This window comes from Pongo pygmaeus, chromosome 13 (assembly GCF_028885625.2).
Source record: "Pongo pygmaeus isolate AG05252 chromosome 13, NHGRI_mPonPyg2-v2.0_pri, whole genome shotgun sequence".
NCBI lineage: Eukaryota > Metazoa > Chordata > Mammalia > Primates > Hominidae > Pongo > Pongo pygmaeus.
The window spans coordinates 25,676,949-25,749,037 of record NC_072386.2 but is presented as its reverse complement, the minus strand read 5'-3'; the positions used below and the strand labels follow the sequence as shown (position 1 = coordinate 25,749,037).

Here is a 72,089-nt window from a genome sequence, read left to right as displayed (position 1 = left end):
TGAAGGCAGAAATAAAGATGTTCTTTGAAACCAACGAGAACCAAGACACAACATACCAGAATCTCTGGGATGCATTCAAAGCAGTGTGTAGAGGGAAATTTATAGCACTAAATGCCCACAAGAGAAAGCAGGAAAGATCCAAAATTGACACCCTAACATCACAATTCAAAGAACTAGAAAAGCAAGAGCAAACACATTCAAAAGCTAGCAGAAGGCAAGAAATAACTAAAATCAGAGCAGAACTGAAGGAAATAGAGACACAAAAAACCCTTCAAAAAATTAATGAATCCAGGAGCTGGTTTTTTGAAAGGATCAACAAAATTGATAGACCGCTAGCAAGATTAATAAAGAAAAAAAGAGAGAAGAATCAAATAGATGCAATAAAAAATGATAAAGGGGATATCACCACCGATCCCACAGAAATACAAACTACCATCAGAGAATACTACAAACACCTCTATGCAAATAAACTGGAAAATCTAGAAGAAATGGATAAATTCCTCGACACATACACTTTCCCAAGACTAAACCAGGAAGAAGTTGAATCTCTGAATAGACCAATAACAGGAGCTGAAATGGTGGCAATAATCAATAGCTTACCAACCAAAAAGAGTCCAGGACCAGATGGATTCACAGCCAAATTCTACCAGAGGTACAAGGAGGAACTGGTACCATTCCTTCTGAAACTATTCCAATCAATAGAAAAGGAGGGAATCCTCCCTAACTCATTTTATGAGGCCAGTATCATTCTGATACCAAAGCCGGGCAGAGACACAACCAAAAAAGAGAATTTTAGACCAATATCCTTGATGAACATTGATGCAAAAATCCTCAATAAAATACTGGCAAACAGAATCCAGCAGCACCTCAAAAAGCTTATCCACCATGATCAAGTGGGCTTCATCCCTGGGATGCAAGGCTGGTTCAATATACGCAAATCAATAAATGAAATCCAGCATATAAATGGAACCAAAGACAAAAACCACATGATTATCTCAATAGATACAGAAAAGGCCTTTGACAAAATTCAACAACCCTTCATGCTAAAAACTCTCAATAAATTAGGTATTGATGAGACGTATCTCAAAATAATAAGAGCTATCTATGACAAACCCACAGCCAATATCATACTGAATGGGCAAAAACTGGAAGCATTCCCTTTGAAAACTGGTACAAGACAGGGATGCCCTCTCTCACCACTCCTATTCAACATAGCGTTGGAAGTTCTGGCCAGGGCAATTAGGCAGGAGAAGGAAATAAAGAGTATTCAATTAGGAAAAGAGGAAGTCAAATTATCCCTGTTTGCAGACGACATGATTGTATATCTAGAAAACCCCATCGTCTCAGCCCAAAATCTCCTTAAGCTGATAAGCAACTTCAGCAGAGTCTCAGGATACAAAATCAATGTACAAAAATCACAAGCATTCTTATACACCAATAACAGACAAACAGAGAGCCAAATCATGAGTGAACTCCCATTCACAATTGCTTCAAAGAGAATAAAATACCTAGGAATCCAACTTACAAGGGATGTGAAGGACCTCTTCAAGGAGAACTACAAACCACTGCTCAAGGAAATAAAAGAGGATACAAACAAATGGAAGAACATTCCATGCTCATGGGTAGGAAGAATCAATATTGTGAAAATGACCATACTGCCCAAGGTAATTTAAAGATTCAATGCCATCCCCATCAAGCTACCAATGACTTTCTTCACAGAACTGGAAAAAACTACTTTAAAGTTCATATGGAACCAAAAAAAAGCCCGTATCGCCAAGTCACTCCTAAGCCAAAAGAACAAAGCTGAAGGCATCACACTACCTGACTTCAAACTATACAACAAGGCTACAGTAACCAAAACAGCATGGTACTGGTACCAAAACAGAGATATAGATCAATGGAACAGAACAGAGCCCTCAGAAATAACGCCGCATATCTACAACTATCTGATCTTTGACAAACCTGACAAAAACAAGCAATGGGGAAAGGATTCCCTATTTAATAAATGGTGCTGGGAAAACTGGCTAGCCATATGTAGAAAGCTGAAACTGGATCCCTTCCTTACACCTTATACAAAAATCAATTCAAGATGGATTAAAGACTTAAATGTTAGACCTAAAACCATAAAAATCCTAGAAGAAAACCTAGGCATTACCATTCAGGACATAGGCATGGGCAAGGACTTCATGTCTAAAACACCAAAAGCAATGGCCACAAAAGCCAAAATTGACAAATGGGATCTAATGAAACTGAAGAGCTTCTGCACAGCAAAAGAAACTACCATCAGAGTGAACAGGCAACCTACAAAATGGGAGAAAATTTTCGCAACCTACTCATCTGACAAAGGGCTGATATCCAGAATCTACAATGAACTCCAACAAATTTACAAGAAAATAACAAACAACCCCATCAAAAAGTGGGTGAAGGACATGAACAGACACTTCTCAAAAGAAGACATTTATGCAGCCAAAAAACACATGAAAAAATGCTCACCATCACTGGCCATCAGAGAAATGCAAATCAAAACCACAATGAGATACCATCTCACACCAGTTAGAATGGCAATCATTAAAAAGTCAGGAAACAACAGGTGCTGGAGAGGATGTGGAGAAATAGGAACACTTTTACACTGTTGGTGGGACTGTAAACTAGTTCAACCCTTGTGAAAGTCAGTGTGGCGATTCCTCAGGGATCTAGAACTAGAAATTCCATTTGACCCAGCCATCCCATTACTGGGTATACACCCAAAGGACTATAAATCATGCTGCTATAAAGACACATGCACACGTATGTTTATTATGGCATTATTCACAATAGCAAAGACTTGGAACCAACCCAAATATCCAACAATGATAGACTGGATTAAGAAAATGTGGCACATATACACCGTGGAATACTATGCAGCCATAAAAAATGATGAGTTCATGTCCTTTGTAGGGACATGGATGAAATTGGAAATCATCATTCTCAGTAAACTATCTCAGGAACAAAAAACCAAACACCGCATATTCTCACTCATAGGTGGGAATTGAACAATGAGAACACATGGACACAGGAAGGGGAACATCACACTCTGGGGACTGTTGTGGGGTAGGGGGAGGGGGGAGGGATAGCTTTGGGAGATATACCTAATGCTAGACGATGAGTTAGTGGGTGCAGCACACCAGCATGGCACATGTATACATATGTAACTAACCTGCACATTGCACATGTGTACCGTAAAACCTAAAGTATAATAATAAATAAAAATACATTAAAAAATTTAAAAAAAATTCATTTTTTATCCACACGTTTATTTTTAAAAATTAATTGCTCCAGGCATAGTGGCTCACGCCTACAATCCCAGCACTTTGGGACACCAACACAGGAGGATCACCTGAAGTTTGAGACCAGCCTGGGCAGCCCATGACAGATTCTATCTCTACAAAAATTAAAATAAAATAATTAGTTTAGCATGGGTGGCACATATGTGTAGTCCCAGTTACTTTGGAGACTGAGGCAGGAGGATCAACCCAGAGGTTAATGCTGCAAGGAACCATGATCATGCCACTGCATTTCAGCCGGGGTGATATTGTGAGACCTTGTATCAAAAATAATAATCATCATAATAACTGTCATAAAAGATATGGTAGTCGAAAATTTTGAAGACTGTTTCTAATGCTGGAAGTCATATCTCCATTTTAGAAACATGAATATCAAAAATAAATAAAATGAATTATACCATGTCTTTTTTCTTTTTCAAAATGTGAATTATTTGAAGGGTAAAAGCCATTAATAATTCATTTTAATAATCCAGCTGCTGGTTGGAAGTTAATTTATTTTATTGATACATAATATTTGTACATATTTCTGGAGTACATGTGATATTTTCTCACACGTATAGAATGGGTAATGATCACTCATGTTATTTAGGGTATCCATCACCTGGAGTATTTATCATTTCTATGTTTTGGGAACACTTCAAGTCCTCTTTTCTAGCTATTTTGAAATACATAATACATTGTTGTTAACTATACTCACGCTACTCTGTTATCAAACATAAGAACTTATTTCTTCTATCTGTATGTTTGTACCTATTAATTAACCTCTCTTCATCCTCCCACCCCCAGCTACACAGCATTTTAAGGCTCTGGTATCCACCGTTCTACATGAGATCAACTTTTTTAGCTCATACGTCTAAGTACATGTGATGTTTGTCTTTCTGTGCCTGGCTTATTTTACTTAATGACCTCCAGTTCCATTCATGTTGCTGTAAATGACATGATTTCATTCTTCTTTATGGTCAAGTTGTATTCCATTGTGTATACATATCACATTTTCTGTATTCATTCATCTGTTGATGGACACAAGTTGATTCCATATATTTGCTATTGTGAATAGTGCTACAGTAAACATGAAGGTGCAGGTATCCTTTTGATATACTGAATTCTTTTCCTTTGGATAAATATCTAGCAGTGGGATTACTGGAATGTATGTTAGTTCTATTTTTAGTTTTGGAAGAAATCATCATAATGTTTTTCATGATGTCTATACAATTTACATTGCCACCAATGGTGTAGAAGCTCCACATCCTCATCAGCATCTGTCATTTTTTATCCTTTTAACAATAGCCATGCTAAATGGGTGTGATGATATCTTACTGTGGTTTTGATTCACATTTGCCTGATGATTAGTGACGCTGAAGATATTTTTATATATCTGTTGGCCATTTGCATGCCTTTTTCCGAGAAATGCCTATTCATGTCCTTTGTCCATTTTCTTTCTTTTTTTTTTTGAGATGGAGTCTTGCTCTGTTGCTCAGGCTGGAGTGCAGTGGCATGATCTCGGCTCACTGCAACCTCCGCTCCCAGCTCAAGCAATTCTCCTGCCTCAGCCTCCCAAGTAGCTGGGATTACAGACACATGCCAAATTGCCTGGCTAGTTTTTGTATTTTTAGTAGAGACAAGGTTTCACCATGTTGGCCAGGCTGGTCTCGAACTCCTGACCTCAAGTGATCTGCCTGCCTCGGCCTCCCAAATTGCTGGAATTTCAGATGTGAGCCACCTCACCCGGCCCCTTTGTGGTCAGGATGATTTGTTTTCTTTTTCTTTCTTTCTTCTTTTTTTAAATTATACTTTAAGTTCTGTGGTACATGTGCAGAATGTGCAGTTTTGTTACATAGTTATACACATGCCATAGTCATTTGCTGCACCCATCAACTCATCACCTACTATCCCTCCCATAGCCCCCCACCCCCAAACAGGCCCCAGTGTGTGATGTTCCCTTTGTGTCCATGTGTTCTCATTGTTCAACTCCCACTTATGAGTGAGAACATGTGGTGTTTGTTTTCTGTTCTTGTGTTAGTTTGCTGAGAATGATGGTTTCCAGCTTCATCCGTGTCCCTGCAAAGGGCATGAACTCATCCTTTTTTATGGCTGCATAGTATTCCATGGTGTATGTGTCACACATTTTCTTTCTCCAGTCTATCATTGATGGACATTTGGGTTGGTTTCAAGTCTTTGCTATTGTGAATAGTGCCACAATAAACATACATGTGCATGTGTCTTTATAGCAGAATGATATACAAACCTTTACGTATATACCCAGTATGCTGGGTCAAATGGTATTTCTAGTTCTAGATCCTTGAAGAATTGCCACACTGTCTTCCACAATGGTTGAACTAATTTACACTCCCACCAACAGTGTAAAAGCGTTCGTATTTCTCCACATCCTCTTCAGCATCTGTTATTTCCTGACTTTTTAATGATTGCATGCTAACTGGTGTAAGATGGTATCTCATTGTGGTTTTGATTTGCATTTCTCTGATGACCAATGATGATGAGCTGTTCAGTCATTGCAGTTTCTTGTATGTTCTGGATATTAGTCCCTTGTCAGATGAATACTTTGTAAATATTTTCTCCCAATCAACAAGTTGTCTCTTTATTGTTTTCTTTGCTGTGCAGAAGATTTTTAGTTTACTGTAGTTTTGTCTATTTTTGTTTTTTGTTGCCTGTTTTTGAGGTCATAGCCATAAAGTCTTGCCTAGACCAATATCCTGAAATGTTTCCCCTGTATTTTCTTCAAGTAGTATTATAGTTTTGGGCCTTATGTTTAAGTCTTTAATCATCTTGAGTTGATTCTTGTAATGGTGAGAGAGACAGGAGTACATTTTCATTCTTCTGCCTATGGAGATCTAATTTTCCCAGAACCATTTATTGAATAGGGTATCCTTTCTTCAGTGTATATCCTTGGTGTCTTTTTACAAAATCAGTTTGCTGTAAGTACATGGATTTATTTATGGACTCCCTATTCTGTTCCATTGGTCTATGTGTCTGTTTTTATACCAATATCATGCTATTTTGGTTATGATAACCTTAGAATATTTTCATAGTCAGGCAGTATGATGCATATGATTGATACTTTAATATTTTCCACGTTCACTAGCATTCATTCCACATTTGTTGAATTACACTCATAATGCCATGTGGCTTTCTGCATTGTGGCTTAAGACATTCTTTTAAGTTTGCTCCCCTTTTGGTTATTACCTTTGAATCTGGGAATAGAGATAATTTCTCCATTTCCCTTTTGTCAGCCCTCAGTCATTTTTTTAATTCATGAGAGCATCATGTTTTTTTTTCTGTTCCAGTGCTTTTTGAAATAATATCTTGCTTTATATGCAAACTTGCTAGAATTTAAGTGTCCAGCCTCTGTGTCACTTAGACTTTAGCAATATTTAGCTCAAACTGCCATGCTGGGCACCTCCTTCTCAAGTGTGAAACCAAATATCAATGTATGCTGATAAAATGTATGAATATTGATAATCATTATTACTCCCGAAATAATTACCCTTTAGACATATGATATGTCCTACAATAATGAAAGTGGTAACTATTCACCAAAGGGCTTGCTGAAAATATTAGCAAACCTTCCCAGCTACAAGTTGGAATCAATAGATATAAGGTATTCATGTTGCATGAGTCCTCAAACCTCTTCTGAGAAGTGACATGATTGGGCAACATATAGCTGACTATACAACAAGTTCTAGGACAAAATATCCTCCTGAGTTCTCTCTGTGTAAAATACATGTAGGGGTAGTCTTGTAAGCCAATATCAACATTCTGTGTTTGAGCATCAAAAACGCTGGGTTTAGAAATGTCAGATGCCCAGAAGAATGCTGAAAAACACCAGTTGCCCAACTCCTGGTTATCTTGCAGGAGCTCAGCTCATGTGCTTTCTCTCCCAAATGTGGGAGGAAGAGGGATTGGCGACTCTCAGTTCATTTCTAGGCAACCAGAGGAGAACTTTTATTCATCAAATAATGGTGATCAGCCCTCAACAGCAACTAACAATTGGTAAGTAATGACTATGTTCCAGGCCTCTTCTAGGTGCCTTATATATGCACCTGGAGCAGGTAACAATATAATCTGAAGGCAAATAATGTGTTTGGTGATATCTCAAAATTCAGAGCCTATATTAGCATGCCTAGATTAGCCACAATTTTGGTCTAATCCTCACTCTCGCTACAATCCTCACTCTTACTACAATCCTCACCCTTGTCACAAATACACAAGCTGGCTCAAGCTGACTCATACTAAAGGATGGGGAAGAAATATCTGTCTCACTCTTTCCTATCATGCTGTGCTAAAGCCAGTTGAGGATTTTCATGCCAGTCATTCCAGGCTGAGGAACCAGTTTTTCCCAGCAACTAATTGCTTATCCAGTGGCAACTGTGTCTAGTAGCTAGCAATGCAGCGTTGAGGGAGGGCATAATTATATTCAAACCCTCTTGCTTAGGCTTCAGAAGGTTGTTCAAAAAAATTTATATCACTTTCAGTATAATGCTCAATTGAAGGTCCTTAACCAAAGGAGTCCAAGACCCTTTGCAAGATTATGTTACATTACCCACACCCAACTCTATTACCTCCACCACTCTGCACTCTCAGACTCTGCAGTGAAGAAGGAATTTCTGTGGAAACTTGCTATCTCCCTTGGGAAAACATTCTTTCTAGTTGGGAGGGGGCTGTGGATGAAAATGTGACTAGACAAACTCCCTTCCCCTGATGCTGCCACTTGCGTGAGTACAGATTCCTCCCCTGATCATAATTATTTTTAAGGAAGAACAAACATATTCTCAGCTTTATTTAGTTAAAATGGATATATTCCTAACTTCATAGTCCTCCCTTATAAGGTAATAACTTTAAACTCACACAGTCACGTTCTAGGATTCAATTATACTGCAACAGGTTTTACCATCTACCTCTTAACGACACCTGAACATTTTTCTCCTTTTCCTTCATTATTAATGTGGTCCTAGAACCCAAATCACAGTGAGTCATGGAAAATTGTTTTGGAAAGGCTTTATTTTTACTTTCCAATCATGGGTCTTGATGCATATCACACATGCTTATCCCAATAAGATTTGCTATATTTGATGCTGGATACAGAAGGGATATGTTTTCTCAACCAATTTTCTAATAGAAATACCCTGGTATCCTTAAGCAAAATGATATATGCCATGTTCAAATCTAAGTATTAAATGTAAGTTATTAAGAAGAAAGCCTTTATTGACTTCCAGTGGAAAAAAATAGGAGGTCCTTTGTCTTAGTCCGTTTGTGCTACTCTAACAGAATCTCCAAGACTGGATAATTTATAGAGTAGAATTTTATCTTTTCACAGTTCAGGAGGCTGGAATGTCCAAGATCAAGGTGCCAGTATCTTGCAAGGGTCCTCTTGCAGCATCATCACAGGTCAGACCGTAGAAGGACAAAAGGGGCAAAAGAAAGTTTTGGGCAGAGCTCTCATGTCCTAATCACCTCTCAAGGGGCCCATCTCTTACTACTGGTACAATGGCAATTACTTTTCAACTTGAGTTTTAGAGGAGACTTATTTACATCACTAAGACAAGACACTCTTATGTTCCCTCCCATTATCTGAAAATTTCTATTATCTACAGAAGTCGGCCCTGGGAAGCCTTGACAAATTATTTAGGAGCTCATATATATGGAAGTAGTTAGACACAACTTAAAGTTCTACCTTACTAGGCACTCCACTTCACCTGTATTAATCTCTCAAAAAATTTCTAGTCGTTACTCTGTTTCATTGATTGTTTTAATTAATATAGTATATCAAGATGATTTTTTCGTGTAGTTTTATTGTTGTTTTTAACTTTTTTTCTCAATTGGCATTGACATATTCTTCTCACAGCTCAAACCTACAAAAATTATCTGTAATACTGAAACTCAAAGTATAAACTCAGAGGAGGATTGATGTTTCTGTGCTAATTTCTAAAAATTTCTGATATTGGCTGTTATTTTAGATTTTATTTTTCAGATTTGCTTCTTTGGGGAGAAAGAATAGCAACTTTTTCTCTGAATCCTGGTTTAGAAAGTAAGGGCTTTAATAACCAATAGACTTCTCATTATTTATATGAGAGGAAAATAAGTCTCTAAATCTCTGGTTGCTCATTTCAAATAGTTAGAAGAGGTAAAATCAGAGCAAGGGGCTACAAAACTTTGTGAACTTAACTGGATTGTTGGAGTATAAATTACTGGGCTTAGGCAGTTGGGGTAACAACACAGTAGGATATAGTTATTATGGATACTTGATAATACATAGGCTTAAATATTTACTTAAACATTTATTAGGTATGTCTTCTACATACTAGACACTTAGCTATAAGTTTGTATATATTTACTTCATGTGTAGGTCACTTTATAATGAAATTAAATTAACTTAAATCTCAGAAATGCCATAAGACATATTTTAAAATGATATATACATATTAGTGATGCTTCAGTAACTGGAGATCACCTGATTCCAAGTCAATTAATGCATCTCTCATCATCGTTAATCAATCAAAAGTATGTACCAAGGGTACTGTCACCATCAATTGACTGAACTGTTCCAAATTAATGCATGAAAAATAATAAATTCTCAAAGGCCAATCTATTTATTTTTATATGCCATATGTTGGGATGACCCCTCCTCTCCTCACCTCAAAAAAAAAAAAAAAAAAAAGCAGTTGTCTTAGTTCATTTTATGTTGCTATGATAAAATACTGGAGACATTTACAAACAATGAAACTTTATTTAGTTCATTGTTCTGGTGGCTGAGAAGTCCAAGAGTAAGGCATTGGCATCTGATAAGAGCCTTCTTGCTGCATTATAATATGGCAGAAGACATTATCTGGCAAGACAGAACAAGAGTGTATGTGCTCAGGTCTTTCTTCCTCTTCCTACAAGCCACCAGTACCATCATGGGGCCCCACCCTGATGACTTTATCTAATCTTAACTACCTCTCAAAGGCCCCACCTCTACATACCATCAATATATGAATTTGGGGAATAAATTTTTAACACACAAAATTTGGGGGACAAATTTCAAACTATAGTAGTGGTTCTGTGTGGTTTTAAAATCTTGGATTATTTTCTTGATCAGTTCTTACACTTTTACTTCACACTATTTTTTACAGAGATTTTATGTTTATTGCAGCATTACATCATCACATGCATACATCACAACTATCACAGCCTGTATTCCCTGAGCATAGAGTATAAAATAAGGGCTGTGGGCTGGGTGTGGTGTCCCACACCTGTAATCCCAGAACTTTGGGAGTCCGAGGCAGGTGGATCACTTGAGTTCAAGACCAGCCTGGCCAACATGGAAAAACCCCATTGCTACTAAAAATACAAAAAAAAAAAAAATAGCTGGGCGTGGTGGTGGGTATCTGTAATCCCACCTACTCAAGAGGCTGAGGCACAACAATCACTTGAACCCAGGAGGTGGAGGTTGCAGTGAGCCGGGGTTGCACCATTGCACTCCAGCCTGAGCAACAGAGCAAGACTTCGTCTCAAAAAAAAAAAAGCTGTTTAGAGATACAGGTTAATTGGGTTAATTGAAAAGTGGTCCCAGAGAGCAAGAGTGAAGAACTAAAAGCTGGAAAGATGAAGGCAAGAAAGGCAGGTAAGCCAATTCACAGAGGTTTTCTTGAACTGGCTGCATCTGTGACTAAAGTGTTTGATCTAATTAGTCCCCCTTTTTGGGAGCCTATAGAATATGTTACAGATTAATCTATCATTTCCTGTCCCCCATTGTTTGGGTTGCTGAGGGCACATTAGTTCCTTGCATTTTGAGTTTGCACATACATGAATGCATGTGTTCAATGTCAGAATGAGAGACAGCTCTGAAAGAAAAAGAGGCTCCATAAATATTTGAGGCCAGCTGCTTAGTACTAAAAAAGGCTGAAGCCCACTGAGAACATTACAGCTACGACTGGGCTTAGTGGACAGACCAAGAGACTGTTAAGCTGTACCCAAGAGGTATCCATAACAAAAACATAGCCAGGGACATTTGATAAGTATTTGATGTTTACACAATCACAGAGCAAATATTACTGTCACTTATATTAAACTGTCTTTAGCTCATCCCAAATACTATCCTGCTTCATTTTTTATGTGTTCTCTATTCTCCCTTCTTGTCTGGAATATATTATTTCTAACACAATGAAGAAGGAAATGCATAGGTCCTCTTTCTCATTGCCCCACTCCTGTATTTAATGCTACACCATTGTTGCACTGACAGTGAACAGCAACAGAGACAAAATTTTGATGTAACTGCCTAAATTTTCCCTCAGAAATATGTATTCGTTTTGGCTAAATTATTCAGTCTTTAACGAACAACTACTCCATACATATATAGCCAATGTGGAGAAAGGAGTTGGCAGAATGTGATAAAATCAGACAATATCAACTAAATACAGATTTGATGCCTGAATGGACCAATAATTACTAATTCTGTACTTCCTCTTGGATTATGTGACATTTAATGATATGGTTTGGGGGTGTCCCCACCCAAATCTCATCTTGAATTGTAGCTCCCATAATTCCTACGTGTTGTGGGAGAGACTCAGTGGGAGGTAATTGAATCATGGGGGGCGGGTCTTTCCCATGCTGTTCTCGTGATAGTGAAAAAGTCTTACGAGATCTGATGGTTTTATAACAGGGAGTTCCCCTATGTAAGCTCTCTTGCCTGCTGCCATGTAAGAGGTGACTTTGCTTCGCCTCCACCTTCCACTGTGATTGTGAGGCCTCCCCAGCCATGTGGAACTGTAAGTCCATTAAACTCTTATTCTTTATAAATTACCCAGTTTCGGGTATGTTTTTATCAGCAGCGTGAAAATGGGCTAATACATTTACCTAAGAATTATCCTAAGGATTTATACATGTAGGTGTTTTTAAAGATATACCATATATTTACATATATAATACATGTAAATTTTGTTTTATTGCACTTAATTTAAAACATGCATAGTATATGCATAAGTGGTATAAATGACATTTTGTAAATTACTAAGTGTGAGAGAAATTCCCGGCCAACCCAAGTAGTTACTGAATTCAGTGCCTAATGTTTGCAGAGATTCTGATTTATCCAGGGAACATTTACATGCAGACTATAACAAGTAAGCAAAGCTTTGTCACTCTTCTGATTAAAGGAATTGATTTGACTTTAGGAAGAGTGACTTTAATTAGCTGTGCAAATGCCATTAATTCCAATTAATCTTCTCACACTGTCAAGACAAAAATCCTGGGAGAAGATAAATTTCAGCAAATCAATATAGCCCTTGTTTTTACCAGGAACAGGTGCTCGAGGAAAGAGGAATGTCATTAATGGGTGTCTATATCAAGAAGTATTTATACAAGACAGTAATTCAATGTGAAAAGCTTTTAGATGATTTCTTATATCCTATTTATACATCCATTAATTGTCTTAAATCAAATAGGAAGTGTTTACCAAAGAGATTTTGAAAAATTATTATTATAATTCTATGGAGAACTATGCTACAAATTCAAATCATCTTTACAGTAGAAAATATAAGGACTAAAAACTATGTTCAAATGCATTGTACTCTCTGTGTTACTTAGTTCAAATACAAAGAAAAGCATTCTGGTCAACATGTTAGCAATGATTAATAGTTACTATATTGAACCAAAACACCACAGTAAAATACCAATGAGTATAAAGATAAAGTAAAAGATTTCCACATACTAAAGTGAAAGAGATTGTTCATGTCAATAAGGGGTACTGAAAAAAACATATATTAGTCCAACTATATATATATAAACATATGTAGTCCAATTATATATATAAATGATTACATATATGTTTATACATATAGTTGCACTACATATGTTTATATATAGATGACTACATATATTTTTGTATATACAAATGACTACATATATATTTTTTAGTATCTTTTTATATATGGAAAAAATATATATGTAGTCCAACTATATATATGTAATATTTTCCAAGCTATGATTTCCATTCTTGCAAATCACCCTCTCGTTAATTTATTCTCTAGTCAATTTATCTTTTCTCTTTTCAAAAAAATATGTTAACCTGATTCTCACTCTGAGGGCATTTAAATTTGCTGATCTTCCATCCAGACCTTTGCATGTTCTGTCCAGCAAGTTCTCTCTCCATGAAGACCATACCATCTAAAGTGACCCCATCTCAGTCTGTCTGTTGGTGAGTTTGTTTTTACTATTTAGCACTTATCATATTTGAGGTTGTTTATTTTTTTCTTAATTTGTTACCTCTGTGCCTCTCCCAAGCTCCATGAGTGGAGACATAGGCTCATAACCTATGTTCTCTACCTAGTATAGTGCCTGGACCTTAGTGGGCACTTTATCAACAAATAAATAATAAATAAACAATTCACTAAGCCATGAAAAACAAACATCTTTTAAAAAACAGTAAATTATGTTGATTTATTTGTAATTAACATGTTTTATGTGAGTTGTGTGTCCCTGAGGCCACCTTCATGCTCTAGGATTTGCTAGAACTCACAGGACATGGAATAGCTATTATACTCATAGTAACTGTTTTTTATTACAATAGCAGAATAAAAATTAAAATCGTCAAAGGGAAAATGTACATGGAGTGAAGTCCAGCAGAAAGGAGGAGCAAACTTCAGGTGTTCCTCCAGTGGAGACACATAGGGACAAACTATTCTCCCAGAAGGGATGGGTGACAACCATGGCCAAAATGATGCCAGTTGAGGGAAGCTCACCTAAGCCTTGAGGTCTACATGCACGTAAGACTCATGTGAACTGACCTCAGCTACTCAGATCCCAGCACCCAGAACAAAAATATGTGTTCACCATAAATCATATTATTAGGATAAGCATATCTAGTCACACTTTTCAGGCATACAAAAATATTCTTAGCAGGGAGTATTTATTTTCTAAGGGCTCAGAGGTTATCTCCCAGAAGCCAGTCCTAAAGACAGGGCTTTTTTTTTTTTTTGGAATGCACAGTGTTTCAGCAACCTAGGCCTGCTAAGTTAACCCTTTCCTCCATGGCTTGTTTGGCATGTCTCCACCTAACTGGCTCAGAATTCTTTCCGATTATCTAAAATATCCTGTCGTAGAGTCTCTAATATCCTCATTTGTTGAAGTTTAATGAAAGTATGATCAGACACATCAGACTCTGAGCCCCAAGGAAATAGGGTCCCAGGGGACTGGGCCTTCTGTTTTCTCCCTAAGTCACCTTCCCAGTCTACCCCAAATCTATTTTGTTTATGTTCATCTCTATCTGCCCCTGACATTTTATGCTTTGCTTGTTACTCCTGATTGAAATTGAAGTGTCTCACCTGGGCTTGGGACTCAATAATTTCCTACCAACTTAGGGACCTTCTCCATCATCAAACCTATTTACTACTTTTTTTTTTTTTTTTGGCTCTCCCCATCTCTGGTTCCTGCTTGTAATCACATAAATGTCCCAGAGCAATGTCACTAGTAAAACTAACAAAAAAGAAAAATAATAAGAGCCATAATAAAAACTTTCTTGAGAAGTTGCGTCCCTCACACAATTGTTCAGCCTCGTGTCTTACCTTTGCATCGTTTCCCCAGATGGAGCATATTTGCTGATCAGCTTCCTCACCTCCCACTATTCCTCTGTTTCTAGAACTCTGGTTTCCTCCTCCGCCTTCCCACTAAAGTGAGTGTTACCAAATTTACCAGAATCCTCTAATTCTCAAAAGTAAGAGTTAATTCTCTATCTCATCTTACATAATTTTCTTTAATATTTGACTTTATTAAACACTCCTTCTTTCAAGAAGCTCTTTACTCCTCCAATTTCTCTGAATCCATTATATTTTATTTCTCCCCTTTTTCTACTAGCACCACTACCCACACACTCTCTTCCTGCTCTAGTCATTCTTCTCAACCCCCTTCTTCAGTTTCTTTATTTCTAAAACAGAGATAATAATACCTATTTCATGGACTTATTGTTACGAAATTCAGGGGAGCAGAGTTCAAAAACTCACCTAAGATATTATTGTCTCTTGAATAATGTTTTGATTACTTGGAATCCCATGAGGTTGTAATTTATGGCCAAACCACCCTAAATTATATAATTTATTTAATTATCAATGTAATTTATCTTTTTCTTAGAATATTTTATCTTATATAATTTTTGAAATATCCATTATGGCCTTATTTTAAAATTAGAAAGAATGAGGCACAACAAACACGAAATTGTTTCCAGGATCACAGATCAGTAACAAAAACACATACATGGAATGTTGACTTTACTGGGAGCATTATCAACTTAACTGCACTAACTGATATTTTGAGTGATTGATTGGTTACAGTTTTGAGTTCTTCCAGGAAAAATAATTTACATAAACCACAGAACAGCTGGTTAATGAATTTTACTTCTGAGAAGTTGTTGGGAACACATGGTGTATTCTTCAGGGAAGCACAGAAGTCTGTGGCTGCATTTTATAAACAATGATGAAAGTTTTTCAATTTATGAGATGTTTTTCTCAAAGTTTAAACTTTATATTAAGAAATTTATATTTAATAATTTAGACAGGCACAGGGAGCAGCTGCTTCTTCATTCTTTAAGAATTTACAAAATTAATTTCATTTATTTAATATGTATTTAGTGCCTTCTAAGTTCTTAATATTAGAAGTACCATGCATTCCACTGTGAAAAATACAAAGACAAATTAGGATAATTATATCTTAAGTTATATTTTTAAGGGCATCCCAACATTTGTAACACTCAGCTTGTCTTTGATGGAAAAGCTCACATTGATCCCCCTCCCATCAGGGAAATCAAAACTGAAGACATCTGTTTCAAAGTTATCAGCATATAAACAATAGCTAAATCAGGGAGGCAGAAGTCACTGAAGATATAATGATAAGTGAAAGAATAATAAAAATAACATTGGGTCACTGAACAACACTTTACTTTGTTAGACAGATTAAGACTAAATCTAAACTAACTCAAAAGGGGTGGCCAGGAAGCCCTACCAAGAAGAATGACCAGCAATGTTTAATGCCACTAAAAACCCACAAAAATGGCTCAATGTTTTACAATTGTGATGGCTTCTTTCATTGTTACAACTAAAATCAGTCACCCATGTGATCAGTTATTGCAGTGTTATTGTTGATACTCCTAGAGACTTTTGTTTTTTTCATATTTTTAATTTTTAAAAATTGTTGTAGGTGCACAGTATGTGTACATATTTATGGGGTACATGAGATGTTTCAATACAGGCACGCAATGTGAAATAAGCTCATCGTGGCAAATGGGGTATCCATCCCATCAAGCATTTATCCTTTAAGTTACAAGCAATCCAATTACACTCCTCAAGTTATTTTAAAATGTACAATTAAGTTATTATTGACTATAGTTACCCTATTGTGCTATCAAGTAATAGGTCTTATTTATTCATTCTTGTTTTTTATTTTTTTGGACCTGTTAACCATCCCCCACTCCTGCAGCCCTCCACTACACTTCCCAGACTCTGATAACCATCCTTCTATTCTCTATGTCCATAAGTTCAATTGTTTTGACTTTTAGAACCCACAAATAAGTGAGAACATGTGATGTTTGTCTTTCTGTGCCTGGCTTACTTCATTTCACACAATGATCTCCACCAGTTCCATCCATGTTGTTACAAATGACTGGATCTCATTCTTTTTATGGCTGAATAGTACTCCATTGTGTATAGGTGTCACATTTTCTTTATCCCTTCATCAGTTGATGGACACTTAGGCTGCTTATGACAGGAAAGGAACCACGAAGAAATAAGTCAAACAGCAGGGGATTGGATAGTGAATAGGAAATGAGGGTGGGTACAGAGGCTTGAATGTGAAGAAAGGAAATTTTGCTGGAATACATGAACAGAAGTGTGTTATTATTATTGTCTTCATTACTGAATGATACATGAAAAAATCCATGCATTCCCTTGGACTGTTATTATTTATTTTCATTCATGCTTCCCAGTGAAATGGCAAGTAACAGGTAGACATTATAGTCACCCCGTCTTGTTGTCTCACCTTGTCCCTAATATCAGAATCACATTGCTTTTATTCCTGAGTGCTATTTGTGTTGACCTGATATGTTCTTTAGCTTGGGGTAACTGTTTGGAAAGCTCTGTTTAGTTCACATATTTGTGTCATAACTGTCATTCTGGATTCTTGTTGTTGAGTCAATGAAGAAGCTTTTGGGGAAGGCTTGGCAGCCATTTTATAGACAGGATCCTGGTGCACAGACTGGACTGTCCAGACAAGCTCTTAGAGAACCTATGCCTGAATATGTACTATCTAATTACAGTATTCCTTTACTATAATAAAAAATCACACAAGTATATAACACATACGGTATGGCAGGCATGCTTCTCTGACACTCTATGATTCATTTCTTCATCACAACAACTCTGTGAGGTGGGTGCTATTATCTCCACTTTACAGAAGAGGAAATTGAAGTTAAATACTTGTTCCATAGTCATATGATAAATAATAACAATAAATCACAGAGTTCAGATTTGAACCCAGGCAACTGAATCCTGAGCCTAGTTTATGCTCTTAAATCCTATACTACATTGTTTCTAGAGAGGCTACAATGTGGCTGCTTTTAATTCCTGTGCCAGCAACACAATTTGCTTATGTAGGTCAGAAAACAAGAAATATGCTGAAATTGAAGAGCTCCACTGGAATCGCCTACCTGGGTCAAGGTTGCTGATGTACTCTGAGTGGTTGGAGAGAAAACTGAAGATCTTATTAATATTTTGAACTGATGTCCCCAAGGTTTGTTGTAACATAATTCTCAAAACTTAAATGCCATCTGACTATACTGAGCATCAAGTACTAGCATGAATCAGAAAACCTCCAACCAAGCTCCGTAGTCTTAGACAAATGATCTATTTTCTATGAGCCTCAGCCTTCTCATCTGTAAAATGGGAATAATAATTATCTACTAACCATTTAGAATTGGGGTTTATCATTTAATAAATTTTTATATGAAAGTACCTTGAATATTCCATGAATTGGCTTTTATTTTTAATCCTTCAATGAATTTTTTTTTACCTATAATCCTTTCATGTTTCATCTCAATACTCACTCCCTAATGTCATCATGAACTCTAAAATTCTAAGATAATTAAGGTTAAGACAAAGACCACAAAGTGACAGAATATTTTGAGATTTTATTGGCTACATGAAGACCTCCTTGCCCTGGAATTCAGACAGCATTCCAGTGCAAACCTGATTCAGAAGAGGATGGTTTATAAAATAGAACTAGTTTTACATTTAGATAGCAAAGCAAGTCCCTTTTCACTAATATCATACCCCTTTCAACACAACACCATACCCATGTCAAAGAGGAAAGCCTTGGAGAAAATATCAAGAGAACTGGAAACCTTAACTCTTTTATGTTGTATTGGATAGCTTTTGGCATTGTCAGCATTTACTTATATGCATAAAGAGTTTGTGCTTTAAAAGACAGATATGCATGAGAAATAAATTTGAGATAGAGCTAAAAGCATACCTTTCTATCAGTTTCCAAGCACAGCACTTTTAGGCATAGATGTGAGAGTTGGAGGGCTGTATATGAACACATTTCTAGAGATAGACTTAACACATGTCCAAAATTTATTTAGTGGGAAAGGAAAAGAAAATAGAACCTACATATGGCTAGTCATAAAAAAACCAATCTGATTTAGGAGATACCCTATGAGTGAAAAATTGGAGCAAATTTGAAAGGTTTTTGCACTTTCCAAGTCCACAGCTAACACAATTTTAATATTAGGCATCCATATCCTTAATGCTATCATAATAATTCACAGCAAATGAAATTTTGATTCAGTTAAATAAAAAGCAATCGAATAAATAAAAAGCAATCAAATAAATAAACACACTTAACCCAAATCATAATTTCCCATTATCTTAAAGATGATGTTTCAGGAACATTAAGTAATAAATTATTTTAAAATAAATATTATGACATTTTTAGATAATTTACAAATTATTTTTGTAAACAAGAAATTCCTTTAAAGTATATTTCTAAAGAGTAAAATCAAAAAGTCAAAGATGTGGCCGGGTGCAGTGGCTCATGCCTGTAATCCCAGAACTTTGGGAGGCTGAGGTGGGTGGATCATCTAAGGTCACGAGTTCGAGATCAGCCTGGTCAACATGGTGAAACCCTGTCTCTACTAAAAATACAAAAAATAGCCAGGCGTGGTGGTGCATGCCTGTAATCCCAGCTACTCGGGAGGTTGAGAAAGGAGAATCACTTGAGCCTGGGAGGCAGAGGTTGCAGTCAGCCAAGATTGTGCCATTGTACTCCAGCCTGGGCAACAAGAGCAAAACTGTCTCAAAAAAAAAAAAAAAAAAAAAAAGTTGAAGATGCATGTATACTACAACCTAGCAATACCACATTTCCTATAGAAAAAAACTGCTCGAATATAAAATAGGCATAAAATCTAATTGTCCCTGTTTTTATTAATACTAAAACAGGAACACAGCCTTACTGTGTCTTTCACTCAGGAAATGTAATAAAACATTCTAAGGCTGCTCAGATGAATAAATTAGATGTATGAGTATCAAAATAATAAATCTTTCAAAAAAGTTAAAGTGTGATAATATTCACGTATTTTTCTACAAACAAATGTAGCAACATTACAAAAAAAATAGCTAAAGAATAATAACATGCCCTTTTCAGAGAGTGATTCATTTTGTAGGAGAAGTTATTACTGAAAGTATTGGTGAAGGTGAAGGATGACACTTTATGTGAATTTATAACATGGTTCTCTTTTGTATCAGAAAAAAGATCCCTCAGCCAATTTTTGGTCAAATAATATCTATTTAAATGATTGATGAGAACATGGGTACCTGTTATTTTTTATTCTTTCTGTATTTTGAAATATTTTGCAAGTTAAATAACTATTGTGAAAATAATATAAAAGTGGCAACAGAAAGACAGCTATTATAGCTGCTCTATTAACAAGTTGTTCCACATCTGGAAGGTGACAGTCTTCTAGACAGTTGTGAGGCTGGGGGACAGGGCAGAATTCAAGTTGTTGGGAGGCTGTGCATAGTCACTAAGTTCCCTTCAGTTTCAAAAATATATGATTCTATGAAATAAATATGAGAAAATCCTTTTGCTGTAGTTTAAAAATAAAGTCGCCTTGAACTAAAATGAACACATAATTCTAAAAGCATTGTGGCTTATTTTGGCTCTGCTGGCTTCAGGATTGTTTTATTCTCATATTGAGAAACGAAGCAAGCCACCACTAGTAAATGAGTGCAGTGGACCCTATCAGTACCCTGCCAAGATCTCCTGGGACCCCTTCAACTTTCTCTATGCATCCCTCCCTTGCCATGTATGTGCTTTTGCTTCTAATAACTAGCATCTGTGACTGCCTTCAAACAAATGCCCCAGGCTACTTGAGCCACTGTTGCCTGCTCAGACAGTAGAAAGTGCTTGATGTTTGATTTTCCCCACCTCACAGCAGTCATAGCCAATGACTGATGGAAAGTGTGAGGTAATGCATATGTGAATTAGCTTGATTTAGCCACTCCACAATGTCTACATATAGCAAAACATTATGTTGTATACGATAAATATATAATTTTTGTCATTTTAAAAAATAAACATTAAAAAATAGAAATCCCACCTCCTCATAAAAGAAACTCTGAGGTATAGTTTGCACAACAGAGCTCCCCATGGCATCAGACTGGAGCCAGGATTTTACCTAAAATTGCACCCTTGTTTGACCTCTTCCTTTTCCTGGTTCTGCTTTTTGCACTCCCTTACTGTTTTCTCCTGGGAACACTTAATAAAGTATTTGCTTGCAAATCCTTGTCTTAGGGTCTGCCTGAGGAAGTCTGAGGCAAAACAAGCAATTAATGAATGTATTCATTCTTTTAACATGACACTTCATGGATCAAATCATTTTTCTAAGTTTTGTCAGTCAAATATGATCATCTCTAAGTTCTCATGAATTCATATCTGGGTCCTGTGTAAAAACAGGACTTTGAGTAAGAAATGAACAAATTTCAGGAAAATCTCAGAAAACACAGGAGGACACTTAAGTCCCCTCTGTTAGAGTATAATATTAAGGGAAGAAGTATGGCTTATTCTCCCCCATGTTATCAAGGGCCACTTGATAGGTTTAAATTCTGTGCCCTCTTTTCCAGCAGCTCCTAGAAAGAGATGGCAGAAGCCATAGTGCCAGATGGTCTGCTGTTGTGCCTGGCACGTGATGTCAGCAGGGCTTGGCAGCATGGTGGCCCTCAATGAAAGGAACAGAAGCACTCAGCCATCATGTTGACACTTGGCCAACGCAGCAGTACACAAGTGGCTGTGGCACTGGTGCCCAGGAGAGCAGAGCTGCCTGGTGGGCAGACATTTCCTAGCATAGGTAACAAAGGCGATATCTGACAGATGCCATATGGTACCTGACTGAGCAGTTCTGAGAACACATGTGAGTGACTCTTTGAATAAGGATTTTGCAGAGGGCTAGAGGGTGGCCTGAAGAGTCAGAGATTAGTGCCAATGGAATGGGATACTATTACTATGGTCCATTCATATTATCAGCATGGAGAAATAGTCTACTGGCTTGTCATCAGAAAGGAGAGGGAAAACTGTTTGAAGCCTATGACCTCAATTATTTTTTCTAAAATGTGTAAGGCGAGAAATGGCATTGCTTTTATGAAGCATTCACATTTCTAAGAATGAATGATGGGTGGGTGAATTGTACTTAGGCATCAAAGTTTGGAATATCTAATGTGGGGAAAAAGGTAAGGGAGGTAATTAAAGGACAGATATAGAGATTGCCACACATCAAAGGCCAGGTTGTGATAAAATGTCATAAATGTGTAAATATATCCAGTGAGCATAATGATAGATTTTCTTCATAAATGTTAAATGTAGTGTTAAAGATGTTTAGATTTCTTGAGGTTTACAAATGAGTAGGCAGATACTGCATAAAGATTCTTGATCACACACAGCCTCATTTAGGCCAAACAACACACAGCTGTAACTCAATACACCCTAATTTTTGCACAATTAGTGTATTTTTATTTTAGACAACAGAACAAAGTGAATTAGTCATACTGCAACTTGAATAGATGAATATGACTTTCTTTCACCTTAATGGAATTTCACCCCACAACTTTGAATTAATGTGCTAGGTAATAAGAAATCATGCTCTTGGCTATTTAAATTATAGAGCATTATCTCATAACTAAAAATAATCAGCTGTGGCATTTAAAAAATTATTTTATTCCAGTTACACTTCTGTACAGAAAATAAATAATATTCATAAAAGCATATTGTTACATTTAATGTATATTGCTTTGAAATGTACATACAAATAGATGGTGAGTAAAACCAATTCTGGTCTAATTTCTATGATTTATCATTCCTTTTATCAGCAATTACTATATTTCTCTATACTATGTTTTAATGTGTTAATATCTTACTTTCATTTTAAAATTGTTTCCTATATTATACAGCAACTTCAGTAGTTACACGTATGCAAAATTGTTTAAAATACAAGGCTTCCTTAGCTTCTCTCCTAATAAGGGACTTTTAATATTGGAATATACTTTCTGCAGATGTGTTTTTTGAAAATTATAAAAATAGAAGTAATTTGGTTACTTTATCAACCAAAAATCTTAGGTCTAGGGTGTCTTTTGAAAGCACTGTGTTAAAACTGCAAATCTGGAGAATATATTTACTAGATTTTCAATAGTACTCTGGCAATAAAATTTTATAATGCTGTTTGCCATTCGATTATTCTTAGTGTCGGGTGGGAGCGGAATTATTATTTTAATTATTAATTATTAGAAGCCTGTGCTATTTGGAGGACAGAAATGTGGGGTATTTTTATGCTATACAACATTTCCTATATCTTTTGAATCTGTATCCAGGCCTGATGACAGAGGGCTCACCAAGAAATTCAAGTTTCCAAGTGTCTCAACTTCCAATTTCCACATGTCCTCAAAACTCTGCCTCTGCAACAAAGGGTCAGACGAAATAGTCTGCATTCTAGTAGACTGAATCTTTCTTTGCTATTTATAAGGATGGGGCAAATTTCACTTTGCTAAGTTCAGAAGTGAACTTTGGGAAGTGTCACATTGAGAGAAAAATGTATCCTTTTGGCTAAGTGAATGAGATTTACTCAGAGACAGATAAGATATGAATTTTTATTTTTCCACTTAGTTAAAAACTTGAGCATTGCACAAATCAATAATTCCTTCACCAAATGCATCAACCCATAATGTAACCCATAACTGTAAGTCCCTGGTAACATGAAATAATCATATTACATAATCATATATGTCCTAAGGCGTCAGTATGTGTAGTGGAAAGCAGGCATATTGTAATGGCTAATTTTATGTGTCAACTTGGCTGGGCATGGTGCCCAGTGATGTGGTCAAACATTCTAGACAGTTCTGTGAGGGTGTTTTTGAATGAGATTAACACTGAAATCAGTGGGATTTGAGTATGGTAGGTTGCTTTCCACAATGTAGGTAGACCTCATGCAATCAACTGAAGGCCTGAATAATTCACACCGTTCTCCTGCCTCAGCCTCCCAAGTAGCTGGGACTACAGGCATCCGCCACCACACCCAGCTAATTTTTTGTATTTTTAGTAGAGATGGGTTTTCACCATGTTAGCCAGGATGGTTTCGATTTCCTGACCTCGTGATCTGCCCGCCTCGGCCTCTCAAAGTGCTGGGATTACAGGCGTGAGCCACTGCACCCAGCCTCTCCCTCACATTTCTTAGATGACTGACTAAAACTCCTATTTAATGGACAGAGTAAGGAAAAGAGGAAAAGCATTATATTTTAAAAACTCCCTACAAAGCATTATATTTAAAAAACAACAGTAGTCTTGGCACAGTGGCTCACACCTGTAATGTTTGGGGGGGCTGAGGTGAGAGGATTGCCTTTAGACTAGGAGTTCAAGACCAGCTTGGGCAACATAGCCAGGCATCGTCTCTGCAAAAAATAAAACATGACCTGGGCATGGTGGTGTGCACCTGTAGCCCCAGCTACTTAGGAGCCTGGGGCAGAAGAATCTGGACCTCTGAAGCCCAGAGGTTTGAGGCTGAAGCGGGCTGATTGCACCACTGCCTTCCAGCCTGAGGTGACAGAATGAGACTCTAGAACAACAACCAAAAAATTGATTTCAGAATAACTTACCAATCTTATTCATTCTGAACAAATTTTCTATGATTATTTGAGGTCAGAACTATAGGAAAATGCCTTAGTAGAGCTCCTCCCCTTGATGAATGAGAAAAGAAGAGAGATAAGGAGAAACAGAAGTTTTGTAGAGTAAAATGTACAGTAGGAAAGTTTCTCAACTATAAAGCATGTACTATATATATGCACGTGTGTGTGTGTGTGTGTGTGTGTGTGTGTGTGTGTATGCCTCTATAAGTAACCAAGCTGCTTGCTTACATGACTTTTCTGGGTAGTTGGTTCCATAGCAATCATGAGTACAAATTGTGTGTAATATCACATTTACACTAGCAGATTCCTGGTTTTCCTGCCATGATTTGTAAAGTCTTCTTGGGTCATCATTTATTAAACCCTAAGTAGAATCTGAAAAACTTGTACTGATACCAACAAGTTTCTTATGTGAAAGATATTTTGAAATTTTTTTTTCTGAGTAGAATGTACCTCAGTTCTCAGTTTCCTCTACAGTCCCATATTTTGAGGGAAACTAGCAGTTCTAAAGGCGAGTTGTAGTGGACAACTGTTAGTTTGGCTTTCAAGAATCTGTTACCCATTTTTGGAAGCTTTACCCCAACTTCCTACTGGGACATCACCCACTCTTGGAAGGGCTCTCAGTTCCTGAATTTTGTTTAGTTTCCTTCACCCCTATCTTGAGGGATGGAGCATATAACCCAGTCCTACATTAGTCTCTGCCTTGCATTCTCCTGCCTACATTGATTAGTTCATGGACAGTTGCAGCCCTGAATCTATTGCGAGAGCCTCAAGAAAGAGAAGTCAAGATAGAGGAATGATCTTGTTGATAACAGGAAAATGAGAAACAAATCCAAACAATGCCTTTTTTTTATCTAATAGCTAAAGGCCTCAGGCTTTTCTAGAAGCTGTTCCCACTGCCTAGAACTTGGTTTCCCAGGTAGTCATATTGCACGTTCTCTCACTTCCTTCAGGAGCTTCTGCAAATGTAAATAAGAGATGCTTTTCCTGACCACTTTATCTTATTTTCTTACTCCAAAGCTTTCTAAGGTACTGTTATGTAGCATACATAGTTGTTACTTTATTATTTTCCTATTCTACAGAGGAGGGTTTATTTTTGTTCACAGCTGTATGGCCAGTACCTATCACGAATTCTGAAATATAGTAGAAATTTAAGTGAGATTTATTGAATAATTTTTTAAAAAATCAAACAAGGATTGTCTATTTAATTAATATTCTAAAATTAAACACACAAAAAGTTGCAAAAATGAACTACGAAATCAAATATATCTCTCACCTGGATTCACCAATTGGTAGTATATTGCCACATCTGTTTACTACAGCCCTCTCTATGTGTATCAACTTTCCTTTTGCCAAATAATCCCAGAGTACACATTTTCTTTTCCAAATATTTAAGGCAATTTTACAACTAGCTAGTGAATAATGTCACGAAAAGTAACAACAGTAAAAGTACTCCTACAAAATATCAGGATCACATTGTGCAATCTCAAAAGATAAAACAAAAAATAAAATCACAGTTATTTTTTCCTCCTGCCTATATGGATTTTTATGAACAAACCATAATAGGGAGTAAATCTGAATGAATATTCAGCTCTAAATTTATTAGATAATTAAGCCTGATGGGAAAGAATGATTTTGTGTAGTGGGTCATATTGCTGGGTTCTTTAATATTTATCTTCATTAATTTTGTCCCGTATTTGCACATGAAGTGTTCTGGGTCAGAGACATATTTCTTATTAAATGACGCACAGTAAATAATAACTGTGTAACCGCCCCCCTTGCCCATTGCTCTAGTTCTTACCCCTAGGATGATGCTATGAGAGCCAGAGCAAGTATCCTATGTGAGTACCATTGGTATTGACACCCCATACATGGGTAAGTCAACAGGAAAAATTGTCTTTCTCTCCTTACAAAGGGGAAGGAGTTCTGCTCCCCTAAAAGGGACTCCTTATACTAGCTTTTCAGTATATCAATAAAATATCTTACTGTGATCCAGATAGCCTTATGTGTCTCCAGCTTATATGACCTACAGATGCCTCCAAATTCTAGGCTACATCCTTTCTGACAGAGCTTTACCAAGGGACCTTGTCTAGATTGTAACCATTTGGCCCTTTCTAGGAGATAAGAGGAGTTTTACTATTCTTTCAGATCAGAGCAATTACCAAAGTCTGTACATCTGATACTCACATTATGTGAAGAGTCTCATGAGGCTAGGGTTTTGCATGAGCACTGAGAAAGCCAAGGTTTTATTTCCTCATACACGGTTAAATAAAGGATCATTTCTTCAAAATAATAAGTATTTATAAATACAATTATTTATAATTTTAGTCAGTTTTCTCTAGTAACAATAAGAACCTAAATCATGTCCAAATCTCTTCTAACCTAAAAGGGAAGTCTTCATTCTCTTTAAAGATTCTAACCAGCACCTCTCTCCATGACTTTTGATAGATTTGCACACATGGAGAGTTTATTTATGCTTTCTAGATTATTTTTTAATATTTGCTATTAATTCCACATATTCTCACTTTATTTGAAGAAAAATAGTCAAAAATTTTAGATCATTTAACAGGAATTATTCTTACTATGAATAATGTGTGCTCACTTGCAAGAGGTTTTAATTATAACTCGTCTTTGGAAACAAAAAGTAATTCCCAGTAAAAATCCATGTAACATAGGCATGTATTTTTTATAACTTTTTCTCTTGATATCGTGATAGGATTGGGGTAGGTGATATTACTGAACTGTTCTATTTCACACATTTGTAAGGGAACTCTGAACACTCAATAAACACTTGCCGACTGAGGACTTGAAAATTCTTACCCTAGCTCACAGGAGCTAAACAATTGCTATACATCATCTTTATTCCTGAAACTACACAGTGCCATTTCCTTTGCGTTTGGTTTACAAATCTGTGTTGAAGACAAATACACTAGGACATACTCACATATATATATAGCTATAATTTTTATATTGATATGCATATGGATTGTGAGTTGCATGTTTGTGTGTATGTAGTATTGAAGGTGAGATGAAGAAAGGGATTGCCATGATTTGTCACTATGATGCCATATTAGAATCTCCCTTTAAAAATAATTTTGCATATATAATTATCACGAGTATTGAGTTTCTGAGGAAGTAGGATACTTACTTATATTCAGTACAAATTGTTCATTCATTCTGGATTATTAGTTTCTTATCAGAAAGTATTTGGGGTAAACTGCCTACAGTTAATCTGTATATCCCAACATGAGTTTTATTAATGCCAAAAGGAATAACAAGACAGCATCACTGACATTAAGCCAACATAAATAGTGTTACTGCATAGCTACTAAATGTAGACCTTTAACCAGTTCTGCAAAGCCATTATGAGATATTTTGCACTGTTTTCCCAGTATTATGTTTGTACACCCATATACACCATATAATACACACCATGCATAACACCGTATACATACACATATACATACATATATGCCTTCTAAGTGTATATGGAATTCTGTGTGTATGTATGAAAATTCACTTCAAATCTATTTATAAAGTATTATCAGAAAAATGTAAATATTCTACAGGAAATTAGAGGTGTTTTGCTGCATCTAAACTGATACTTTCCTTCCTTCTAACAGCCAACAATTACCAAAAGAATTTTTTAATTGCTTTTGAAACTCAGGTTTATAAATCCTATTCTCTTTTAGAATGTTTGGAAAGAAAGTTTCTTTTACTCTCATTTTTGAAAGCACAGTCCACAATCCACTTCTTAAATATTTTCTGGATAGTTTTATAGAAAGAATGTGAAAGGTTTTAGGCATTTGCTCTTTGTGTAAGGTTTCACTTTATTACCTCTAATTTTTCTACCTTCTAGTTGTGTGACTTTTGCCAAAATACTTAGACACTCCGAGCCTGTTTCTTGTCTACATAGTAAAGATAATGGCAATACCTACCTCATAATATTTTTGGGAAAATTAAATCAGGTCCTATTTCTTATGTGCTTAGCACTAAGTAAGGATTCAACAAGTGTTAGTGCTCATCAGTATCATCATCATCACCACAGGTATTACATAAATTGATTCAAATGTTCTACTGTGCTTAGATGCCACTGTAAGTTTTTAGGAAAGATGACAGCTCTGAAGACTTCCTCTGGTTTAACATTAATAGTAATTTTTTTTGTCATGAACTGTCTAAACCTTATTTAAGATTTCAATCTACAAATATTATATTATTTAAAATTTACCTATTTCTATATAAAAATAAGATTTTACTTATTCTGTAGAAAAAAATTTGGATTGTCTCAAACTAAAAAGACTAAATTTCCTTAAATGTCTAACTCCATTCATAAAATTGGGTTGTTTTTAAATATTTTAAACTTCAGTTTTATATTTAAAATATTTGTTTTGATTTTTAAGCCGTTTGAAAGCTTGACAGAATATAACCCAAAGAAGCAAAATATTAACCCTTAATCAAATTATATAAATCTAACAAATTAAACTTATGGTAAATCAACTTATTGTGAAAATGTAAACAATGAATACATTTAGTCAGGTTTTCCTTATATTGTCTAACTTAAAATCATAAGTTTTTTTGAGACAGAGTCTCGCTCTGTCACCCAGGTTGGAGTGCAGTGGCACAATCTCGGCTTATTGCAACCTGTGCCTCCTAGGTTCAAGCAATTCTCCTGCCTCAGCCTCCCAAGTAGGTGGGATTATAGGCATGCACCACCATCCCCGGCTAATTTTTGAATTTTTAGTAGAGACGGGGTTTCACCATGTTGGCCAGGCTGGTCTCAAACTCCTGACCTCCAGTGATCCACCAACCTCGGCCTCCCAAAGTGCTGAGATTACAGGTGTGAACTACCATGCCTGGCCCATAAGTTTAATATCAATTACACATTTCAAATTAAACTTTCAAGACTAAAATGCTGAATTTTCTCAAAAATAAACATTTAATTAAAAATACACAGATCATGCTGAACTTATATAAAATTAATATTTACTTTATCTTATCAGCTCTATACTCAAACCTTTATCTTCCCAGAATAAAATAACCACTTATATGATTAAGAAAACAAAATTACCATCTCAGAGGTACTAAGATTATTTTATTTTATTATTTAATGTATTCTTTTCAGCTTTCTATGTCATTAAGGAAAGTCATAAAAAGGAACAAAAAGCCACTACAGTTATTTTAACTTTTAAGCAACGGTTCTCAGCTCCTCCCCAGTCCACAGGTCAATACACTGAGTCCTTTTTACAGTTGTCACATCTACAAGAGATCACAAATGTCCAACTCTTTGTAATCTAAGATACAAATTTTTCTTCGATACTATTCTACAACTATACTTAGATTATGTTCAACTAATTACTCAATAATTGGACTCTGTACTCCTTCATTACTTTTCTTTGCTGCCTAACCACAATTTGTGACAGTTTAGTGCTTCTTTCTAAGTCAAGTTTTTGGCTACCTCTGCTCTTACTCTCATAATGTGGCTCTCTATAGTCATTGTAATGACTTTTGGTATTTCTAGTATTTCCAATTTTTCCTTCATTTGTACTTTATTAAACAAGGTCACCAAACTATAGCCCAAGGGCTAGTTCTGGACACCTTATTAAATTATTAGCATCTATGGCTATTTTGCAATAGTGACATATTTGAGTAGTGTAACCAAAACCATATGGCCTACCAATCCGAAAATACTCTCTGGTCCTTTACAGCAAACTTTGGTGACTTGTGTTTAATTTACATTAATATTAGGTATTTCTGGAATCTTAATTCAAAACATCTAGTTGTCCTAACATTTCAATACTTTTGGTTATCATAGCAGCTGGCTATGGAATTAGCCTCATCCTCCTGAAACTGATTTCCCTAAAACATTTTATCAAAAAGGGCAATTGTGTCCACTATGTACCTTTAGAAATGGTAGACCTGCTCTCCCTTTTCCTTTCAGACTTTAGCTGCCTGAACTAATTTATACCCAGAGCTTAATTAGCTCCCTAACTGTATCTCCTATGTTGTCTTAGCAACACTTCAAAGTGGGCATTTAAAATTGCTTTTGAAAGAGGCCGGTTCAGAATGAAATAAAACATTTTAATGTGAAATATATAGGATTTTCAAACAGAGTCAAGATAATCCTGACCTCTGAGAGGTGACAATTTGAATATATTGAAGAGTATGGAAATAAACCTCAGATCCTTCATCATAAAGAAATGCTTATCTGTGAATATAGAATGAAGAATAATTTTTATACTATCAAGTTATTTAATCATAAGTAGTAAATATGAGGTTGATTCAAGATTTCTGTATATCTTTTTAATTTAAAAAGGCAATTTACAAATATTTATTAGTGAATTACTCTTTACCCCACATTAGGAACACTGAGTCAAAATGAGCAAGATATTGCCCTTAATTCTAAAATATTTGTATGTTTATAGAGGAGATACATGTTTATGAATACAATTATCACATAGCAAGCTACCCTAAGTGCTGTGAGAAATGTGTTTTGCAAAATGGGAGCACATGAGATTCAGTTAAAACAGAAGATGTGGATGGGTTTATTGAGAAAGTCACAATAAGCAGTACCTTGAAATATGGGCATTTTCTGAGGTGGAAATGAAAGAGACAAGTTTTTCAGATCAAGGGAACTTGTACACCAGATATCCAGGCTAGAGATTAATCTTTTTGATGCTACTAATTTCCTGGTATAATACGGTTGCAAAATGTTATCATTAATAATATTCTTATCAGTAATAAAACTATTCGGCCAATCTTGTATTCAAATTTTAGCATTATACTTAAATGCTAGATATTCATTATGCAAAACAAAATTGTGATTTGAAAAGCCCATAGAAATTTAAAAAGAAAAAAATATAAACAGACAATTGGTCTTTCCATGGTATAGCTTTTCAAAAAAAGATTAACTTGCTGCTGCAGCGTTTTAAATATAGCATCAACAGACAGCACAATTCTTTTTCTAAGTTTCTCTATTAGATTTGCTCTTTCTTATGTTCTGAATAGCATTTCATTAGAATACACAAATATTAATATTTGAGGCCACATGCCAAGGAGCATCACAAAAATATTCATTTATGTTTAAAACTAGAAAAGAGGCTACTCTTACATTTTCTTAAATCATATTTAATAAACAAAATACTATTTTTTTCTAGGAGGTGCTGATCTCACATTGAATGCATGTGTGGCACAATTACACACAGAGATTGCTTCTCACGCAGGAAGCAAGTTGAATTGAAGGAGCACAATACCATCTAGTGTCAGCTACACACAGCATCTACTAACTAACATGGAGAAGAATGGTAGACTAAACTAATATGGAGAAAAGAATGGAAAACAAACCCTGTTCCCTTTCTTAAATAATCTGATAAATAAGTGTGTTATCTAGCATTGGATGCTTCCTGCCCCTCCCTTAAATTTTATTTATTTTTGTACCAAAATTGTCAAGAAAAAAATATCAGTTTCCTCAGTAATAGTCTTCCATTTTGCTGTTGACCCCGCAAACAATCGCCCAACAGATTAGTAAGCAATACTTTTTAATTGTGTGATCTGTTTAGTTGGGACCATGTCAACCCATAGTAATGACATTCAGAAAATTTTCTATAGTACAATTTAGTAATATTTCAGCCTTCTTTGGAATATTTTGGTAAGTCTATTTTCACTAATTCTTGCCTTTTGTCTTTCATTGCAGTGAAAATTTGACATGTCCCCAGACTGGACTGAGTGGGCTGCTTTAGGAAGCTGTATGTTTTTGGAATTTAATTCAAATTTAAATGAGGTTTCCTGCATGTCTGGACATTATACCTCGGAGCCGTGGGTGCCAGAGCCCTGTCCTATGAATGTGTCTCTTCTGAAAATTGCTCTAGGGATTGATTTTACTGATTGGACAAAAAATAAGTATTTTGAACCAATTATAACAAAACAGCTTATTTCTCTTTTATATACATCATGCAATGTCTTCACAATCAGATTATGAGATCTCTAATTACAGAAGAGGATTTTTATATTTTCTACTAGCAAACATTTGTCCACAAAAGTTACTGAAAAACAGCTGTTATCTGGAATGTGGCTTGAAATATATCCTGTTACTCTAAAATGGTATTGATATGATTTATAGTTGTCCAATTGCAGCGATTTTATAAGAACTCAATCCACAGCTCTTCTAACATGTTTTGACAGCTTTGAGATATAATTTACACATTAAAAAACTGCATGTATTTAATATGTACAATTTGAATATTTTTGGCATATCTATGCCCCTAGGAATTTATCATCTACAACCAAGAAAATCAACATCTCCATCAGTCCCCTAAATTTTCTTCTGTCCCTATGTAATCCCTCTTCCTACCTGCCATCACTAAGTGGTATGGGCTAAATTGTGCACTGCCCATCCCCTCCCCTCCCATTTTATATGTTGAAGTCCTAATCCCTAGCACCTCAAAACATGACTGTGTTTGGAGATAGGCCTTCAAAGAGGTGATTAAGCTACAACAAGGCTGTTAGGATGAACCCTAATCTGATCTGACTGGTGTTCCTATAAGAAAAGAAAATTAAGACACACAAAGTGATACCAGGGTATATTTACACATAGAGAAGACCGTGTGAGGTACAAAGAGAGAAGGCAGCCATCTGCAAGCCAACGAAAGAAATCTCAGAATGAAATCAACCCACCAACACCTGATTTCAGACTTCTAGCCTCTGAAACTGACCGAAAATATCTATTGTTGAAACCATCAGTCTGTGGTACCTTCTTAGAGCAGCCCTAGCAAACTATCATACCAGGCAACCACTGACTAGCCTTCTGTCACTATAGATTAGATTGTATTTTCTGGAATTTTATAGAAATGTACTCTTTTGGTCTGGCTTATTTCATTCAGTATAAGTTATTTGAGATCCATGTTGGGTTGTATCAATAATTCATTCCTTTTTATTATTAATATTTTGTTGAATGGATATACCACAGTTTATTCATCCTTATTTGTTACTGGACATTTAGGTTGTTTTCTGGTTGAACTGTTACAAATCAAGATTCTATGGACATTTATTTACAAGTCTTTTATGGATATGTGCTTTCTTTGATCTTGGGTAAATATCCAAGGTTGGAATGGCTGGGTCATATGATAGGAATATGTTAAGCTCTTTAAGAAACTGCTAAACTATTTTCCAAAATTGTACCATTTTACATTCCCACCAGCAGTCTTTGAGAGCTCCAGTTGCTCCATATCTTTGCCTAAAACTAGTATGGTCCATCTTTTTTAATGTAATTGTTCTAATAGGTATATAACAGTATGCTATTGTGCTTTTTAAATTTGCATTGTATTATGACAGTGGTATTGATGATCATCTTTTCATTGCTTATTTACCAAAGTACATCTTTTTTGGTAAAGTGTTTACATTTTTGCATTCTTTTTTGAGTTGTTTTTTTATTACTGAGTTTTGGAGTTTTTAAATATATTCTGAACCCAAGTTCTTAATCAAATAAATGACTTGAAAATATACTCAGTCTTTTTATTCTCTCACTAGAGTCTTTTGTAGAATAGACATTTTTCATTTTAATTAAGTCTATTTATCAATTTATTATTTTACAGATCATTTGGTATTGCATTTGGAAAAATCTTTGCCTAACCGAAGGTCAAAATTCTTCTCTTACATTTTCTTCTAGAATTTTTAAAGTTTTAAGATTTAAATTTAGGTTTATAATCCATTTTGAATTGGTGTTTTTATACTACTTCTTTTTCCTTCACCTCTATATGTAGAATCAATTAAGGTAATAATAGTTTCTATCTTAAATGTCCTGCTAACACACTTACCTATTTCAATACTCATTCTACCTTCCCGTCTCCCTGCATTTTTTTCTTTGACATCCTTTCACCCAGGCTTTAGCTCCCATCTCCTTCTAAGTCCTCACGCCCTTGCTGTGTCTATGATACTAATGTGATTCAGACCATTTCTCTCCTAGTTTCTTTCCTTCATATATATGCAATTTTAAGTCTTTCTTATTTAAAATAATAATAATAATGCTTTTTGAAGCTGCATAGCTTTCTAACTACATAACATTAACTTGCTTTGTTCTTTTCCTATAAAACTATTCTCTTGAAATAATTATCTATTCTCTCATTTCTCTCTCCTCCAACCAACACTGCCAGGTTTCTGGCCCAGTCATTGCACTGACACTATTCTTACCATCAACACTTGTGATTTCCCTTTGCCACTTACACAGATCCCATTTCAGCTTTCATCACACAGGTCTCCCTGGGAGGCATTTACACTGTGGATCTCTGTTATTGGAAGGCATTTCCAAAGCTTGTCTGAGTCTTCCACATTGTCTCTCCTCTTTCTCTCTGTTACTTGAGACATGTTTTCTCCATATTTTCTCTTCTCATTCTATACATTCCACTGGTGACCACACATAAAATCAAGGAATCAAATGCCACCTTTAAAAAATGAGTCTCCTAAGTAGATTTCTGGTCCAGACTTATTTACCCAGACCATCAACTTTCTGTTGTATATTTCCAATAGCAATGTCAAGTGCAATACATGACAAACATAATGCCATTCTTCTTTCACCTAAACACAGGGCTCCTTCATACTTCTTGTGGGGGTAGATGGCACACCATTAACCCTGTCACCTAACCACTGTCCCCTCCATTCCCAATGAAAAATAACCCAGATATTTCAGTTACATCTCCTACATACGTCTCCAATCAATGCTTTCTCTTCATATCCACTGCTTCTCTCCTTAGTATATCTCATCTAAAATTCTGGAATAGACTTCAGACGGACCTGCAGATTCTAATTCTTACCCTCTCAACATTCGACTTGTATATTGATGCATTAGTAAAGTTTCTGAAACACAAATATGTTTAGGGGAACCCCATGTAGATCATATATTTAGGCATCTCTAATACCTATAGAAAAAATTGAACCCATTCTCATATAACATTCAGATTGTTGTCAGTCTTTCTCTTACATCTCATCACTAACAACTGCTCTACACAAAATCTGAGATCTAGCAATAGCTAGCTTCATATAGTTTCCTGAGCATGGAACATTGATACAACTTCCAGGCCTCAGATGAGTGGACAAAATTAAACTCACAAGGCAGTAATGGCATTCAATCCCTGAAAATTTCGCTGCTCTTTCTAAAAAGGTAAAACATATTCTGCCTATTATAAAGTAAATGCTGATCTTCCTATTTTCTTTTCCTTTATGCTAATGGAAAATAACTTTATGATTTAAAATTTAATTTACTGTACTTATAATAATTTGTTTTGACTTGATGGTTAATGCTTGGGCATAACTTAAAATTAGAATAAAATGTATAAATGTAAAAGAATCATTTATGTACTATAAATCATTGATATGATATTCTCAAAGTACTTTGTGAAAAGCACATTAAGAAGTATGGATCCTACTGCATAGGTAAGAAAACATAGAGATAGGTTAAAGAGCTAAAATATTATAAATCCCAACCAGTCTTACTTCCCATTATTTTTATCTGCCTGATATTAAAGATCCTTCTTATCATAAAATTATCTGCAAGGAAATGAAATATTGAGTTCAGTACTGATGAGAGTCTTGAAAAAAAGAAACAGAATAAAAATTCACACACTATCTTTTCCATTTCACTTAGTGTCCTGAAGCCAAACAGGAGTATTCCCTAGAATTACTTGTAAAAACATTAGAACAGGGTGTGAATCTGGATTCTACTGCTTGCTGGTTGTGTGACTTTAGGCAGATCATTCACCTCTGACTATAAACTCACCTATGAAGGGCCACAGTAAGAGCTAGTCCTCTTTAGTAAAAGAATTTAATGAAATATATGTGTGAATCAGAATAGGCTGGGCTATGGCTTAAAGCTCTAAGTTTTATTTCCCTCTCATGCTCCAGATCTGTCTTGGCTGGGCAGCTGAGGTTTCAGCTTCATATTACCTTCTCTTCATGACACAGCCTCACATACCATCCACATCTAGAATGTTGCCACTCTGCCAAGAAGGAAATGAGAGCATGGTGTGTTGTATGTTGACTTTTAAAGCTTCCACATAGAGGTAACACATGTCACTTCTGCTCATATTTCATTGATCATATTTCAGGAGGAAGGAGAATTATATTCCTACCATGTGCTCCAGGATATATCCAGAAACATTTATCTGTATCAATGTTTATATTAATATTTCATTTTGGCACACTCAATGGTAGTGAATGGATAATAATAGCTCACTGTACTGAGGGCTTACTCTGTTCTGGGCACTTTGGTAAGGGCTTTGCTTCCATGATTTAATTTAACAATTCTCATATTGGCCCATAAGGCAAGTGACTTGAACTGCCAGACATTATTTGTCCTTCTAATATTCATTTCTCTGTTTGTTTGCTTTTTTTTTTTTATGACTAACAGAACTGAGATTTCATTTGAGATGACCGTGTTTAAACCTCACATTGTTCTTAAAGGTATAGGGAAGGAGGTGAAAAACTTCTGGCCAAACTATGGTATGTGGAATTCCACAAAGAGAGCACCCCTTCTTAAAAGAAAAGATAAATGAGGCAGAAGGCAGAAATAATATCAAGAGATAACACAGCCATTTAGAGACAATAAGGTAAAAACCATGGAGATGGGAATGTAGTCGTGGTAACGTTGACCATGACATCAGCATATGGCTGATCAGATACCAGCAGTCTGTCGCCTCTCGCCTTCCTGTTCTGAGAGCTAAATAAGCTTGCTCTTTTTGAGCTGAATTTTAAAGGGTGTTCTCTTATGTTAATCTACATCTTTCTGACCAGATATAATTTATATACCCATGAATTAATAACAAACCAAAATAAGTCATACACATGATAGATATACTGACCAACATAACAAGATCAATTAATGCCAGAGCTTTAGAACTTGGATTTATAATGGTCTGACTCTAAAATTTTGGTGATTAACAAAGGACTATAAAATTTCCTGAATATTCGATCAATTCTAAACAGTTCAGAGTCAAATCCTAGACACCTGATAATTCAAAACATGTGATAATCAAGTCATTAATATAATTTTGGTATCACTAAGGAACTCAGCAATTCTTGATGTTTATAAACAGAGTTTGTAAAAAAAACAACGCTTCAGTGGTATCAAAGTTTTATAATTAACGTAAGTTGGCAGTGTGATTTTAATGCTTAGATATATTTTTCAATGAAAGACTAATGATATGAGTGAATATAGGGTAACCAATACCTTTATTACACCTCGGTTCTTTCACATATGAATCAGAGTAGTTGATTAGGTAATACTCATTACTTTCTAGTCTGTGTAATCTATGATTTTACTGTGGTGATGAAAGCAGGTGCGTTTTAGAAATCTATCCATTATTTTCACAGTAGCCATATAGAGCAACTGGTACCTACTTGTTTTAATATCTATCATCTCTAGGGCTGAAAATCTCATGAGGGTATGGCCATGCCTGTCTTGATTAGTCTATGCTTCTCGAATTTAACAGAGGATTTGCTCAAAATATATTAATTGGTGAGAAGAATGTTAAATATCATTCTTCTTGGAAAAAGGGGCAGAAAACATAAGAAAAAAAGCATCACTTTGAATTCAGCAGAGCAACTTGTATTCATTCTTTACTTTGTAACAGTGTGAACATTACAGGAGACAAAACTAAGTTTAAAGATATAAAAATAGTTTCTCTCTACTTAAAGATTTTTTTAAATTATTGATCTTGTGTTATTGTGTGTTCCTAGTCTCAGAAAGTAATGAAAATAATAGTAAATATTAACCTTCAGAAATTGATTTTTTTTCTGGATTGACAGTAGATCAACCTATTTGATAACATTGTGTTGATGATAAATAGCTTCTAAAATTTGAGTGGTTTAGCAAAATAAAAGTTATTGAACATTTGCTCATGTCACAATCTTGTATGTGTCTTATTGAGTAGAATGGACTTCCTCCCTGAAGTAATCCTGGGATCTAGGTTCCTTCCATAACTGGTTGTGCTATCTCCTTGGCCTCATCTCCATCTGTAACTATGTGGCACAGAAAAAGTATGAAGGAGATTGTGTCACAGTACTTTATGGTCCAAACAGGTAAAGTTTCACATTACTAGCACAAAGACTCATTAGTAAGAACTCACATATATGGCCTCATCTAACAGCAAGGTAGACTGGGAAATATAGATTTACTGTTAATCCAAGGGAGGGGATAAAAATTTTCAGTAGAACTATTGGTTTTTGCTACTGTTGAATTAATAATTCTGTAATTTGCAATTCTATGGAAAATAATATAGATCACACTTCATGAAAAGACAAACAGCTATCCTTATATATTTACTCTGATCTTTTCGACTGCCCCTCAACCATCTCTAAGCATTGGCTGTTTTATCTTGATGACGTTAAGCTTTGTAAAAATAAATTGAACCCATTTTGGAAATTTCACTGTGGAAGCTGCCAGTGATATTATTTAAGCTCCTTGCATCACACATTCTTATTTCCTTAAAAATCTCATCCGTGGAAGATTCTGTGATGCTAATTCAATCTCAGCCTCTGTACTAATTCACATTATTTCCATTAGAAGTTCCATTCATAACAGAAACTGGATAAGCATATAAAACACAGAATTGGAAAGACATTTAAATTAAATGTAATGAGTCAGTGGCTTCTGTATTCCCTTTATTATATACAAATGCCAAATGAAACTTTCAGTAATGCCTAATGGTCATTGTTGGGTTTCATGATCATTTCATGTTTGCTCAAAAGTCAATTGAAATAATTGCCTTGGTTAAAATAATTTAAAGTCATCTGTAAAGTCAAACTGATTTACTGTGTGTGTATTTTCTCTCTACAAACAAGTACCTGCAAATAATTTTCAAATATTTTCTTATGTTTAAGGAAAAACTAAAAGCAACACAGTAAGAATGAAGGGGGAAATATTTTAAAGTTATATTATATCATTTTTGACTTTGTTTCTAAAATTTAGACTAGTAAGTCTGATACCCATTTAATAAGTTTTTACATGCAGGTCCTTATCTCGGTTCTTTGATTTTAAACAATGTTTTTACCCAATTAAATTTTAATTCTCAAGGGTCAGGGATTATGTCTTCCTGTTTAAAATTATATCCTCTACCTATGTGCTAAGTACATTTTAGATATTCAATAATTTATTTTAAATATTGAATATAAATATTGATTTCAAATATCAGATTCACTGACACACACCTACACACAAACGCATATGCATACACACACAAAGGTTATTTTCTGTGTAACTAAGGAAAATTACAATCTAAGTTTCAATTATTTAAATTATTTCTATAGACTGGTAGATTTGAAGGATCTTTTCTCAATACCTAAGCATATATTATAAATCTTAAATAAGAGTAATACATTTTATAGACACATTAAACCTATTCTCATTATACATTTTATTATCAAATTTTAAAGGAAAAAATATTTACAGAGCTAACAATATACTTGAATGGTAACTAACCATGTCTTTTGTTTTCTTGCCACAAGAGCTGGTATTGTTGTTTTATAACTCACAAAATACATAAGATTATTTTATATGTAAATTAACATATAAATGTAGAAAACTCAAGCTCTCAACATTATCAATAAGGAACTATACAACTCTAACAACTTTTGTTTCATAATTGTGTGGTTTATCCAAAATATTTCCCAATTTCTATTTCTAATATTCCATTATGCACACACATGCGTGCATGCACACGCGTGCGCGCGCACACACACACATATCTTGGGTATCCTCCTTGTTCTTCCTTCAGTGTCATTGCCTTAATTATCACCATCACCACTGCCAATATCTCTACCTACTCTCAAAAATAAGTTAAGAGAAAAGACAAATCAGGATGTGAGTCACCAAGCATATAATCTTGACCACTCATAAGACTAAGTATACTATATTTTGAACACTTTGAGAACATTTTCAGCAGGATTTGAAAAATGACTCTTCTAACTTCTGGCCCCTTCAGGAAGTAGTTATCACATAAAATATGTAAAATCAGGACTATCTGTGAGAATTTTCCAAATATCTTATATAGTGAGTATATGAAAATACATTTCCTTCATTCTCTAAACATTCTTCCTTCCAATTCAGAGAAAATTCCTCTTTATAACCTTTGGGAACAAAATAATAAGACCCAGGCTGAGTCTGACGTCACTTCACAGGAAATTGCATTCTTATTACTCATTCATTATATTTTAATTCTTTGAAAACTGACTCACTGTCATTCATTACTATTATTGAGAACTAGATAAACTAGAATGAGGTTATTTTGACAATTCCATTTATTAGCATACTTGTTTTATGTAAACAAAAGAGTGCCTCTAAAATGCTTGCTGATTATTGAAAAGCAATAATGAAAAATATTACAAATCACTTACTATTACATCTATTTTGGTATGATATGGGTCAAACAATTGTCTCAAAACAAAACTTCAAAATTTTCCTGGAGAATATAGGCAGTATGAGAGGCATAATTTTGATGTTCCTACAAGATTCTCATCCCCTAGTTATTTAATCAAAGACTATGCTAGGTACTGCTCTGAAGGAACTTTGCAGATGACATTAAGATTATGAATCAACTGACCTTTAAACAGGAAAAGTTAACATGAATTTTCTGATGATGCTCTTAAAAGCAAAAGGAAGGCTGAAGAGACAGTGAAATGCCGAAGGGGAAGGCTTAGAAGATACGAGGTAGAAGGGAAAGTCAGAGAGATTCAAAGTGAGACAAGGACTCTACCGGCTCTTGTGGACTTTGAAGGGGGCCATAAGCCAGGAAATGTGAGCAGGCCCAAGAAGCTGAGAATAATCAGCAAAGAAACTGAGACGTCCATCTTATAATCACCTGAAACTGAATTCTGTCAACAACCTTATTCTTCAAGAATTTGAAGGAACATGTGGCATTATTTAGGCATGATAACGAAAACACAGAATCTTTAAAAGATATTCAGCATTCTTCTGAAAAAAATGAAAGCATTAATAGAACATACTCTTTTGAAATATGAATGTAATCATTTCCAATGTTTGAAATGCTATAAATGATTCAGTATCTCTGTTTTCATAATTAGTGAAGCTTAAAGTCAGGGTCATTATCTTTATTCTCTAACTGAACATTTAACTATAATAAAATATGTTAAGCTTTAGAGAAGAAAGATACCCAAACACAAAGTGGGATGTGCTAGGTACAGAAGGTATGAAACACTCAAACATTTACACCTAAGTGCATACATTTCCTGTCTTCAGAGCCAACTTATTTCATCAAGCTCCTAGGTGACGAGCTAAAACTAATAGTTTTAATAGGGGATAATTTTCTGACCCTCCCAGAGCTGGTGAATGATAACTCATCTTCCTATGTACGTCTGGCCAGGTTCTGCCCACTATTCATGTTCAAGGCTGTCAAGTGACCCAAACAGCTGTTGAAAAGAAAACATTAATCAGAAGAAAAGATACTACTCTGCTCTTCTCATATGTTTGAGGTCTCGAATGTGACCTGCTCAATTTACCCTACGAACATAAAGTATAATATCGTCTGAAAAAGTGACAGCTGAGAAAAGGCAGCTAAACTGATTCACCACACCAGGGTGGGGAGAGTGCAAACACAGCAGGGTTGTTCTTGGGTACACTGGGTAGAGAACCCAAAGATATGAAGATGCCTCTGGAGAGGGCCTCGCATGTTCATTATTTTCAGCTGTTTTCTCAGGACATTTGTAGCTGCACACAGGCCGAACAGAGCACAAAGAAGATGCCCAGTCATAAAGAGCTGCAGACATGAGGCATATTTTAGAACCAATCTGAACCTGGAGACAAATTAAATCCCCTACAAATCTGTATTTCGGTTTTGTTTTTGTTTTTGTTTTGTCTGATGTTCTTTCCAGGACAAGCAAACTGGGCCAAAAGTTTGGGATAGGACAGACAGCTGGGGAAATCAAATGGAAGGAGGAATAGTAAAGTTTCCATGTGCTAAGAATTTGCGGCTAAAGCAAATTAGATCACACCTGTCAGATTTGCTGCTGATTACCTCAAATTTTATCTATTAATTTCCATGAATGTTCTAGACTTGTGGTCCAAATGTTTACTTTGAAACAAAATAACAGATTAGGAATTTTTGCATTTTTTGTGATATGATTCCCCAATCAAAGTTAGCTGTTACCTTCCTTTCTTCTCTCTTCTTCTATCCTGAAATCAGACTTAAACATAAACTCTTAGAACCCAGTGGTTATATTTTATCTTAAAGTTCACATAGCAGCTAATTCAATGCTTGACAAATGAACAAGCTTAAATCTCTAATTGCATTCTAAATATACTCATGGAATTTAAAAACCTGATGATAGGAGAAAAAGCCTATATTTTTTACATCTCAGATTCTACTATACACTAGCCTAGGGTTAGCAAATATGTAGCCTCCAATTAAGTATCCATTGTGAACATTACTAATCTGTCACAAGAGTTTCCCACTGAAATGGCAAGAATATCCATCTCAACACAGAGATCCAGATAGATACTCTTAATGATTACATATGCCATGTGGAGTGAAAAGAATACACCTGCTGTGGAATGCTTTATTTTCTCATTGAGAGATAAGGAATCTGAGAGGTAAAGAGTAAATACTTTGGAAGGAAGACAGAACTAGTAAGTGACTGAAATGAAATTTGAATTTCCTTCTGTGTAGATTCAAAACCTTTGCTCTGTCTAGCCTACCACATTATGTTTCCAAGAAAACATAATAAAATCTATTAAAATTAGAATATTTCACATATTCCAACACAGCACTGTTTCTGGTTTCAGAAAGAATGGGTTTATATACTATCTTTGTCACTTATTGTTTCTGTGAGCTGGACATGGTTACTTAGGTTCTCTCTGCTCAGTTTCCTCATCTATAAAATAGGGTAATACCTACTTAACTGTACTTTTATGAGGAGTGAATAACACATGTGAATGCTTAATCCATTACCTAATACCTAGTAACTACACATTAGAAGTTAGCATAAATCATTTTTATTGTCACCTGCTGCACTGCATGAATGAAACTATGACTATGATGCAAATAAGGTGGAAATTATTATTGTAAACTATAATTATGATGTATCAATTACTCATCTCAAGGAATAGAGCCAGTTAAGCATCATGAATATTTTTTCTCTGCATTGATACCAAACATAATTATATTCCATAACTGCCCATTCCTATATTCCATTGAAATACTTTGTAAAAGTCCTATACTTCTAACAGAACTTACGGTAATATATAACTAGATAATGTAATTCATCATGCATAATGCAAGCCTAATTTGTTTGAAAAGCTGAAGAGTTTTATTTTATGGGGAATCACTACAAGCTGATAAGAAATGAAGATAGAAGTAGATTATCTTTTCTCTTGCTTTGACCAGTCAGAATAACTGTCAGTGTTGTGTAAATTCAAGACAGGGTGTTGGCAATGTAGTGGTGAGCGCTGCAGGGGATGGCAGCCATTAAGAGAAAAGCAGAGGTGGCGCTAAGAAATTAGAATGAGAAACTAAACATCAGGATCTCTCAAGAGGTATGTAGTAGTCACTTAATGGGAAGGCAAGAGATCAGACATTCACAGCATGGGGATCTGTACTACCATGCTGTTCTCTGCACTTTCGAAGGAGCCTATTAAATGACGGGTAATACTGGAAAACACTAAAATCTCACCAAAATGCCTGTCATCTAGTGTTGAAATATAGCCTCATGGATGTAAGCTTCTACCATCTAAAGAAGCTACAGGGGCACATTACAAGTCAGGAGTCCATCTAAAAGTACCCTGGAAATTCTCACAACCATGAGCAGAATTCTTAGAAGGGGAGAATTAAGCTCCATTTGTGTTCACTTTCATGCAGTTATTCTTTTTTAAATTTTGAGGAAATTGCTACTGCTGTCAGTGCATAACAATAAAGGACAGTATAGATGAAGGGTTAAACAAAGAAAAACCGTCAAGCAGCACTAAAGGTGATTCTTCTGAAAAAGGTAATATATCAGGTCAGAAACAGAGTTGTTAGACTCATTTTCCAGATAGGAACATTAAAGTCCTGAGAAGTGACATGATTTGCACAGTTAGTGTCAGAGGTGACACTGAATGTCCAGTGTTACTTTTGGCTTTAAAATGTCACACCAGTGCCATATGTACCTTATCCTTTGACTCAGTGTGGTAGGCCAACTTCCAAGATGGCCCCCAAGATTCTCACCCCATCATGAAACAAATCATCTTCCAGTTATTCAGTCAAATACTAGTCTAGATAATACTGCTGTGAAGGTCCCAATCAGTTAACATTAAGATAGGGAGATTATCCTCAGTGGGCTTGACCAAATCAGTTGAGCCCTTAAAAAGACTGGACTTTTCCTGGCAAGAAAAATTTGAAGCATGAGGAAAATTTGATATGAGAAAGTGGTATGGACTAAATTGTGTACCCCTGAAGTTTATATGTTGAAACTCTAACCCCCAATGTGACTGTATTTAGAGACAGGTTCTATAATGAAATAATAAAGACTAAATGGGGTCATAAAGATGGGGTCTGGTGTCTTTATAAGAAGCAGAAGAGGTACTCCCCTCTTTGTAAGCACATAGAGGAAAGATCATGTGAGTACACAGCAAGAAGGTGGCTGTCTACAAGTCAGGAAGAGAGGCCTCACCAGAAACCTACCCTGACAGCACTTTGATCATGGATTTCTAGTCTCCATAATAGTGAGAAAATAATTTTTAGTCAATTAAGCCACCTAGTCCATGGTATGTTATAGCAGCCTGGGAAAACTAATACAGGAAGATTCTCCATTGCTCAGTTTTGAAGACTGAGAGGGTCATGCGACAAGGAATGTGGAAAGTGGCCACCAGCTGACAGCCATCAAGGAAACAGGGACCTCAATCCTACAGCTGAAACAAACTGAATTAAGATTCAACTATGTGAGCTTGGAAGACAACTTCAGGTTTCAGATGAGGACACACCCAGCTGACACCTTGATTTCAGCCTTGTGAGAACCCAAACAGAGAATTCATGACATGCTCAGACTTCAGCCATTCAGAATTGGGAGCTTTTAATAAAGGGATCTTGTTTTAAGCTGCTAAATTGGTGAGTATGTTTTACAAAATGACAGAAAACTAATACATCCAATAATATTAGTTCTAAAATTTGACATTTAGGAAGCAATCAGAAATATAGACAAAAGTATATATTTCATAAAATGTTTTCAAAATAGTAAGAAGTTGAAAACCTTCATGTCCAATAAGAGATTAATTGCATTGCTTATGGCCTGTCCAGATGATGAAAATTCCATGGCCATTAAAAGGTATGTGGAAACAACACCATGAGAAATGTAGAAAATGAATAATGTGATATTTATATTTATATATGTACTTACTAAATATTCAAATATTAAATATACATATATAAATATTTTACATTTTAAGACTCTAATAAAGGTTAGCTCTAATAGAATTAGAAATTATTGATTTGGACTATTTTTTGTGTGTGTTCTTTTTTTATTCATCAATTCTTCTAAAATAGTAGTTATTATTTGCAACAAAAAGAGAACAATAATAAATTGCATTTTTGAATGCTACCTCCACTGGAAATATTGTTTTATATTTCTGTAATCCTAAAGAAGACAGATCCAGAGATACTTTTAAATGGGTTGCCCGATATTATTTTGGAGAGAAGCTTCTTCTTGTTTTTCTTAAAGTAATTATATTTCTTTATGACATAGGAGGTAGGAGGTAGGAGTTGCAGGTTCAGTTGCTACCTAGAGTATGAAATGGATACTGAAAATCTCAGGACATGTTCTTTTCACTGGGGTGAAGTTTTAGGGTCATAGGAGATTCACTTCACAGAAATTGGACAGATCAACATTAATATGTATTTTCTGCAGCTCCTAATAAATTTATGTTTTTGATAGCTCATAAACTGTCAAAGCAATAATTATTATAATAATTGATAGATTAATTCAGATAGGACTTTTGATTACAGTAGTAAGTCAGATGTGTGGCTGCAAAACAATGATATAACGGGGTGGGGGAGGTGTAAAAAGGGAGGCACTGAAATCTCTAATGCATTGGGTGCCCTAGAGTACCTGTGCACTAGTTGGTAGACAGTATAGCAAAAGTTCAATGATAATTTCATATAAAAGTTTCTTGTGCTTTATCATTCATATTTGATTATGGTTAGTTCATTAATTGCCTTCTTGAGAAGTGAGACTGGAAAGAGAATTAAATGGTACTTTAAAAAGCTAATTTTGCAAACAATTAAATTAAGCCAAATATAATTGATAATTGCTATAACAACTAGCCCCTAGGCATTCCACCTTAGAAAAATTGTTTAGACTTTGGTAATATGAGAAAATATAAGTTCTCTTCATAAGTTTAAATAAGTATGAAAAAGTTGAAATAAAGACAAGCTTTTCAAGAAACTTGACTCAAACTAAAAGTGACAAGTTTAGCAACACAAATTTGAACATTTTTCTAGAAAAAAAAAATGGTTGATGAAGACCAGGGCTAACCTTGGGGAAAATATCTATACTAATCATCACAAAGACATGAATTTTTAAAAGGCAATGATTCCTGTTATTCTTATGTCTTCTTGAGAGAAGCACAACCCTCTTGAACTTTTCTTTCCTAGTGCATATATGTATTCTTCAGAGTTTTCAAGCTGGAACCACATAAAAAGCTTAGCAAATGGTTTTAAAATACCATTATTGAACAAGTACTTTGTGGCAAGAACTATTCTAAATATTAGGCATGAATCTAACCCTTCCTTCAAAATGCTTAGTGTCCCTCAGAGGATAAGCCTGTAACATAGCAAAGCATACAAAAGAAGGAATGGGTGCAGCTTCTGCCTAGGCTGGCCAGAGCAGCTTAACAACGAAGTGGTACCTGGCCAGGGTGTAGAGGGTGTAAATGGTACCTGACAAAATAGATTGGTGGGTGATGAGACCCTGATGAGGAAGCATGTTACAGGTAGAGGGAACAACATGGAGAAAGACTTAGGTATAGTATGTGGGAAAGCCTTCTAGACAGGCAGCTTGCAAACTTTTCCTGGAAGTGATTCAGAGTTTTTGGAAAGGATCCTGACATCAATACATTTTATTCATTTAACAATCAATTATGAATTTGACATTAGGCTCAGGTGACCAAACTTTTAACAAGACAAATATTTTCTGTTGGGGATCTCACAAGACATCAGGAGAAAGGCAGAAAATCAGACCAAAAAAATGTGGAGCAGCCTTAATTGTGGTGACCCCTAAGATGTTGCCTTTCTTTTTTCATCTCAGAGCACAGCCTTTATTTTTTTCTTTAAAGCAGGAAATTCCCAACTTTGGATGAATTGTGATTGGTCCAAACCATCATGACAATGCCAATTCCCTTCATCTAAATCTCCTTTTCCAGCCTCCCTTGCAGCCAGTGAGCAAATTAGTATCAAATGGTGAAGATGACTCCTGGATGTGCTTTCTTATTGCATTTATGATTATACATTATATTTTCTAGGTTTATGTATGGCTATGCCGTTTTTTCCCCAGAGAGTATATTTTTTTCTTTTTTTAAATTGTATTGCTTTTTTTTTTTTTTTCAAGTTCTGGGGTACACGTGCAGGTTACATAGGTAAAGTTGTACCACGGTGGTTTGCTGCACCTATCAACCCATCACCTAGGTATTCAGCCCAGGATGCATTAGCTCTTTTCCTTAATGTTCTTCCATATATACATACGCATATATGTATATATCCCACATATACATACGCATATATGTATATACCCCACATATACATATGTATATATGTATATATCCCACATATACATACGTATATATGTATATATCCCACATATACATATGTATATATTCCACATATACATACTCCATACGTATACATGTATATATTCCACATATACATACTCCATACGTATACATGTATATATTCCACATATACATACTCCATACGTATACATGTATATATTCCACATATACATACTCCATACGTATACATGTATATATTCCACATATACATACTCCATACGTATACATGTATATATTCCACATATACATACTCCATACGTATACATGTATATATTCCACATATACATACTCCATACGTATACATGTATATATTCCACATATACATACTCCATACGTATACATGTATATATTCCACATATACATACTCCATACGTATACATGTATATATTCCACATATACATACTCCATACGTATACATGTATATATTCCACATATACATACTCCATACGTATACATGTATATATTCCACATATACATACTCCATACGTATACATGTATATATTCCACATATACATACTCCATATATACATATGTATATATGTATACCATATATATTACATATCTGGAATATATACATATGTATATATGTATACCATATATTACTTATATGGAATATATACATATGTATATATGTATATATGTATACCATATATTACTTATATGGAATATATACATATGTATATATGTATACCATATATTACTTATATGGAATATATACATACGTATATATGTATACCATATATTACATATATGGAATATATACATACATATATACATATCTATGTATATATTCCATACATGCATATGTATATACGTATCTATGTATATATTCCATACATGCATATGTATATACGTATCTATGTATATATTCCATACATGCATATGTATATACGTATCTATGTATATATTCCATACATGCATATGTATATACGTATCTATGTATATATTCCATACATGCATATGTATATACGTATCTATGTATATATTCCATACATGCATATGTATATACGTATCTATGTATATATTCCATACATGCATATGTATATACGTATCTATGTATATATTCCATACATGCATATGTATATACGTATCTATGTATATATTCCATACATGCATATGTATATACGTATCTATGTATATATTCCATACATACATATCTATGTATATATTCCATACATGCATATGTATACATGTATACATTCCATACATACATACGTATACATGTATACATATATACACACACTTACACACACATATATGCCTGTGTTTTCTCTTCCACATAACAGTACTTCAGATATCTGCCTTGTTATTATATAAATATTTGTATATATATTATACTACATATATGTTGAAATCACAAGCATATATATGTATACTTATACATATACTTACTATATATATACATATGTGTGTGTGTGTGTGTGTGTGTTTTCTCTTCCCCATAACAGTATTTCAGATATCTGCCTTCATTTATTATATGAATATTTGTGTGGATACAGGAGCCCAAACATCCCTAGTCCCATAACCATATGCCATATGATAAAGGCTTCAGCTCTCATTTTTCCCTTTTAAGAAATATCTTTCTTTACTCAGGTCCTGTCTTTTGTGTGAGCTACCAGAGCATAGTGGGACTGCTTGCTTCCTTGGTAGCAAATAATAGTCTTTATTTTAACTAGAAATAAATTCTGTCATTGAAGTAAGATAAGCTAAAATATGGCCCACGGTATTTGATAATTTATTTTTTATGGGTCTCTTTTATTAGGATGTCAAAATTGAAAACAAACATTGCCATAATTATGAGTAATACTTTCATCTTTGAAACAACTAAACCATTGTCAAAGTAATACCTGCTCTTCCACTAGTTAGAGTAATTTTTGTCATGTGCTCTGAGGCCTAGCATTCTCATAGCTCACAAGATTAGTTATTGAAACATATTCAGAAAAATGTACTAATTTCACTTCTACCATCATTAGCAGGAGCTAAACATTGGGCACACATAGCCATAAAGATGGAAACAATAAACACTGGGGACCACTAGAGAGGGAGACGGGGGAGACCTTTTGGGTACCATGCTCACTACCTGCGTGAGGAGACTATTTGTACCATGAACTTCAGCATCATGCAATATAACCATGTAACGAACCTGCACATGTACTCTTAATCTAAAATAAAAGTTGGAATTACAAAAACTAAAAATAAATATGTGAGTATCTATGGATATGACAGCTCCCTTTCATTTCTGTAGCATTGAAATGGTCAGGGGCTGCAGAGGAGAAAAAGACTCTCACCCAGCAAACTTACCAAACCACTGTAAAGAGTAGCAGAAAATAACGCATTATATTATGTGTATAGGAAACAAACAAAGTGAATCATTTTGGTGTATAAGAGAAGTAATAATAAGGAACCCCTAGGTACTGCTAAAAGACTCAGAACCTAGAATATCCAAATATGAGAAAAGAAACCACCACAGGAAAAGGAACTGGATTTGCTTTCTCCCATAATGAGTATGGAATCTGTCAATACTTTGGCCACTGGAAGAAGAGAGTAAGGCACACGGCAATGATAAAACCATCAGAGACAAGAGCACATGGAAATAAAGCCTTTCATGGAGCTATGATAATGGCAGAATGAGAATTTCCACCTTAACATGTTGATGTCTATGTCACACTGCTCCACAAAATAGTTGTACTAATCTCCAAACCCACAAACAGCATATGAGAGTAAAATGCTCCCACTTCACCTACACTGGATATTGCAATGTTTTAAATGATTACTAATGTGACAACCTTATTTTGCTATATTTTTTATATTTATGAGCTAGAGAGACTTTTCATACATTCATTGATAATTCATAGTCATTTCTCTATAAATTGGTAAAAATTGACAATAAATGGTGCAATAACAATAACTAATATTAAATAAGAGATTCCACTATGCTTCCTTGAGGCAAGTCTCAGAAGGGCATACTGTTGATTCTACAAGGCTCCCATTAAGCCCACCTACTCTTCTTTCTAGCTTTTGTGATTGAGGTGGTGGATGTTCTAATAATCAGATGCATGAAGAAGTGAGAATGACCTGCTTCACACACCAGCCACCAAATTAAGTTTATCTTGCTTATTGTTTTGTGCCAACTAATCCTCTTATGTCAAGATGTTAGAGACCCAAGGAAAAAGAACAGAGTCTGATTCAGAATAACAGGTTAATTTATGATGTTTCAAATCTGATTGTTTCCTGGTAACAGAGGCAATAACAGACATTAGAATTGCTTGTGTTTTTTCTATAATTGTTTCAAATCCTTTTTGGACACTGTTGAAATAACTTCTTCTTAACTGTAAATTTATCTGGAGCCAACATGTGCCTTGTATCCCCAAGGTTTAGAACAGTGCCTGACACAAGGCAATTGTTAATTAGTATTATTAAAACTTTTCTGATTCTATGAATAAGTGTAAACAAATTAAGATATTATAATAAAAATACAAACGGCATCCAAGAATATAAATTCCTAGGAATTCCACCCCCTCAAATCTATTCTGACATCTCTTTCTATGCAGTTGAAATTCTAAAAATGTCATTCTATTGACATAGTGCTTCCCTCTTTTCATCATTCATGACAATGCATTTTTCTTTCTCATTTTATGGGTAGAAGCCATTGGCATTTTTCTATAGAAGCATTTGCAGGGATTATACATTCTCACAGTTTGCTGCATTCTTTGATAGAAAAATGTGCTGCATTGACCTGATAGTCGTAAAATACTTGAGATTTACTATCCTCCTCTCCTGTGGATGATGAGAAAAGTTCTTCTCTGCTAAATAGTAAAGAAAAATTATTTTTCTACATAAATATTATCAGTCACAGCTTTATCTTCTTGATATTATTTTCTCTTGAAGAACTTCATAAAAAGCAGAAAATTCAAAGCCAATAAATATCTAATAAAGACCCATTAATCTTTATGAATCAAAAATAAATCCTATAGGAAATATAATTTTGCCTCTTAAAAAGCATTATTTTTATTTCCAATTATGAAGGAAGCACATCTCATTTTCTGTAATTAGAGACTATATATCTATTTCAAAAGAAATTTAAAAACATATAATCTCATTACTAGGCAGGGATAAAAGCTAATAATAATGTATTTTGTTTCTTCCCATATTTTTTTACATGTGAGTATCTATTTATAAAGAAGATAACATTTTGTGAATACCATTTGCAAGTCTGTTAAAATACAAAATTGTTATATTATGATTATATTCTCATGTCAGTAAATACTGGCTTAAAAGATATTGTGGGAACTTAACTAGTTTATTTGAACATCTCCCTTCTGCAGCAAATTTAGATTGTTCACAGTGTTTGACTATAATAAATAACACTGCATTGAATATTTAATTTTATATCTAGTTCGCCCTTAATTTGAAACCTAGCATCCCTGCCAACTAGTTATATCTTCTGGGTTACTATTTATTCTCATCAAAAATAAGTGAAAAACTAAACAATTTTAAGTGCCGATTACATAATGTCAGTTTGCTTTCCCAGAAATCTGTATATATTTACATTGCCCTCTATAGTATATGAGAATACGCATAAAATTTAATATTCCATTTTAGTAATGATGATTCCCCCTGGAAACTCACTGACTAACCAGATTTTCAACTAAATAACACAAGTGGACTTTGGTATTATGTCTTAATGAAAAGCACAAGTTTATTGCTTTAAAAATATTATTTTTAAATACATTTATTTATACATTTATATTTATTTATAAATTTATTTATTTATAAACAAATTAAAGCTATGCATTTATACGTAAAATAAACTATAAAATTATCCCTGAAGCTCTAATCCCCAATCCTACTATCTTACTTTCTAGAAGAAATCAGTTTGCTATTACATTTGTGTATAGTGTGTGTATTACACAAGTATTATGTGGTTAAATACACATATACACACACATATAAATACACATACACCTATATATACACACATACACACTCTATACGTGTTCATAAAATTAGTTTTTTTCTTTTTCCAAAATTGGAATCATACCGAATGTGTTGTTTTAAACTTCTTGCTATTTAACATTAAACACTTTATGGATAATTTTCTTTTTATCTTTTATAGCTTTTTGAATATAAAAAGTGTTCACACTGATACGTCCAGTTCACATCTCTTAACTCAGTAATCTCGATTTATCAAAAAATAAGTATTTTAAATTTTGTATAAACGCTTTACATTTCTATCTCTGTTAGTATTATCATGAAAGACCAACAATTAAATATAATGCAAAAACAGTTTTCTGGTGAAGCTACCGCTACCTTAAACTTTTAAAAAATCACTACATGTTATCAACCAAATTACAGCAAAATAAGTTTCTTAAATGACTTATTTTCAAAGAAATAGAAAGGTATTTCACACTTTTGTTGTATAACTGCACTTTGCATAGTGATTGGGAACAGTGTGAAGAAGTAAGCATTTTCATTTAGTCCCATCATCTGCACTGAGGACCATAATGCTCAGATCAGATTATGAATCTTTGTCTTAATGAATGAGAATGGTACAAGAGCCCTTGCTAATGCTATTTAAAATTTTTGTCAAAAGAAATAATCTATAACTTGATGGATAGTTCTTCTCAGAATATTTAAGTATACTCCTGGTTGTTTTCAGAAAAGAGTGAAGTGGATTAACAATGTTAAATAGTTAAATTAATGTCCTTATTATTTCTTAGAAAAATAGAGTATGAAGTTTAAATTAAATAGTTGGTGAAGAATGTGGCTTTGAAGGGGGAAATAAAAGAGATGACAGAATCAAGTAAGAGGAAATAAGGCCCAGGTTTGGCACAGCTTGAATAGAGTTTCAGGGAGTTTCACTGGCTAAACACATTTTTTAAAGAGTTTTGCTTTTGCAATTCTTCAACTTCTACAATTTTATATGCTTGAGGTATGTATCAGTTTTAAATGTTCAAAGAAATCTATTTCTAGACACGTTTGTAGTAAACTGTCAAACACAAACAAATAATCATAAAATATTTAAGAGAAAACCAACTCATCATGTGCAAGATAATCTCAATAACATTAACAGCTGATTTTCAGTCAGAAACCATGGAGTTCAAAAGGCAATGGGATAACATATCAAAAGTGCTGAAAGTAAATATCAACCCCAAATTTTATATCCAGCAAAACCTTCAAAGAGGAAGGAGATATTAACATATTCCTATGTAAACACAAACTAAGAAAATTCTTTACTAGCAGAGCTTTGCTTTAAGAAATACTGAAAGGAGTCATTCATTCTGAAATGAAAGGATCCCAAACAGTAATTCACATCCTTTCAAATAAACAGCACCAGTGAAGGTAACAACATAGGTAAATATGTAACATAACATAAATTATTTTTGTGTGTAACCCTTTCTTTTCTATCAGTTTTAAAAGAAAACTGCTTAAAGAAGTAATTTAAAAACTGTGTTGATGGGCTTATATGTATATAGGTATAATTTGCATGACAGTGGTGCAAAATAGAAAAAATAAAGCTATATAATATAATGTATAATGCTGTACAACATATTACATATTGCATAATGCAATGATATGATATAATGCTATAATTAAGCTGGTATTAATCTGATCTAGATTGTTTTAAATTAAGCTTTTAAATTTAGTCCCCAGTGCAATAATAGGAAAACAACTTAGCAATATAAGAAAAAGTAAAAAGGAATTACAATATTATATAAAATATTTAATTAAAAAGATGACAACAATTAAGAAATAAAAGAACAAATAGAATTTAAAAATATAAGACATAGATACCAGGTGACAAATACCAAATGACAGCTGTAAATATTAATTTATGAGTAATTACACTAAATGTAAATAAATCAAGCACTACAATTAAGATATTTCCAGGATAGATTAAACAATGGTCCAACTATAAACTATCAAACACACTTTAGATTAAAAAAAGAGGTTGAAATAAAATGTTACACAAATATATAACATGAAAACAATTCCAAAAAGAGAGCTAGAGTGGCTATAGTAATACTAAACAGTATACACTTGAAGTCAAAATTGTTATTAGAGAAAAACAAAGGACATTTCATAATGCTAAAGGAGTATATATATTATGAAAACATAACAATTGCAAACATATATTACTAACAATAAAATCCTAAAATGCACGAAGCAAAAACTAACAGAAGCAAAGGGAGAAAAAGACAATTCAACAATACTCACTGGAAACAATTTATTTTGTTTTATTTTTCACCTCCAGACCATTAAGTATATTAGAAACTTTAATATCTCACTTTCAGTAATGGACAGAGCCAGGCGTATGATCAACAAGAAAATAGAAGACTTGAAAAACAATAAAAAACTACTGCAAGGACAAAAAACCAAATGCCGCATGTTCTCACTCATAGGTGGGAATTGAATGATGAGAACACTTGGACACAGGAAGGGGAACATCACACACCGGGGCCTGTTGTGGGGTGGGGGGAGGGTGGAGGGATAGCATTAGGAGGTATACCTGATGTAAATGACGAGTTAATGGGTGCAGCACACCAACATGGCACATGTATACATATGTAACAAACCTGAACATTGTGCACATGTACAGGTTTAAGCCCTAGAACTTAAAGTATAATAAATAAATAAATACATATATATATATGTGGGGAAAAGCAAGAGAGATCAGATTGTTATTATGTCTGTGTAGAAAGAAGTAGACATAAGAGATTCCATTTTGTTCTGTACTAAGAAAAATTCTTCTGCCTCGAGATGCTGTTAATCTGTGACCTTACCCCCAACCCCGTGCTCTCTGAAACATGTGCTGTGTCAAACTCAGGGTTAAATGGATTAAGGGTTGTGCAAGATGTGCTTTGTTGAACAAATGCTTGAAGGCAGCATGCTCCTTAAGAGTCATCACCACTCTCTAATCTCAAGTACCCAGGGACACAAAAACTGCGGAAGGCCGCAGGGACCTCTGCCTAGGAAAGCCAGGTATTGTCCAAGGTTTCTCCCCATGTGATAGTCTGAAATACGGCCTCGTGGGAAGGGAAAGACCTGACCATCCCCCAGCCTGACACCCATAAAGGGTCTGTGCTGAGGAGGATTAGTATAAGAGGAAGGCATGCCTCTTGCAGTTGAGACAAGAGGAAGGCATCTGTCTCCTGCCCGTCCCTGGGCAATGGAATGTCTCGGTATAAAACCCGATTGTACGTTCCATCTACTGAGATAGGGAAAAACCGCCTTAGGGCTGGAGGTGAGACATGCGGGCAGCAATACTGCTTAGCAAAGCATTGAGATGTTTATGTGTATGCATATCTAAAGCACAGCACTTGATTCTTTACCTTGTCTATGATGCAAAGACCTTTGTTCACGTGTTTGTCTGCTGACCCTCTTCCCACTATTGTCTTGTGACCATGACACATCCCCCTCTCTGAGAAACACCGACAAATAATCAATAAATACTAAGGGAACTCAGAAGCCAGTGGGATCCTCCATATGCTGAACGCTGGTCCCCTGGGTCCCCTTATTTCTTTCTCTATACTTTGTCTCTGTGTCTTTTTCTTTTCCAAGTCTCTCGTTCCACCTAACGAGAAACACCCACAGGTGTGGAGGGGCGACCCACCCCTTCATATATATATAAAGAAAAACAATAAAAAACAACTAGACCTAACAGACATCTATGAACACTCCACCCAGCAACAGCTCAGTACGTATTCTCCTTGAACATACATGGATCATTCTCCAGAATAGAGCATATGTCAGACCACAAAACAAACCAGAACAAACCTCAGTAAGTTAAAATACTTGAAATCACAGAAGTATGTTATGTAATTATAATGGACTAGTATTATAAATCAATAAAAGAAATTTGGGAAATCTGCAAATACGTGAAAATTTAACAACAGACTCCTCAATAATTAATTAGACAAGAAAGAAACCAAGATAAATTAGAAAATATTTTAAAATTAATGAAAATCTAAACATATCATTACAATTTCTGAATAAACCTAAAGTAGTGGTTTAAGATAAATTTATAGCTCTAAATGCCTATATTTAAAATAAATATCTCAAATCAATAACTTATCACAGGAAACTAGAAAAAATATCGAGCTAAAATAAAGCAAATAGAATGCAGAAAACAATAAAGATGAGAGTAGAATAAATGGGAAAAATGATAAAAAGTAGAGAATATCAACAAATTAGAAGTTGACTGAAAATATCAACAAAATGGACAATTTTGCTAAATGAGCAAGAAAATAAGAGAGAAAAATCATTTGCTAAAAGCAGGAATGAAACAGAAGACACCACTACTGACCTTACAAAACAAAAAGAGGTGATAGTAAGATACTGTAAAGTTTTACGCTAATGCATTAGATAGCCTAAATAAAATGAATAAACCCCCAAATAATGGTAACTACCCAAACTGCCTCAAGAAGTAGAAAATATGAATTATCATATAAGTGAAAAACTTGTATTTGAAATTACAAAGCTATGACAAAGAAAAGCTCAGATTCAAATGGTTTCATCAATCTCCACCAACTCTTCCAAAACAAATAGAAGAGAATGCTTTCCAAAGTATTCTATGAGGCTAGTATTACTAGAATAATGCCAGAAAAAGACATCACAAAAAAAAGAATATCACAGAGCAATATCTCTTAAGAACGTAGATACAAAATTTCTTAACATAATGCCAGCTAACTGAGCCCAGCAATGTATGTAAATGATTATATATCTTGATGCACTGGGACATATCCCAAGATTGCAAAGTTGGTTTAACATCTGAAAATCAATCAATGTAAAATAGCCGATAAATAAAATAAATGGCAAAACTCATATGATCATTTCCAGTTACAGAAAAATTATTTGACAAAATCTAATATCCTTTTGTTATTAAAACACTCAGAAAACTAGATTAGAAGGGGTCTTCTTGAGCCTGATAAAGCGCATCAATGAAGAATTTGCATCTAACATACTTCATGTTGTAAGATTGTACTTCCTTAAGAACAGGAAGAAGCAGGGATGTTCACTCTTGACATTCCTATTCAACATTTTACTAGAAGTTCTAGTTAGGGCAGTTAGGCAGGAAAATGAAATAAAAGGCATTAGGATGAATTAAAACTATCTGTATTGGCAGATAACCCAACAAAGTGCTCAGAGGTAAGCATATTCCTTAAAGAATCACACACAAACAATTAAACAGAAGCATTTTTCCAAATAGATTTGTTTTCTTACTTACATATTAAAAGAAAAAATCAAACAAAAAATAGAATGGGCAACAGGACAGCAGTTTTAAAATGCATTTTTATTACAAAACAATGCAAATGATTTGCTAAAAATATGAAAGTATACGGAGTAAAAGTGAAGTTTTTCTAAGTTCCTCTTTTCAGAATTATCCTTGATAATCATTTGTTTATACCTTCCTAGCTTTTCTTTTTAGATGAAACATTATTGTTTATAGAGGTATCATTAGTGCTTTGCAAATCCATTTTCCTTTATTCCTTTATTTTCTGTGTATGTGTAGGGAGGTGCAATATGTTTCTCTGTTTTCCCTTTATGAATCATAGGTTTTCTGTCATGTTTTGAAAGACTTTCCTACTCCCAAGATTTTATGATTTTTTTTTTGTAATTTGTACATCATAGTAGAGCAAAGGATGATAGAAAACCTCTTTTTAAATATATATAATAGGCTTTTTACAGACACTGAAATCAACTGGTCCCTGGGAAAAGAATGACATTGCATTTAATAGAGCTGAACATGTTTGCAATCATCAAATACAAGATCAATTAACCAGAAAATTGATAGTACCATAAATTTATACAGAAGCTTCTCAGTGAACCCACTTGCAATTTATGAGCAGTTGGCAAGAAGGACGCTTACAAAAATAATCCACACATTTTACTATTAAGTCACATTGAGACTTAGAGATGTAAACTGTGCATGCGTATGCACTCACACACACAGAAACACACAAAAAGCTTATAGAATTAAAATGGATTCTTATTGTTCTTAGAAAAACTCATATTCAAAACATGCCTATGAGGTTATATGTTTTACTGTCATTTGTGCATATAATTTTTTGGCTTTATTATAAGCCAAACTTTCTGATGTCACTTCTCCAATATTTTTATTATCAATTAGCAATCCTATACTTGAGGCCCCTTTCCTGGTTAACAACTTTTAACATCCCCCTCCATAAATTCAGAGAAGTGCAAAAATTTTTAAACTTCTTGCTCTATCCAAACTTCACAGTGGCTTTTTTCCAATTATGCATTCTCTGAACAAGCTGCTTAGATGTCAGCTAGGTTGGGTACCTTATTACTTACAAGTATAATAAGCACGACATCTGTTTTTATTGATGAAATTGTTAGATAAAATATCATATTTAGAAATCTACCATGAGAGGCCAGGCGCGGTGGCTCACGCCTGTAATCCCAGCACTTTGGGAGGCGGAGGCGGGCAGATCACGAGGTCAGGAGATCGAGACCATCCTAGCTAACATGGTGAAACCCCGTCTCTACTGAAAAAATACAAAACAATTAGCCGGGCATGGTGGCGGGTGCCTGTAGTCCCAGCTACTTGGGAGGCTGAGGCAGGAGAATGGCGTGAACCCGGGAGGCAGAACTTGCAGTGAGCCGAGATCACGCCACTGCATGCCAGCCTGGGCGATAGAGCAAGACTCCATCTCAAAAAAAAAAAAAAGAAATCTACCACAAGATCTTCACATGGATTGATATAAAATATTAATCTACCCACCTTGTGATGGTAAGTTAAAGAACTATGACACCATTCAACCACATTGAAATTCTGCCAACATTTCTCAATGACGTCTTCAAGGATAGAGTGAAAAGTCATCCGCAGAAATACAGCTGTTCTATATATACTGCATTCCCTAGCTTAAACAGACCAATAACCCCATCAATCTAAGAGGATGAAATTAAACTTGTGATTGCCCTTGTTATTGTAGTCAAAGGTATGGAATCCTACTGTATCAGGAGCATTTATCTAAGAGGAGAATTGAGCCTCCTAGTTATCTGTTGTTTTTTAACCTTAGTTATCAGTTTTTTGTAATTGCACAAATCAAACACTCTGTAGAAATCTGGATGTTACTGAAGAACACAAAGAAAAATAATTCATCATTTCTGTATCTGCAGATAAACTGTATTAGGATTTTATTGAATATCTATCTAAATGTATATTTATGTTTATAGCTATGTTTTCTTTACTTCAAATATAGTCCCACCACTACTAATTGATAGATTGAAAACAAATGTACAAAAAAACGCAAAAACCAAGCCAAAGCATAATGACATTAAAAAAACTAAATCCAAATATAGAGACCTTAAAGAATGTATGCATTTAAGCATCAACAGCAGGTGCCAAAGGAATTTTTTCTTTCTTTGCCACCACTTTTAGATAAATTACATTCTCATCAGCTACGCACTGGCTCTTGGAAAGTTCAGTATAATATCAGGCCCCAGTGGCTTTTCTCTCAAGATTATCTTTACATGCTGGTAAACTGGTAACCCAGGAAATTACATTTATTAGAAGAGAATTAAATCTCTCTCTCTCTCTCCATTCTTAGAAATTAGATATTATATAGGTCAGCAAATTCAACCACAAAATGTATTTTATTTCAGTAACTGATATAATGAAGTTTTGAACCATAATCAAGATAAAGCTTTTTAGGCAATGATAATTTGTCCACCACTATTAACGCATTTAACTTGCAAGTAATAAATAAGTCCATTGTATAAAATGGCACTGAGGGAGATAGTTCTATGAAAATCAGGACCTAGCTTTGATGGCATAAGCTTTCAGAAATGAGTAGTATGATTAAGGGATTGGTTGGAATGGGGTACAAAGCATGTGTACCACACAAGATAAGGTGAGTAAATCCTGGCTACTATGTGAAACTGCTGAGTTGCACATTCTGCTTGCTGGGAGGCATTGAGACATAACCATCCTCATGACTCTGAAGGAATAAACAATTTTGGTGCAATTAAATTCTTATTTCAAAGGAGTTTGTACATAGCATTGATCAAGCACCAAATTCATTCTACAATTGTATTTTGGGACTAGGAATAAGAAATTAGGAAACAGGTAATTGGTTCTTCCTTTTGTAACAATCTGGTGTTACTGATCTAAATGGGTGTTTATCTGGCTTTGTTAGAATTGACAGGATCAAGTGTTTCCTACTACCTCACCATGGGCCTAATTACTATAACTCAGAAACTGTATGAAACTATATTTCTATGTTCTATGGACATGTACAAATTAAGATATTTATTAGACATTTAAGTGGAAGTGTTGAGAAGAAATGCATTTATATAAATCTGGAGTTTGGAAGAAACATCTGAGCTAGAGACATAAACTAGGATGTGATCAACATGGAGCTATATGCACTTATTTAAAGCCATGGAACTGGATAACATCATCCATGTGGTGAATGTGTAAAGAGAAGATGTACAAAGTGTATAAAAGCTGAGTAATGGTGCCTGTCATCTTAACATTAAGAGTTGAGGGAATAGTGGAGGAAACTGCAGAGAATACCAAGGAGTAATAGCCAGTAGTAGAAGGAAAACCAAGAAAGCACTGTGTTTCAGGAGACCTCTATGCTGATTTCTAGTGCTCCTTCTCTGCACAATATCCCCTGCTACCAACTTCAGTCACACCAGTAGACCCGAACATCAAAGTCGGCTTCCCCAGCTCACTAAGACTTCTGTTTTCTTCTCGAGCTTCACCACCTTATGCTGAGATCTATAAAGTGGCCCCAGGGGAAAAATGGGGACTATCATTGGCCTCAGCTCATATAATTTCTCTCTCTCCAGAATTATATATATGTGCTGTATACTGGACAAGGTTTGAAAACAATTGTCTCTTATGTGTACTTTAGTTTTATAATCATTTTAAGCAGAAGAGCTAGTCTGGTAAAAGTAACATCATGGCTAGAAGCAGAAATCTTCACAGTCTAGTATATTTTAAAAGCACGAATAGCTCCGTAAGAGGAGATATTAAAGTAGGTCATGAAAACAGGAAGGAAACAAACCAAGGCCTTTTATTTAATGTTGTTTTATTTTATTTCAATTTTTGGTGGAGTCCTTCCTCTAAGATGCCTACATTTTTTTATCTATATTACAAATTATAATTTATAGATTATATAAATAAAACAAAACGTCACATCAGTAAACTTCGTCCATTTTATTGAATTTTACTTATTATCTTATTCTCAATGAAGGCTAGGTTTTCATGTAATTTTTAAGGGTACATCAAAAGTCAAAGGTATTCATCCAGAGCCAGTCAGAATATAATTTATTTTAAAGAGTTAACTTCAATTCAAAGAGATTAGTAGATGACATTTACCTTCAGTCTAAGGGAAAAAAATTTATGTGTGAAGAAATATTATAAAGGGAGTGTTGAATTGACTTACTATCTATATGTTATATGGAGAGAATTTTGGAAATTAATTTCTTCTCTTCCACCTTGAGAATGGAAGTTTATTATAGGAACTAACTTGCATAGAGTGTTGGATCTTATTTAGTATTCCTCTAATTTTCATTAGAGGAAAATGAACTTATATTTATGGAGTATCTACTATGTGCCAACAATTTTATGTACATGGCTTAATTAACTATTTATATTAATTCTATAGTAACTAATTTGCCCAAGATCAAAACTACTAGTTGGTATAGGTGATGTATAGAACTTCCATTTGAGCCCCAAAATAATGCCTTTCATATCAATTATGCTTCACTGAAAGGATTTAGAACTCAATTTTGTATTTGCTTTTTTAAAAAGTGAATTAAAGGGATGTGGAAGAAAATAAAAATTTGTTTACAGCATTGAGTGTAAATGTCTCTATTAGCTCACTAAGTGCTAATCTCTTTAAGATCCAGGATTGTGTATATTTTTATTAACTTCTAAGTACTTATGGGTGTGCTAGCTAACCCTCAGTTAATATGTATTCATTAACAAAACATATAATTTTCTAAGATTATACTGGTATCACTATAATTGCTGTTTGAATGTTTTCTAGAAGTACCCATTTGTAGTATGAACAAAGAAGGATAGCTTTGTAAGTAACCCTAATTATATTTCATACTAGCATAACATAAGCTGAGACATAAGCAAAAGCATGCTGGTATAAACAATAGGGCCAGTGCTAATTAAACTCTGAATTTATGGAAGATGACACATTTTCATCTCTAAAGTTAATCATTTTTTTAGCACTTGTACAACTGAACCTCATATGGCTGTCCAACACTATCTGAACTAGTATAAGCCACATGTGTCCTGATATACAAAAAAGAGGAACTGTTAAAATATGTTAGGAAATGTCTTTGCACTAGAACTTTATTTCACACACATTTTCTTGGGAATCATTTACTTGAGCAAGTATTGAGGATCTGCCAAAAGCTTCTGTTTATGTAAGTTGTATCTACTGATATTACCTCATTTGAAATTAAAACTGAAATTTTTATTATACTTATGAATGGATTTATCTTGAAATATCTGTATTAAGACACTAAAACATATAAAATTATATTTGTTGAAATATAATGTATGAAAAATACATTTTAATAAAAAGTAACTATTTTGAAAAGTAAAAGTTTAGTTAGAAGAGTGACTTTTTAAATGCGTCTTTTCAAATGTCGTTAATATCTGGCTTATGAGAAAACAGCCGGATAATCATATCGGCTTTTGTATTTAATACACTGCAACATGTTGTTTTAGTATATAAAGAAAATCCAGCCTCACTGAGATAAATAGTTGAAAATAGAGAAGTATTTTTAAATGTCTCAGATAATTGTGAATATCATTTCTGATGCTATAGCCAAACTTGGCAAGTGGTAGTCCTTAAAAGTCACAATCTTGAATCTGAAATCATGTTAATGAACTTATACTTTGCTATATAAAAATCTATTAGTTCTTTTGTAGTCTGAATAAATATTTTACCTGAGAATGGTTTTGATCATTTGAAAAATGTTGGTATACTTAATTATACAGACAATCCAAATGTTGATGCATTTCATTATACAATATTAAAATAACCACATTTGATAATATCACCATTTGATCTCATAAGAAAATATTGTAAGTATTTTCATGTTGAATTTTAAAATGTTGCCTTAATTTTAAAAAGATCTTTTGATTAATTAGAATATCCCAAAGACAGAATTCATTTTGACAAATTCAAGTTTTTCAAAATCCTTAATTTTGCTTGAAATTTTGAATTTTATCTTTGCCACAAATACTTGTTTTTCTTGAAACGACAAGCTCCTTTTGTTCATTTTTTTTTAAAAAGTCAATCAAATACCCAAGTTTGAATAACCATATTTTTCTGTTAGTCAGTCATTCTTTTATGTAAAAATAATGTTCCAGGAAAAAAGGGGTGAGTTCACATCTTAATTTAAACTATCAGTGTACAAATTTTTTTCCTTACGACAACTATAATATTTGAGAAAGTAAAAGTTCTTGCTTTATGCATATTCCTCATTTTGTCACACCATGGACTGTGCACCATCAGTACAAATGTCAACAGAGTGAAAAGGCTAAATAATGTCTTAGTATTATTAGGAAAATAGTTTCCACTGAAAGGACTCCTTGCAAGAGTCTTAGGGATACACAAAGATTTGTGGGCCATACCTTGCGAACTGCTGTGTTAGATGATACACCACGACCTTCACAGGCTTTCTTGCATGTCATGTTTACAGGAAATCTATAAGGTAGAAATTGTAATTTTTTGCATTTTACACATTTTATAGATAAAAGTACTATACTGTATTTAGAAATATTCAGTAACTTACTCACTCTGCTAACAAGGCTCTCCCAGGATTAGACATGAATTTTACTATATAAGCTATGGTTTTGTTTTCAGATAATCAATAATTAAATCAAACATTTTACTGTTGATTATTTTCTGTGCATGGTGTTTATATATTTTTTAAGAGTTTACTACCCTGGTGCTTATATTTTACAAACCCGATTTTCCTGTATTACACAATACTCTCAGTTTAGTCTCTCTTTCCACCCATACCACTTGCCTAATTCCATGCGAAAATCTTCTCTTTCAATGCATCACTCCACCAACCTGGACATTTTTATTTCTGTTGCCATTGAGGTCTTGAAGATGTAATAGACAGAAAAAAAGGGCTTTATGATTTCCTTCTTTATATTCTAAAATTTACATAATGTTTTACATTACCAGCACTTGTCAACACTTTGTTTCCAGAAATGTGTGTTACTTATTAGTAAATATCACATAATCTGTGTACATTATAAAGAAATATTAATGATTTTCTATATAAGACAAAGCATTTGTACAAATTATAGCTCAGTTTGGACAAGATAATAGTTGCCCAACTGACCACTTAACTCTTGGGCAAATGACAGTGAAGAACACAGGATAGCAGTAGAAATGCCTGTGGCCTCAAAAGGCTGAGTGACTCTACATGATGTTGTTTTGGTGATTCCAGATGGAGATTATTATCCTAATAGTTTTAGAGTTGAATATGAACATGCACATGCATGCTCAGAACATTTCAGGGTCCATTATAATCACATTTCTGCATGATGTTTTTTGCCCCGTTGATCTCACAGGTGGATATAATAGCCAGTCAGCCTGTGTTTGCACTGTTACTCTTATTAAATAAAAACTTACTAAATACAAAATACTGCCTAAAAATAATCTGGCTTGCAGTTTCTTTGTTTTTCTAAATGAAGGTTAAAAATGCTTACCTGATACAGTAATTATGATAATTAAATAAGCTAGTGAATGTAAATTGATAATTATAGTGCCGAAGATATCATAACCAATCAAAAAAGTTTAAACCAAAAATACTGTTTTTGCTTTAACTGTTTGAAATTTAGTGATTATATTGAGGTTTTATAAATTATATTTATGACATAACTGTCCTCAAATACATTATGGTCTGTATCTGGATGTATAACTATTAGGTAGATATTTCAAAAGGGAAAATTTTGCCTTAATTTTAAAAAGACCTGTTGACTAATTAGAATATCCCAAAGACGGAATTCTCCAAAGTGCTCAAGCAGATCTTAGATGATCCTTTGTCTGGTAACTGTTAAAAAACATTCAGAGTCATTAAGTAGTTATTGTTCCTTTTCAATTATATATTAAGTTTCTTTCCAAATCTAAGGTTCTATGACATTATATTTAATATTCACATGTGCGAATTTAAGGTTAATTTAAATTATGTAATATAATTATATTTTCTATCCCATTACTATGAGTTTGGGGTGAATATCACCAGTGTAAGGTTGGAAATCAGCACATTTGAAGAACAAGATATTTCCTACACCCTATACGAGACAATCTAGACTAAAAATATTTGGATATAAAAGACAAATTATGTAAATACTTTTGTATTACATTACATAATTTACTATAGTACATTTTGAATAAGTGAAAAGTTGTCATTCTTAATTAAAACATGGTTTTATTTTTCCATTAACACAATGTTTAAAAAAAGCAAAGTCTTTAATGGGTGAATAAAAAGCACTTTTATATTTTCATGACTTAAAGGCAAATACATTTCCATAAAATGAAGACTCAGTAAAAATGGAAGCTACAAGAGTTTCCCTTCTGAATGACTATCATTTCAGATAACAAAGTTATCACTGTACAACCATTGCCATTTGGGGATAACTACATTTTAAAAGTCACACTTTTAACAAAAGAATACTCTGTTTTCTTTTACTAGTGCCAATGAATTAATGGAAATAAAATCTCATCATTACTCTCTCCACTGTTTGGAAGGTTGTGCAGGACCATCTACTGATAAAAGAGACACAACTCTGCCCGAGATGTTCAGGGTTTCAATTCACATCCATTTGCCTTTTAGTATCAGCTAAATTATCTTTGAGCAGGCCCTTGGGAATCTCGTTCTCTCATCATTCCATGTCTATTCTTCTGAATCTGACTGCTCCCTCTCTGATGGCCTCTTTCTGAATCCAGCTCTGAGACCATTATTCCAGTCCCCTTGAGGACAAGTCAGTGAAATCACATTTCTGATTTTTGTCCTCAGAGGCAAATAAGGACCTTTACATTCTTCAGAAAGGAGCAATGTATATAGTATGTTCTTGCATACACGGACCATCTGGCGAACTTGCTATGAGTTAGAGTTGAAAACTGTATCATCTACACCAGCGCTAAACATGTAATAAACAAGCTAAATGTGAATAAAGTCCACCCCATCACACAGGTGCCTTCAGCCCACAGGTCAATGCCAGTCTCTGTGACTGCCTTGCTTTGTGAACTTAGACGAACAGTCTAATCTGCTCTGGTACTTTTTACTTAACCTGTGTAAAGTCAATATTTCTTTTCTCTACATAGGTATGTCGTAAAAATAGCAAAATGATTTTTAAAACATTATTTTGAACTTCCCGAAATAAGTGAGTTATTTTAATCGAATATATTAATAAATACATGTATCCATCCCTGTGTATAAAAGTTAATCCCTGGTTAAGTACAGTATTAGTTATATTCATGGTCATCATTAATATATTATTATTTGTAAAGTATATTTATGTACAAGTGACCAGAAACACATAATGAATCACATTATGATTAACAATGGACTTATCCGAATACCATTATTTATAATAATTAATAAAGACTGAGCTCAAACTGCACATCAGACAGTGTTCCAGGGGCTTTACTTATATTAACTCATGTACACAAACAATAAAACTCAGAGATAAGTTCCCTTAATACCATTCCTGTTTTACAGATGATAAAATTGATTCATGAGTAGGAAGTCATTTTTTCAAAGTCACACAGTTGGCAAATTTGAACTAGATAATTTGGCTCCATAGATTCAACTTATTACCACCATGATACATATTCTCTCTAAAAACAAAGGGAAAATTGTAGGAGTAGTGCAGAAGGGATCCATCCTAGAATCAGAGTTGCTAGGCAGAGAGGAGGGTATAAAGTTCAATGTGATTCACTTTTATTTCAAAGCATGAATCAAATGACTCAATATTGCCATTAAATTCATTCAGTCCCTTGGGTATAATGTGTTTCAAAGTCTCCACAGAATAATAGCACCGTCAGCCACTTTAAAAAGTCATAAAATAAAATTCCAGTTTATTAACAAGGAAGATGAGATGCAGAAAAATGAAAAGCCTTGATCAAAGTCACAGTGTCACTGAAGAGCTTAATTGACCGGCCACACACCCACTCCCAAAAGTCTCCTGATTCTAGCCCCCTACTTCTTTTACTTACCTCACTCGTTGATATTCTGTAGAATCTTTGGTCATAATCAGGAGGAGTGGTTCCTCCCACAGAATCACAAGATAGTAGTTATTTATTGGTTTAGGATCAGGAACAATATTTTAACCTTAAAATACTTTCCAGTCTTACTTCATCTTGTACCATCATTCTTCTAACCAAAATAGTTTAGCCTAACTACACACAGCTTAGGAAGGTCTTTAAAGCAGTATTATGCCCCTTTCTCTACTCTCATCACAGACTCCTGACACTCATCCCTTGATCTTTTATGACTCTCTGATCTGAGGGCTATGACAGCTAAATTGCTGCAAATTCTAGTGTGTGATACCACTAATATTGCTCATTCCATTTCATACTTCAAGAAATATTGTTTAACCAAAATAAAAATAATAAAACAATTTAAAAAGGCAAAATATGTGAATTAAAATATCTTAAATAAATTCATTGATTGTTGAGAAAAATTATTCAGTAAAGCAACCGCCAGAAAATCAGCCAAAAACTATAATTAAAGCAATCAGAGACTACCACTTCATTTTGCCATATGTTGAGTAGGTTTTTTAAAACTTCCAATTTTAAAAAAATGCACTGAAAGTCTTAAATAGTACTTAGAGCGAGAAAAGAATATGTGTGGTGTTATACATTTTGTTGTTAAGTGTGAGGTTGAAAATAATATTCTCAACTACTGAACTGATAGCACTTTATTTACAGTGCACTGTATTTACCCTAGCAGGCTACAGCCATAATCTTTTGCTACTGACATCCTGGAAGAAAAAAAATTCACTGCCAGGAAGAAGTAATGATGAAAGTACACCCATGTGGTTATATTTTTCAAGTTTGTGCAAATATTTCTTTAACAAGAATTCAAAAGCACATCACTAGAAATCTAAAATAGATATACTGAATATGCTTTTTGTGGAACCTAAATTATGTTTTTAACCTTATGTCTACCTACAATGTTTTGATTTTTAACCTTGGACAAATTTTACTAAACTTTTGGGGCCTTAAATTATCTACCCATTCAAATAAGTTTCAAATTCCTTTCTCTCTTGCAAACTAGAGTTTTTTAAATTATTTTCACAAAGATTCAATGTAGTTGAAAACTACGACTTAGTTGTCATTTTATGTGCATGAACAACTTTTAAATTAGAAGAAATAAGACTACCATAATGCAGGAAGAGCAGTACCCTCTACTTATTTATATTTTCTAGTTTTTAATGTTCATCTATAGGATGGATGGATGGATTTTTTTATTATAAAATATTACCAACAACTTTGGGTTATTTCATTTCACTGTTTTTACAAGAGCCTATTCAAAACATGGGCACTAAATATACAAGGGTAAAGTACAAATGAGGATCTGAGTTGGATCAGGAATTAATCCTACTTTAATACTTAGCAATTAAAAATCTCATGGAACACTTGAAATTTTGCTTTTAATATTGGGTTCTATAATTTTAAAAAGACTTTCTTGAAAGGAAAATAGAGAGAGTTAATTTAAAAGAAAAGAAGCAGCATAAGTGACCAATAACATATGAAAAGATTTGTCCTATTAGTAAAGAAACTTAAATACAAACAACAAACATACTGAGCATCTTTACTGTTATTGGAGGTATGGGGAAACTGGAACTATTACACTTCACAGAAGTGTCATTTGCTAAATGTGAATAAATTAACTAGCTATTGCAGTTTATAAACTATCCCTGGATTTAGTAGCATAAAACAACAAGCATTTATAGGCTGACAATCCTGCAGGCACCTTGGGATGTTCTGCTAATCTGTGCTGGTATGCTCACATATTTAGAGCCTGAGCTGGGACAACTGTTCTGAATTAGCTAGATCCACATGGCTTGCTTACTTGCTGGAGGCAGGGTCCCACGGCAGTAATCAAAGGTATGTAAGGCTTTTTGAGGCTTAAGCTCAGAAGTAGCACAGTGTCAATTCCAGGGCATTCTATTAGGTAAAGCAATTTGCAAAAACAACACCAGATTCAAAAACTAAGAGAACGGAATCCATTTACTTATGGGAGAAGTAAAAAACTGTTGCCATTTCAACAGTAAGCTATAGGTAGTTTAACCTATACATATCAGCCTAAAAATTGACCATACTCTTATACCCATGAATTCCGTATCTGTTAATTTAAGTAAATATACTTTATGTGTGCAAGATATTTGTAGAAGGTTATTTATAGCAGCATTGATTATGTTAGCAAACATTGGAATTTGTCATCAATAAGATTTTATTGTAATAAATCGTTATATTCTTTAATGAAAATTACTACAGGACTTAAAGTGATATTTAAAATGATATGTGTGCTTATACACATATTTATATAGATAGCAAACACTATAAATACATTTTAAAGGACAAGAAACTAATTCCAAAAATTAACAGTGACTTCCTACAGATGATGAGGTTATAATGGATTTCACTTTTATAATTTATTTCCTAAATTTCTTTTATAAATAATTCATGCACCTATCCATTAACTTACATTTTTCCCCTTTGGTTTCCATAACAAAGCAGACTCTATACCTGTGATCTTAAATCTTAAGTTCTAGCTTTGAAAGCAGACATTAAATATTTAAAAAAATAATTACATGAATAGAATTCTTATATGTTCTAGAAATGAAAGGCAGAGTCAGCAAAGAGAATGTGTTCCAATGAGATCTAAGCTAATTTGGTGAATCGCTGGTGTCTTTTCTGGAAGAGTATCAGAGAAGGTGTCTCTACAACAGTGTCATTTTAGCTGCCTTCAAAAGACAGCATAGGAATGACTTAGATGTAGAAGCACAGGCCATTCCAGACAGAGGTAATAGAATATGAGAAGGCCCAGAGGTAAGAAGAAAGAAAAACGGAAAGGTTAATGATAGCTGTAGGATATTGATTATTTACTTATTTTATCAAAAAGATCACACACGCATATGGAAGAAAAAGAAAACTACAAATGTGGCACAAAGAAATGTAACGTTTCCTATTACACTAGATTTACTGAGAGCTACAATCAAATTACTGGAATCTAGCTAACTCAGAGTCTGAAAGATCTCAGGGTCTCATTTGTGCAGGCTTGGAAGCAAGTCTATTTCTCATTTCAGAACATGAGACCAACTGATCCCATCTAGAGCACTCAGTTCTGGCCATCAAATACGTATAGCCTGATCACCTGTCCTCTCATTTTTCTCTGCAAACTGTGAGTCATTTCTCCCCACTCATCTTCTCTAGATGGTGTCCTTTTTGATCCCTTCCCTTGTACATTCCGGACTCTTATCTTGTCACCAAGAAGCATCTTTAACCTTCTTACTCAATGGGTATTTTATCTCTGAATCTAGACTAAAAGCTATTCTGTTCCAGGGACATCATTTACAACCATGTTATTTCTAGGGCAGGAGAAAGGTAGCAGTATTTTCTTTGATTTTCATCACTTTTTCTAGACCTCTGGCAGCATCAATTTATACCCCTCCTCAACTTCATCAATTTACACATCTTTCCATTCTTCTCCATATTCATTAAGGTCTTTGTAGGAGGGTTCAAGTCTTTA

The 72,089-nt window shown here is 34.4% G+C and overlaps 1 long non-coding RNA gene across 1 annotated transcript; it reads left to right on the top strand.

Annotated features, from left to right (window-relative positions):
- Positions 1 to 11,999: 11,999 nt before the first annotated feature.
- On the top strand, positions 12,000 to 35,895 carry LOC134737965 (uncharacterized). The gene is made up of 3 exons (XR_010123443.1): positions 12,000 to 12,085; positions 13,428 to 13,509; positions 32,208 to 35,895. It is a non-coding gene; the product is annotated as an uncharacterized LOC134737965 (long non-coding RNA).
- The last annotated feature ends 36,194 nt before the right edge of the window (positions 35,896 to 72,089 follow it).